This window comes from Zingiber officinale, chromosome 5A (assembly GCF_018446385.1).
Source record: "Zingiber officinale cultivar Zhangliang chromosome 5A, Zo_v1.1, whole genome shotgun sequence".
NCBI classification, from domain to species: Eukaryota; Viridiplantae; Streptophyta; class Magnoliopsida; order Zingiberales; family Zingiberaceae; genus Zingiber; species Zingiber officinale.
This window is the reverse complement of record NC_055994.1, coordinates 126733272-126805360: the sequence shown is the minus strand read 5'-3', so window position 1 is coordinate 126805360 and position 72089 is coordinate 126733272. Positions and strand designations below refer to the sequence as shown.

Below are 72089 nucleotides of genomic sequence, written 5' to 3'. Positions count from 1 at the left end.
ATTTATTGCCCGGCTTGGAGACCAGAACCACATTTGCGAGCCAACTCGGGAATTGCACTTCCCTTATGTGGCCGGCCTCCAGAAGCTTCTCTACCTCCGCCCGGATAATTACATTCTGCTCAGCGCTGAAGTCTCTCTTCCTTTGCTTCACTGGCCGAATGTCCGACCGGACGTGAAGCTCGTGCTGCGCTACGCTAGGCAAGACCCCTGGCAGCTCATGGGTCGACCAAGCGAAGACGTCGCAGTTTCGTTGTAGGCATTTGATCAGCTTTTCCTTCTACTTTTCCTCCAGGTCGGACGCTATGAAGGTGGTGGCCTCCGGTCGGGAAGAGTCAATCTGCACCTCCTCCTTTTCTTCGTAAACCAAAGAAGGTGGTTTTTCTGTTATAGTATTTACCTCGACTCGCGACACTTTCCGAGCGGACTTGGCTTCGTCTCGGACCATCTCCACATAGCATCTTCGAGCCGCCAGTTGGTCTCCCCGCACCTCCCCTACTTGATCTTCAACCAGGAACTTGATCTTCTGGCAGAAGGTAGAGACGGCCGCTCGGAACTCATTGAGAGCCGATCGTCCCAAGATAACGTTGTACGCCGAAGGAGCATCAACCACGATGAAGGTGGTGGTCCTTGTCCTTCTGAGTGGCTCCTCGCCCAACGAGATAGCTAGCCGGACCTGGCCGACCGGCAAGACTTCGTTCCCAGTGAACCCGTAGAGGGGGGTCGTCATTGGCAGGAGTTCAGCTCGGTCTATTTGTAGTTGGTCGAAGGCCTTCTTGAAAATTATGTTGACCGAGCTGCCTGTGTCAATGAAAATACGGTGAATAGTATAGTTGGCTATCACCGCTCGAATGATCAGGGCATCATCGTGTGGGACTTTGACTCCTTCGAGGTCCCTGGGCCCGAAGCTAATCTCGGGTCCGCTCGCCCTCTCTTGGCTGCAGCCGACTGCATGTATCCTTAGCTGCCTTGCGTGTGCCTTCCTGGCTCTATTGGAGTCTCCTCCGGTCGGGCCTCCGGCAATGATGTTGATCTCGCCCCGAGATGCGTTGCCCCTATTCTCCTCCTCCTGAGCGGAAGGTCGAGGTCGTTTGTGCGACGCCCAATGGTGGGTTCTGGGCTGTTGACGATGCTGCCACTCGGGGGATCTCCTTTCTATCCTTTGATCGGGGTTCCGTTGTCGATGTCGCCGGTCTGGTGAAGGCGATCGGCGGCGGTAGCTCCTTGGCGCAGGATGAGCGATGGGGGGAAGGCTCCGATAGTCGCGGGTGTTGTGAGTAGCTGACTGATGAAGCGAACAAAACATTGGGGTCCATAACTTCCCCTTGGGCTTGGGCCGATCAACCGCGACTTGTTGGACGGCGTGCAACCGAGTGTGCTGATGAGGACGGGCGGCTTCGGCTCGCGGTCCTCTGGGGGGCTGGTAACTAACGAGCTGCTTCCGCTCGGTGGGAGCTGGTTGGTCATTCAGGGCTTCCTTTCTTCTCGCCGCCTGGGCTTCCTCCACATGGATGTATTCGTTGGTCTTATGCAGCATGTGGTCGTAGTCCCGGGGAGGCTTCCAGATGAGCGAGCGGAAGAAATCACCGTCCACAAGCCCTTGCGTGAACGCGTTCATCATTGTTTCCGAGGTGACCGTTGGAATGCCCATGGCCACCTGGTTGAAGCGCTGGATGTACGCTCGGAGAGGCTCCCTCGCGCCTTGCTTGATGGCGAACAGATTGACGCTGGTTTTCTGATGGCACCTGCTGCTCGTAAAATGATGGAGGAACGCCGTTCAGAATTCTTTGAAACTTGTGATGGATCCGTCCGGCAGTCTCTGAAACCACCGATGCGCCGATCCCGAGAGGGTGGTGAGGAACACTTGGCACTTCACTCCATCTATGTATTGATGCAGAGTGGCAGTGCTGTCGAACTTACCCAGATGGTCGTCTGGGTCGGTTGCCCCATTATATTCCCTGATCGCAGGGGGCACATAATGTTTCGGCAGTGGATCACGAAGAATGGCATCTGAAAATTGCCGGTTGATCCGCTCAGGTGACGCGTCCGTTCGGGGCGCCTTTACTTTTCTGACGTCCCGGACGGGTGCTTCGTCCGATGAAGATCCTTTGTCTTGGTTAGCTTGCGCTACCTCCGAGGGCGTCTGGAACAGAGCCCGATGAAAAGGTATCAGGGCGGGCGGCGCCCCCATCTGGGTGCCAGCCGATCCCTTATTTTGCCCCATATTGAGAGCTGCTCCTGCCTGTCTTCAGGTGGGGCTTGGCCCCTCGAGGCTGATGTCGCCTGCTGCGCTGCCCGCTCGGCCTGAGTTTTCTGCTGCTGCTCCACGATTTTTGCTGCTCGCGCCTGAATGAGTGCTTCGAGCTCCTCAGGAGAGAGCATAACCAGAAGTTGACGTCCAGCTTCTTCCATCTTCTTGGCTCGGATTCAGGTGCGTTCCCACAGACGGCGCCAATTTGATCATGTCCGAGCGCTGAGTCGACGGACGCTGGGGACGTGGCACACTACGCTGTCTCCAACTGGTGATGTAGATCTCCGGCGAACCTGCTAAGAAGCCGAGCCGGGAGGGGTTTCCCGGCGACGGCCCTCCGACGCTCATGTCAGGCAACGAGAGAAGCAGCGTAACTGTGGCTATAGTAAAGATTTGCGCATACCTTCGTCCACGTCTCGGGGTCCTTATATAGGACCCCAGGGAGGCGCGGGCACGCTTCTCTATACGTGCACGCTTCCCCAAACATACCTTAATGAGCCCCTATCAAAAAAGTACCTCTGGCGCCATTCCGCAATCGTCCGAATATATCCCGGATGTGACGGTGGAAGCTTCCACCGTATGATCCTGTGTACGGCTCGGCCGCCAACCATGCTGCCTGTCGGCGGCAGACATCTCGAGGATGATGTTATCCCCTGTCTCCTTTGTCCTCTTGCGCTTCCTGTCTGTTGCAGGGCTGAGCGGTTCGACCGCTCGGCAGGCATATCACTTCTGCCTCAATCGTATGCTCGGATGAGATTGCTCCTGCTTGACTTTGTTGCCTTGTGCCCCGGTCGAACGGACTGCTCGCTCGGCCATGAAACCTTTTTACCTTGAGCATCGGAAACCCGACCCCTACTCGGGTTGTCTTTTGTCCGGTCGGTCGGCCAGCAATGTCCGGTCGGTGGGCCAGTAATGTCCGGTCGGTTGGCCTGCTTCGTCCGGTCGATTGTGTCTTAGGGTTGAATCTCTTGACCTTTGACATTCACGTACCGTTGACCTTCCGCCAACGAGGGTCCCCCGTCCTTATCACCGGATCACGTGTGAATATGCATATGTAAATTAAGTTATTATATATTTCATAATGCCCAAGGGAATTAGATGGTTTTTACAATATGATACTTAAAAGTAAAGTATACTTTGGCTCGTGATGCCCTTCAAGTATAAAGAAACTAAATTCCTTAGACAATTATATTTCTCCCTCTTGACCTCTCTATTTTTATAGTCTTTTTGATGGAGTAAAGGTCTATATATAGGGTAGAAGGAGGATCATTTTGTGATCTTTTATTTACACATTTCATCAATGTATGCATTCAATTGTCTCTTAATGAAATAGATTTATTCTCATGAATATGAGAATAATCTTTTTAATTTTTTTTTAAATTCATTTGCATGAATACGAAGAGAATTGTCTCTTCATCTACCAATATAAATATAATCATTAATAATAATTATAACTATTTAATCATGTTATAAAATCAAGACATATGAGTAATTGATTAGAGAAATAAATCATATATATACGCATTGATAAGACATAAAGAATTATTTCTAACATTCTTCCACTTGCCATACGACTTTATTCACTTCAAACATAATACACAATCTGTAAATTAAATTCTTTCTTAAATTGGTCAATTATAAATCATCATTAAGTAAAAACTAATAAGGATCATAGCGGTCATACATCGTTAGTTCGACACACTTCCTTCCATGTATCACAATATTAGTTCTATACTTAACATGTACAACATAACATAATGATCCATCCATAATATTCTTATTAGATATAAATCCTATTAATAATTGCATAATTCATTCATGTATATACACTAACATAGAAAAACAGGATGTATTAATGTATCAGAAACAACATTCAAAGAGCTCAGATAATCAAATACAAAAGAGCATAAACTTAATTATGGAGTCATTAATAATTTTCCATAATGTCCATCCTTATGACATGTTCATTAAATATCTTTGGTGGCAATCCTTTAGTCAATGGATCCGCAATCATAAGGTTGGTGCTAATGTGCTCAATTGACACTCTTTGTTTCTAAACTTCTTCTTTAACAGCAAATTATTTTATTCCATGTGTTTAGCACCTTTTGAATACATGTCGTTCTTAGAAGAAGACTGCTGCGACATTATCACAATAAATTTTCAACAACTTGGCAATACTGTTGACTATTCCAAGTCTTGAAAAGAAGTTCCACGACCATAATCTATGAATGGTGGCCTCAAAGCATGTCACAAATTCAGCTTTCATAGTTGAAGTAGTAATGATTGACTGCTTCACACTTTTCTATGAAATTATTTCTCCAGCTAATAGGAACAAGCATCGAGTAAAATCTGAATTTGAGTATTCTATCACCTCAAGATGATCAAATCTCCTATAAGTGAGCATGTATTCTTTCGTCCCTTGTAAATATCACAAAAATTTCTTTACAATTTTCAAATAATCTAATCCTGGATTACTTTGATACATGCCCAGCATTCCAACAGCAAAACTTATGTCTGGTCTGGTACAAGTTTGAGCATACATTAAGCTTCCAAGGATTGATGCATAAGGAATTTGTTCCATTTGTTTGCATTCCAATTCATTCTTAGGGCATTGCATAAGGCTCAATTTATCATCTTTTTGAATTAGTATAATACTTGAAGAACATTTTTCCATCCTAAATATCTCTAGAACTTTAGTAATATATGATTTTTGAGACAACCCTAACATTCCTTGTGATCTATCACGGAATATTTTAATACCTATTACATATGATGTCTTACCCATATCTTTCATTTCAAAGTTCTCCAAGAGAAATTTCTTACTCTCATGTAATAAACAAGACCATTAGCAGCAGGTAAGATATCACCAACATATTGAATCAAAAAAAAAAAAATTTACTCCCACTTACCTTTAGATATATATACAGATCTACAGTGTTTTCCTTAAATCCAAAGGAAACTATAGTATCATTGAACATAAGATACCATTGTCGGGAAGCTTGTTTAAGTCCATATATTGACTTCTTAAGCTTACACACGATGTATCATTTTCCTTTAATTGAAAACCCCTTAGGTTGGTCTATATAAATTACTTCATCTAAATATCCAATCAAAAAGGTAGTTTTCACATCTATTTGATGTAGTTCTAAATCATAATAAGCTACCATTGCCATAATGATTCTTAATGAGTCCTTTTTTAAGACAGGAGAAAAGGTTTCTTTGTAGTCGACTCTATCTTTCTGACTAAAACCTTTGGCAACAATTGTATCATTCGATATTGCCATTAGAGTCATGTTTTGTCTTAAAGACCCATTTACATCCAATTATCTTTGACCCTTCAGGCAATTCAACAAGATCTCAAACTTTAATGTGATCCATTGGTTTCAACTCTTCAATCATGGCATCAAACCACTTGGAAGAATTAACACTTTTCATGGCTTATGAAAATGAAGCGGGATCTTCATCAATACTTAAATCAAATTCTGACTCTTGTAGATAAACAACATAATCATTCAGAATTACTGATCTTCTTTCCCTTTTAGATCTTCTTAATGTTGGTCTCAGTTGACCGACAAGAGGGAGGTAAATTGCTTGAAATTTCAAAAACTCCCTTCTTGGAACTTTCAACTAAAGTTAATACAAACACTTTTAATAAATGAAACTAAAATACATTAAAAAAAAAAGTATGAGACAAAAGTGTTTACTTGGTTTACAACCAGAAAAGTTGTTAATCCAAGGCAAGTGAAGCTTAAATAACATACTCCTTCTTCGACATAAGTCAGAGGCGGAGAAGCCTCATACAGGATGTTGAAAGCGCAGAACTTGAAGAACAGAATAGAAATTCAATTACAGTAAGTATTGTACTTAATGAAGAAGACTAGGGTTCTATTTATAGTCCATTGGTCGAAACTAGCCGTTTGCTTATATGAAAACTTTGGGCGCTTGGTCTGCATCAAGATCTGAATTCGACTTTGCCTCATTCTTCTCATTGGCTCTTAGTGCTAGATTCTTACTTGGTTCTTTTCTTATACCTGCACATCTAGATTCATATAATTTTAAAGTAAAAAAAAGTTCTTCTAAGGTACTTACCTCCAAGTCCTAGATATAATGTAGGAGTCTATTATTGAGGTTCACTTTGGAGTTCTAGGAAAGGCGTTGAGCTCATAGCAAACTGAGTCTTGATTGGTTACCATTTCGCAGAGATTGATCAGTCTGATGATCAACTCCTTGATCTTAGCATGTAGTTGAGCCACCATCTCAACCTTTTCTAAGTGGAGGTTTGTTAACTTACTACGAAGAATATCCCGTCTTGCAAACTTCGCTTCGGATGTGCTTTCATGGAACTCTAGGAATTTCTCCCAAAGTTCTTTGGCCAAGGAGTATCTTCTGATGTGGTTGACTTCTTGAGGTGGTAATACACTTAGAAAGTGGTATTCCGCTCTGCTGTTGGCAACGAAGTCACTTTGTTCCTTCTTCATACAAATGTTTTCTTCTTTCTCTTCTCTTTGTTGATCCTTGGGAACTACAAAACCATACTCAATTATTAAAATTATTTTAAAATTAATTTTTAGGAATATCTCCATTTGGCGTTTCTAGTGTGCGAACTCCCCCTCAAATTTTAGAGGGTTGAGGCTTGGTTTGGTTATCGATTTCTTTGCTTCAATCGGCGATTAGTCTTTCTAAAGCGTCCTCACTCTAATACCAATTGTTGGTCTCGATTGGCCGGCAAGAGGGGGTGAATTGCCTAAAATTATAAAAACACCCTTCTCAGAACTTTCAACTAAAGTTAATACAAACACTTTTAATAAACGAAACTAAGGGGACGTTTGGTTAAATGATGGGAATGACTATGGGTATGAGTTTGATAGTAGGGTGGAATGAGAATAGGAATGGAAATGAAACCCATCAAGTTATATGGATTTGGTTAATTCCCATAAATCTAGTAATCATTCCCAAAATGTCATTCCCAAACCCACAATCCAAACACTATCTTTTACTATCATTTCATTCCCTCATTCCCAAACTCATCAACCAAACACCCCCTAAAATGCGTAAAAATAAGTATGAAACAAAAGTGTTTACTTAGTTTGTAACTGAGGAGGTTGCTAATTCAAGGCAACTGAAGCTCAATTAGCAGACTCTTTCAACACAAGTTGGAGGCAGAGAAGCCTCGTACAGGACGTTGAAAGAAGAACATAATAGAAATTTTATTACAGTAAGTGTTGTACTTAATGAAGAAGACTAGGGCTCTATTTATAACTCACTGGTCGAAACTAGCCATTTGCTGATGTGACAACTCTAGGTGCTTGGACCCTCTCTGGGCACCCTCAGCGAGGCAAACTCTATATTCACTCAACGGCTTCAAGATTGAATTTTTTTTCATGATGTCTAGGTGTCTGGACTGTTGCTGACGTGGACTCGAAAGTGATCCATAGCAACGATACGACAATAAGGCACCTTGGTGGTTTGAGCGCTCGGAGCAGTCAACCTTAAACTGACAGTCCGGCGCCTTCTCCGGTCGCTGGCTCCTTCTCTTGTCAGTTGGGCGATCCTCTGGCCTTCCAGAGTTGAGCTCACCTAAACCCAACTCCGGCCTTCTCATCGAGTAGTCTTCTACTCTGAGTTCTCGTTCCTTAAAAAGCACCACGTACGTCCTTCTTGCTCAACCAGTGTACTCTTCTGCAGCTTCTTATCTCTTGGATGCACCAAACTTATCGACTCGATTCTCGTGCCATCCTTCTCGTTTGTTACCTCTTTCACTCAACTTCTTGTGTTCCTAAGTTCCTACACACTTAGACATAAGGATTAAACCATATCAAAACTAACCTGAGGTATTTACACTTAATGCTATTATTTGTGGTTCATCAATATTAGGTTCATTGTGAACAACATCATAGAGTATTTGATTATTCATTTGTTGTTATTGTAGGTTGTCAAAATTGTTAGATCAAGCCGCGCTAGAGGGGGTGAATAGCGCTCGTGTCTTTCACTTTTCGTATCGAAAAACTATCGAGTAAAGCAGCGGAATAATAAAGAACATAACACAGAAAGACCTAAGTATTTACTTGGTTCAGAGCCTAAGGCGACTCTTACTCCAAGGCTCACGCTCGTTGAGTGTTTACATTAGGCAACAACTATAATCGCGTAAATAGGATTACAAGAAATGATTACAATTAAGTGCACTGGAAACTTATACCGACAACAAGAAATCGTAAAGTCGCAGCTCCAGGTCGTTGGGAACTTGTCGTAGCTTAGTCAGAACGTTTTGTCAACAGTGCACTGAAGAAAGATGGCTTTTCAAGTGATTGTCAGAACTGCTGGTTGAGATCTTCATATAAGGATTGTTAAAGGCATCTCCAAGCTCCTTGAGGGCACCTCCGGATTCACAGCGTGGATCAGCTCCGAAGAAGTCTTCGCTTATCCACTTGAGGGTGCCTCCAATCCCTTGGAAGGCGCCTTCAATGTCGTCCGAGGTGCCTCAAGCCTCCATAAGAGTGCCTCCAGCCTGGCTTCCTGCGCAGCTTCTACCATGCACCCGAGGTGCCTCCAAGCTCTATGGAGGGCGCCTCGGGTACTGTTCATCCGAGGTAAACTTTGCTTTTTGTCCCTACAACATATGTTAGTCCACAAAACAACAACATATCCTGTAAAATAAAGTTAGCACATAATAATGACATAAAAATAAATGTTTGACAGTCAACGGGCTGTCCGGTTCTGACTTCGGATTTCCGACCGAAAATCCTAGGTCGAACCGACACCTACTGTTCCCTCCGCGGGGAACGCGCCCTACCTACTCCACTAAGGAGAGTATACCTGCTGCCAGTCTGGTCCTCCAGACCCACTGGACTTTTTGCCTAGGGTTACCACCCCCTATGACCTAGGGTTACCACCCCCTAGGGTTTTTCCACCACTTAGGGTTACCACCCCCTAGGATTTTTCCACCACCTAGGGTTACCACCTCCTAGGACCTAAGGTTACTGCCCCTTAGGGTTTTCCATCACCTAGGGTTACCACCCCTAGGACCTAAGGTTACCGCCCCTTAGGGTTTTCCATCACCTAGGGTTACCACCCCCTAGGGTTTTCCACCTGCCTAACTGTTGTTAGGACTTTCCTGCAAACTCATTCACACATATCAGATAACAATTAACCTTAACTTTAAATTTTTTGCCATTATCAAAACTTTGGTTTGATCGTTGGGTGCTTCCCACACCAACAATCTCTCCCTTTTTTATTATGGCAACTAAAATTCAAAGTTAAGCAAAAAAATATAATAAAGAAATGCTATAAAGTCTTTTAGTAACAGTGCAAGCATAACTGAATGATCAAATAATAATCATAAATTTAGTGCAAAGCTCCCCCTTAATAGAAGCTTAAGTTGAAAAAACTCCCCCTTAATAATAGAATTTTTGAAAAAAAAAAAATTCTTCTACTCTTTTTTTTTTTAATCTTCTTTTTTGAATTTTCTACTCTCCCCCTTTGCCATATATCAAAAATAGCAAAAAGAAGGTAAATAAAAATTGAGAAGTTAATTATAGGTCTTAGCTAAAGTAAACGAAAACAACTTATTCTAAGAAAGTTGTAGCTTTTGAAAGTTTAGCTTTTCAGATAATTTTAAAGAGAACTTAGTATTCAAAAACTTAGTTTTAGAAAATATTCTAAAAACCTAAAAAAAAAGCTTTTATTCTAAAATACTTTGATAAATACTTAGTTTTTTTTTTAATAGACTTTCCTGTAAAAACTTTTAGCTAAGTGACATCAAAAATTAAGTACAAATTTTCTTGTAACCACATAATCTAATATTTTGAGAAAGAAAACATTTTTCTAAAAGGACATTTCAGAGATTAAGATTGGAAGCTAAGGAAAAATGTGAAAATATTTTGTGTTAGAAGATTTTAATTTAGAAAGAGCGATAAAAAAATAGTTGATAAAACTTAGCTCATTTTGTTAGTTTAAAAATAGTGAAAGACTTAGTTGATAAAAACAATTAATTTTACTTAGTTAAATTTGAAAAATACTTTAAATAGTATCACCTTTAGCTAAGGCCACATTCACTTAGAACTATTAAAAAAAACCTTTTTTTTTTAAAGAACAGGTTAGTTATAAAATCCTAAAGTCCAAGCATGAGTAAAAAATTGAAACCGAATATTTATTTCCTTAGGCACATGTCTAACCATTAGCTACTAACTATTTACCTAGAGGACAACAACTTTCACTTGGTTAGTCAAGTTAACTTAATGATCCAGTTAGATTTGACTAAGACAAGATAACTTAACTTGATTAATGTAAGTTGGTATTTATTGCCCAAACTTATGTCGATGCGCAGACATAAGCATTTTGATGTCCAGGTCGTACCCTATACATCTCACACCATTCTAAGTGTTTTCAAACACAAGCAAGTTAGACCTAGTGTGCTTGTGAGATGCTCTGGCTAAAACTAGGGGTACATGATTTCTAGGGGATAAATTCCTAGACTAAGTCCAAATTTTTTAAAACTATCAAAATTGAAATTTTGAAAAATATTTTTCTTAGGATTTTTAAAAACAAACTGATTTAAAAACATAGTAAGGAGAAATAAACTCTATTCTACTAAGCACATCCCTATTTGTCTTCTAAGAGCACTGAACTCAAGTTCAGGTAAGGGCTTTATGAATATGTCAGCCAGGTTGAATTTGGACTCAACATAGTTAAGTACAACATCACCCTTAGCTACGTGATCCCTTACAAAATGGTGGTTTACTTCTATATGTTTAGTTCTTGAGTGGTGAATTGGGTTCTTGGTTAGATTAATCGAACTTATGTTATCAATTGAAATTTTTGTATTTTGATATTCTAGTTGATAGTCTTTTAGGGCATGCATCATCCATAATAATTGAGATGCACATTCACCTAGGGCTATATACTCAGCTTCAGTGGTAGATAAAGCAGCACAGTGTTGCTTTCTATTTGACCAACTTACTAGGCACTGACCTAGAAATTGACAGCTACCACTTGTGCTCTTTCTATCTAGTTTACACCCGGCATAATATGAGTCAGAATAGCCAGTTAGATCAAATGTACAAGACCTAGGGTACCAGAGTCCTACGTTTAGGGTTCCATTAATATACCTAAGTATTCTTTTAACGTATGTTAGGTGTGACTCTTTTGCATAGGATTGGTATCTTGCGCACATACCTACTGCAAAAAGAATGTTCAGTCGACTTACAGTTAGGTACAGTAGACTCTCTATCGCACTTCGATAATATTTCAAGTCTATTGGTTTTCCTTCTAAATCTGAGTCAATTTTAATGTTAGTAGCCATTGGGATATTAATATTTTTTTAATTTTCCATTCCAAATTTTCTAATTAATTCCTTAGTATATTTTGTTTGGAAAATATAAATTTCATCTTTAGTTTATTTAATTTGTAAACCTAAGAAGAAGTTAAGTTCTCCTACTATACTCATTTCAAATTCATCTTCCATTAATTTGATAAATTCTTTTAAAAATTTTATATTGGTTGAGCCAAAAATTATATCGTCTACGTAAATTTGAGCTAAAAAATATCTTTTTCTAAGGTTTTTACAAATAGGGTTGGATCTATTTGACCTTGGTTAAACTCTTTAGATATTAGATAGTTTGATAAACATTCATATCAAGTCCTAGGTGCTTGTTTTAGTCTATATAAGACCTTCTTTAGCCTAAAAACATGGTTTGGATGTACTAGGTCCTCAAATCCTAGGGGTTGACTTACATATACCTCTTCTTTGATAAATCCATTTAAGAAGGCAGATTTTACATCCATTTGATATAACTTGAATCCTTTATGTACTGCGTAGGCCAGCAGCATCCTGATAGATTCAAGTCTAGCTACAAGGGCATAGGTCTCATCATAGTCTAATCCTTCTACTTGGTTAAACCCTTTAGCTACTAATCTTGCTTTGTTTCTAACTATTTCTCCCTGATTGTCTAACTTGTTCCTAAAAACCCATTTAGTATCAATTATAGTTTTGTTAATGGGTTTAGGTACTAGTTCCCAGACCTGGTTTCTTTCAAATTGGGCTAACTCCTCTTGCATTGCTAATGTCCAATCTGGGTCTGGTAGAGCTTCATCTATAGTTTTGGGTTCAATTTTGGAGATAATGGCTATTTGACTTAGATTCCTATAAGATGACCTAGTTCTGACTCCTAGAGTCGGGTCACCCAAAATTTGGTTGGATGGGTGATAAGTACTTGCTCTTGTTGGTCTTATATTTGGGTCAGTTTCTAGTTTTTTAATTCACTAGGTTTAGGTTGAATATCTTCATCATCTTCTACGTTCCTAATATTTTCTATATTAATATTTTCATTTATTACATTGGGTAAGTGATTTTCTTCATCAAAAATTACATTGGTTGATTCTTCAACTTTTAGGGTGTTTTTGTTATAAACTCTATATGCCCTACTGATGGTTGAGTACCCTAAAAATATTCCTGGGGTTGTTTTTGAAGTAAATTTTTCTAAGTAGTCTTTGGTGTTTAGAATGAAAACTTTACACTCAAATACTTTTAAATAGTTTAAGTTGGGGATTTTATTATAATATATTTCGTAAGGTGTTTTATTTTGACCTTTATTAATTAAAATTATATTTTATATATAACAGGTTGTATTAATTGTTTTAGCCCAGAATTGATTAGATAGGTTGTATTCATTCAACATGGTCCTAGTGGCCTCTTGTAGGGTTCTATTTTTACGTTCTACTAGATAATTTTGTTGGGGGGTCCTAGGGCATGAATATTTGTGTTTACATTCATTAATTTCACAAAATTCAATAAATTTGTGGTTTTCAAATTCTCCCCCATGGTCACTTCTAATTCTCTTTATCTATGTGTCTTTTTCATTTTCTATTAATTTACAAAAGATTTTAAAGACTTTGAAGGTTTCATCTTTAGTTTTTAGGAATTTTACCCAAGTAAATCTTAAGTAGTCATCGATTATTACTAAGCAATATTGGTTTTTTGCTTAGCGACTTGGCCCTGTGTGAATCAAACAAGTCTAGGTGAAGGGGCTCAAGTATCGAAGTTGTTCTATTCAGGTTGGTTAACTTATGGTTTGACTTGGTTTGTTTACCCTGTTGACAAGCATTACAAATTAAGTTTTCAATAAATTTTAATTTGGGCAAACCTCTAACTAAACCATTTTGACTCTTTTTTGCAATGAGTCTAGTGTGAGTGTGACCCAGTCTTCTGTGTCATAACTCAGTTTCCTCTTGTTGTATCAATAGACACTCTAGTGAGGAGGTTGGTAGGTCTATTGTATAGATGTTTTTTTTCCTAATTTTCTTAAGTGTGATTTCAGGATTTTTTAATATCCTTAATTATGCACTCAGTTTTTTAAAATGTGACTAAGTATTCTAAGTCACAAAACTGTCTAATATTAAGTAAATTAAAACTAAATTGTTCAACCAATAAGACCTTTCGAATGTAAAAATTAGAATTTAATTGGATATTACCTATTCTGATTACCTTAAGGGTTCCGTCGATGCCGAATGCGACGAACCCTAGGTTCTTGAGTTTCAGCTTAGTGAATTTTAATCTATCTCCAGTCATGCGTCTGGAGCATCCACTATCTAGCATCCATTGATCCAAATCTTTATGTTCCTACATAAAGTTATTTGATTTAGGTCAATTTCTGGTTCAGAAGATAGCTTGATTGAAATTAACTCCTTAATGCTCCATCTCACCCAATCTAGATGATCAAGCAAGGTATTCCTATGGGTGATTGTGAGATGGTTTATTAAGTTGATTTATTAGTCAAGTTAATTACTTAGATTAAGTTAATTAATTAGATTAAGTAGATAAGTTAATTAACTATATTAACTTAATCAATTTGAATAAGTTAATTAAATAGTTAAGCTAATTAATTTTGATTAAGTTAATTAAGTGGATAAGTTATTAATTTGATTAAGTTAATTAAGTGGATAAGTTAATTAATTTGATTAAGTTGATTAATTTTGATTAAGTTAATTAAGTGGATAAGTTAATTAATTTGATTAAGTTGATTAATTTTGACTAAATTCTTCCTAGATCCATCTCACTCGATTCTAAGTTATCAATCAGGAAATCTTAAGTAGTTTTATGAGATGGTTATCTTTAATTTAGATTATTTCTAAGGATTAATTTATATTTGAATTAGACTTAGGTTTTCTCATTAGTCAATTAAATACACATTTCAAAGATTGTCTCCCAAGCTGTGGCGAGGCACTAGGCCTTCTTGGGTATGAGATCATCCACCACTTCTAGGCAGAGTCTTTCAAAGAATTATATATTTAATTTTCTTTTTGAAACTCCTAGGACTAACTAATCAAGTGTCAATTATGCCTAGCTCATTAATCTATCCTAGTCTAAGCATGCATAAAGAAAAGAAAAACAATCATCAACCAATTCTAATTATTAATAAAGATAGTTTTTCTATTGGCTCCCCCTGGATCATAGCCTCGATATGATCTATCAAGGTAATGGACTTAATCCTTAGGGATCCAATATTTATCAAGTCTAACTTGATTGACCAAGTTGGACTTAAATGCCCATGCTTAGACTACTTTACTATTTGGTCTATTAAGAAGTGATAGATAAGACCGGTATTTTCTTTTAGTTCTAAATCTTAGTCCGGATCGATTGTATATGTTGGGACCGAAAAGTAGCTAGAGGGGGGTGAATAGCTCGTCGCGTGCTCGTGTACTTCGTTGCTTGTTTCTTCAAAGATGTCCAGCGGAAATACAAAGAAGCAAATGCATACAACGCTAACAAATGGATTTTACTTGGTATCCACCTCACAAGAGGTGACTAATCCAAGGATCCACGCACACACACACCCTCCACTATGAATAACACTCGTTTATGGTAACTACCAAAGGCGGAGAAGCCCTACAACACTCTCAATACAAGAAGAAGGAAAGGGAAACAAAATACAAGCAAATGCTTACAAGTTATGCAATGAAAACCCTAACTTCTTGTTGTTGCTCGCCTCTTGATCTTGGATCACTAGCAAACCTTGCTCCAAGAACCCTTCAAGAACTGGTGGTAGAGTGGAGAAGAAGTGTGGAGAGCTGTTGGAGAGGATCGGAAATCAACAGTGCGAGTTCTGCCGAAGAAGACGCACGCCAACGGCCTTTATCTGTGCCAACAGTCGGATCCCGATCGATTGGATTGCTCCCAATCGATCGGGGAGGCTTTGGATCGATCCACTGATCGATCCAGAGCACCTCTGTGCTCTCGGGAAATGCCTGGATCGATCGACTGATCAATCCAGCCTTTATCGCATAAAAACGCGCCACCCCAATCGATCCACTGATCGATTGGGGTCTCTGGATCGATCCACTGATCGATCCAGAGGCGTTCTGTGCGCTCTGCGACTTGCCCACTCGAGGCTTGTCGCGGGGACCTTCCCAATCGATCGGCCGATCGATTGGGCATCAGCCAATCGATCGGCTGATCGATCCAGACATTGGTTTTTTCCCAAAATCGAGTCCCAAGCCCCCAAACCAACATCCGATCAATCCATGACCTGTTGGTTCATCATGCCTAGCATCCGGTCACTCCCTTGACCTACTTGAACTTTCCTCCACATCTCAACTAGTCAACCTTGACCAAGCGGGAATTGTATCAACAATCTCCCCAAATGAACAACTGCACCTGTATTGTCCATATCACCTAAACCCAATATATTATCAAACATCGAAACTCAAACCAAGACTCAAGCTTGGTCAACCAGGTCAACCTTGACCTAAAGGATATTGCACCAACAATCTCTCCCTTTTTGATGTTTGACAATACCACATGTTAAGTTAGGAAATTAGGCTAATCTTATAGTCTCAACTCCCTTCATGTCAATATCTGAATGATGGTTCCCTTCATTCTTCTCCTTTTCTAGAGGGCAAACTCCCCCTTTTGGTACTGAAGGCCTAACTTAACTATGCATTCTCCCCTTATTGGCACACATCATAAACATGCCCCCATCGTTGTTCACAACTTCACTTGTTGTGATCAACACGATAATGAAGGTCTCATACCCTTCATTATCTTTAACCCTACATGCTCCCCCTAATGTAGATAAATGCCCAACCTTGAGCATTTACAACTTAAACAATGAAGATATCCACTCTCCATTGTAATCCAATGCCCAACCTTGAGCATGTTCTTAAAAGAAGGTTAACCACTTTCCAAGGTTCATGAAAGATAGTTTTCATGTCTTTAAAGAGTATCTCCCCCTAAAGACATGGTCGTACCTTCTGTCATTGCACCAACAATGACTTAGAATCCCTAAACCTTTAGGAAGCCCAAATTTAGAAGTTTTGAGGTTCAAACAGTTCAAAATTTGAATCAAACCTCAACCTAAACTTTAATTTAGTCTTCCTTAACCAATACATCCTTGTTTTCAACATGAAAACACCCTTTTTATGTATACAAATGTATTTTAAGGGGTTTGGAATGGTTACATAGACTAAACCTGGTTTAGAATGCTGAAATCAGGCTTTCCCAGCCAAAATCAGTTTCCTCAATCGATTGGAGTTGGGTCCCAATCGATTGAATTGCCTTGAATCGATCCACTTATCGATTCAGCCAGTCTGGATCGATCGACTGATCGATCCAGCAAGCTTCTGCTCGCGAGAATGGCCTTCTCAATCGATCGGCTGATCGATTGAGGCACTCCAATCGATCGGGTGATCGATTGGAGTTCTGATAGTTGCTGAAATTCCATTTCAATCAACTTCAGAAACCCCTAGAAAAATCTACAAAAATTCAAAAATTGTGAAAATTTGTGTAGACATTATTTAGGGCATATATTATCATGAAAAGATAACTTTATAAGAAAATACTTCATATTTTCCAAGATTGACACAAACTAGAGAACTTGCAAAAACTTTAGTGTTTTCTTCTAGTTTGTGCTCAACTATTCAATGATGATTACTATCAAAAGATAGTCTTCATCAAGGTTTTCCAAAAGCATTTTAAAAGGATTTTCAAAACCAATGTCCCACCATGTTCCTTGGGCTTAATGCACATGACTTGTACATTAGCTTTCCCAATGATGGGAGAACACATACCTATGTGTTTTGATGAACTTAAAACTCAAAAGAATATACTAAATCAACATCTTGAGTTTTGTTCACCGTCCTAACATCTCACTTGTATCTAATGTGCACTAAAACACATACAAGTCACCTTATGGGTCTTTGTGAGATGTAAAGTTTGGTTTTGCCCTAATCTAGGGATCATGCATCTCTACCTAAGCATTTTAGAGGTTATGAACATCTACCTAGGATGTTACTTGTTAACAAATGTCATTTGTCCTTAATAAACAAGGAATTGAAATTAATGCATGATAATGTTATGGCATACATCAAAAAGAAATAATTTTCAAAAGAAAATTTCCTATAACTACATGATGTATGTATGTCATGACATGGTATTTTTGTTTTTTTCATAATAAGGCATGATTGCAAACACAAATAAATAAATATGATGTCATGGCATTTGATGGGCAAGCAAAGCATGACAAGTTAGCATAGATAAAATACCTAGATTACCTATCTAAGTAACCTTAACCCTTAGCTAACCTTAAATCTAACCTAGATTGACCAAAGTGCTTCCAGACAATGCCAAAGTCTAAATTGGCATTTCTAATACTCTTGATTAATTTATGGCAATTGAAATTAATCATATTCCTCAAGTGTTGGCATATTTCATTTTTCCACAAGAGTAGCACTTTAAATTAAGGCCCGGATTGCCTTTAATCTCTTAAGAACATACCAAACTCCCAACTTGGTAGTTCTTATGATTTTCCTAAATTGTCCAAATTAAGATTAAAATCACTATTTCCAAAATTAGGCATATTTTACTCTTCCAAGGAGTAAATGATATATCTATTTCATTTTCAAAGGTTGATAATAACCTTGAAAATGCTCCCTGAGTGTCAACTTCTTCATGAGTAGGTTAGCTACCCTTTCACTTAGAGTTGACACTCTCTAACCCATTTATGGGGTAGAGAAGATGCTTCTAGGAACCCAAAACCTTTTGGTGCTCCTTGGATGCTCTAGGTACTCACTAGGGATAACTTCCCTAGATACCTTCCTAGTGACCTTGTTTGGCTTCTTAGAAGCCTTGGTCACATTTTCTAGGTCAACCCTAGGGATTGCTTCCCTTGTGACATTCTTTGTGACTTTCTTGGACTTCTTAGAAATCTTAGTCACATTTGTTGCAAAAATACTCTTAGGGATGACCTCCCTAGTATTCTTGACTTGACCACTAGACCTAGGGTTTGTTCCATAACTATATGGAACTCTATGATAAGTAGGTACATCCTTTTTGGTTTTAGGTTTGTATCCCAAACCCTTATGACCATTTGATGACTTTGATACTTCTAGACCTAGGTTTTGACTCTTGGATCCTTGTGTCATATTTGTTATTTTTCAAAGAGTCCTCTCTAATTTGTCAAGTCTTGACCTCAAGACTTGATTTTCCTTCCATAATTCTTCAACCTTAGGTTTTTCACTAAAACATTGATTTTTCTTCTTCTTAGGCAAATACTTAGAATCCTTAGGGTTCTTGCCTAAATTCCTATCTACCTTTCTAACCCTAGGTTGAGAGGATTTAGCATGAAAAGCTACATGATTTTCCTTAACTTTATCATTCCTCCTATTTTCATGGTAAATAGCATTGAAGTGATATAAATTAAAACTATCATGCTTTTTACCATAATTTAAAGGGGTAGGCTCAATAAAAGTTACCTTTCTTTTTACCTTGGAGGCTCCCCCTTGAACTAAGCGTCCTCCTTGAGCCTTGACCACCTTCTTCCCCTTAGGGCATTGACTTCGATAATGCCCTCTTTGTTGGCACAAGAAACACACAATGTGCTCCTTGCTCTTCTTCGTTGTGGGGATGGCCTCCTTAGGCTTCTCCTTGCCCTTTTTTGCCACTTGGTGTTAGAGTGTATACTAAAAGCCTAGCTTTTGGTATAAACATTTATCTAGAAATAAGAATCACATTGGTCAAATGTCTACATTTATGATAAATGTAGTTGTTCAATTAATTTATATTGTAGATAACATGGTGTGTGGTGTCACACACAGAGGATCATGTTATCAGTATCTTATAAATTATAATCAGTAGCTCACGACCATAATGGAAAGGAACAAACCATTGGAAGGTCGTAGTGTAATTAGGTATCAGTTTATCTTGACTGTATAATTATACTAGTACACTCAGAGTGTATTGAGTAGGACCATTTGAGGTCGTTTCTTTTATACTGACTTTATAAAGAAACAAAGACCTCGGTTATTATGGAAGTGTGTGCTCTTAATCCTAATATAATAACAAGCACATATATTTGATATTTATTTCTTTAATTTATCAATGGGTGAGATTTAGTTCGATAAATCAATAAGCCCGATAAGTTGGGAAATGGTGTCACTTATAGTGTGTGTTGTTGATTATAAAAGGAAACTGTGTCCTAGAGATACTAGGTTGATAATGTCCTCAAGAGAAGCTCATAAGGATTGTCATGTTAAACCCTGCAGGTGGACTTAGTCCGACATGATAATAAGGTTGAGTGGTACTACTCTTGGACTAAGATATTAATTAAATGAGTTGTCAGTAACTCACTTAATTAGTGGACATTCGATATCTTAAACACAGGGAGACTAACACACTCATAATAAGAAGGAGCCCAAAAATGTAATTTGGGATTGGTGCGGTAGTTCAATAATAGTTCTCTAGTGGAATGAATTATTATTGATAAAATTAAGTTGTGTGTTCGGGGCGAACACGGGATGCTTAATTTTATAGGGAGACCAAAACCAATTCCTCCTCTCGGTCCCTATCATAGCCTCTTATTTATAGAGTACTATATCCACCTATACCCACCTTCATACCCATGAGAAAGGGGCCGGCCAAGCTAGTTTGTGGTTCAAGCTAGGGCCGGCCAAGCCTTGGTTCATGGGTGGCCGGCCCTAGCTTGAACCCAAGCTTAGGTGGCCGACCCCCATTAAATTAAAAAGAATTTTAATTTTAATTTTTATTATGTGGAAGATATAATTTATTACAGAGAATTAAAATTAAAATATCTCTCTTTAAAAAGATCTACAAAAAGATTAAAAGAAAGAGATTAGATCTCTTTCCTTATTTGTAGATTGGAAAGATATTTTATTTTTTCTCTCTGAAAAATTATTCACATGTTGAAAATTAAAATTATAGAAATTTCTTTTTATCAACCATGAAGGGATTTTAAAAGGAAATTTTATTTTTTAAAATTTCCAAAGACAAAAAAGGAAGTTTTAATTGTTGATTAAAATTATCCTATTTGCTCTACATGAGGTGGCCGACCACATACAATTAATTAGGAAAATTTATTTAATTTTTTCTTAATTAATTGTTGTCAAGGAAAGTTAAGGAAATTTTATTATAAATAAATTTCCTTATTTGCCAAAGCCAAGGAATATAAAAGAAGGGGTAGGGGTGCCTTCATGGTGAACAACCTCTATTATTTTTCTCCCTGTTTTCCTTGGTGTGGTGGTCGGCCCTTCCCTTTCTCTCTTCTCCTCTTGTTGGCCGAAACCTATCTTCTTGGTGGAGCTTTTGTTTGTGGCCGGATCAAGGAAGGAGAAGAAGGAGAGAAAGCAAGTCTCATCTCTAGCATCCCTTGGAGCATTGGTGGTGGCCGAAATTATTCATCCTTGAAGAAAATTATTGTGGCCGGCCATCCTCTTCCTTTCTTCCTCTTTTGTGGTGGCCGAAACTTATCTCTTGCTTGGAGTTCTTGTGGTGGCCGGATACTACTTGGAGAAGAAGAAGAAGGAGGAGAGAAAGCTTGTATCCCTTGGAGCTTGGTTGGTGTTTTGTTCTTCGTCCTTGGTGAAGCTTCTTTGTGTTGGCCGAACCTAGCTAGGAGAAGAAGAAGGTGCTTGGTGGTTTCTCATCTCGGAAGATCGTTGCCCACACAACGTCCGAGGTTAGAAGAGGAATACGGTAGAAGATCAAGAGGTTTTTCTACAAGGTATAACTAGTAATTTTTCTTTCCGCATCATACTAGTTATTTATGGAAATAATACCAAATACAAGAGGCTTACGATTCTAGAATTTAGAATATGTTTTTCGATGTTGTGTTCTTTTGTTTTTTCTTTTCCTTGTGATTTGATTGTTCTTTTCGGTTAACCTAAAGTTATTTTAGGAAATTAAATATTAGCTTTCTATAAAAGGTTTTGTCTAGTCGGTGGTGGTTGCTCCCATATCCAAGAAGGTCGTGTGCCTCGCCACGTCAGTACTGGGAACCAATTATGGAAATTAATATTTAATGGAATTAATAACTTAAGGTGATTTGGGTCGAACATGTTAAGTTCCGCAGGAGATCCAAGTCAAAACCTAAAAGAACAAATAGATTAAGTTTTGGATCAAACGTGTTAAGTTCCGCAGGCGATCCAAAATTTAATTTAAAAGAACACATGGTAGCTAGGAAAAGGTTCAGACCTTTGTACAAAATTTTTGTACAGTGGAACCTCTAGGTTTTCCGAGTAGTAACCAACACTTGGCCCTTCCTTTTGGCCAATTTTGGACACTTGCTCTTGTAGTGCCCATTCTCCCTACACTCAAAACATATAATGTGATTTTTATTATTAATTGAGATATTTTTACCTTCACATGCAGGGATGGCACTTGGTCCTCCATGTGATGTGGATGTAGAGGATTCCTCTTGATTCGATAATGATATTCCTCCATTTGATTTGTCTTGACTTGTGGAGGTGGAAGCTTCTTCATCGTCTTCTTCTTTTGACCCAGATGTGGAGACTTCTCCTTCTTCTTGATCCGGTGTCACCAAAAATTGCTCCCCCTCAATCCTAGAGGTGGAGGCTTCATCATCTTGTACATGGAACAAGGAGTATGCTCCCTCCTTGTTCCCTTCATTGCATTCCCTCGAAGATGAAGCTTCTTCTTGGACTTCTTCTTCGGAAGTTGAGCATCTCTCAACTTCGGAGTCCTCCTCTTGGTCTTGCTCCAATGAGTCACCCTCTTTGGATTCTTCTTGGATTGGTGCAGTGGAGGGGATCTCATGAATTGATGTCAATTTGCTCCATAGCTCCTTGGCATCCTTGAACTCTCCAATTTGAGCCAAAATGTGGCTAGGCAATAAGTTGACCAAAAGCTTGGTCACTTTATCATTTACCTCGCTCCTTTGAATATGCTTTTTGCTCCATTTGCTTTTCTTAAGGACTTTTCCCTTGGAGTGCTTTGGAGCTTCGAAACCTTCCATGAGAGCAAACAATTGCTCTATCTCCACCATTAAGAAATTCTCGATCCTTGATTTCCAAAGATCGAAGCTTGTTGAAGCGTATGGTGGAGCCACCCTTGTGTCAAATCCAAGTCCATCTTGGAATTGCATCTTGAAGTTGAGCTTCGTGAATTCTTTGACTTTGATGAATTTGCTCCAACTTCTTCACCCTCTAGCTTTGTTTGTTTTGTTTGCCTCTTCCGGCGATGATTCTGGTGAAGAGCAACCTTTCTCTGATACCACTTGTTGGGACCGAAAAGTAGCAAGAGGGCGGGGGGGGTGAATAGCTCGTCGCGTGCTCGTGTGCTTCGTTGCTTGTTTCTTCAAAGATGTGCAGCGGAAATACAAAGAAACAAATGCATACAACGCTAACAAATGGATTTTACTTGGTATCCACCTCACAAGAGGTGACTAATCCAAGGATCCACGCACACACACACCCTCCACTATGAATAACACTCCTTTATGATAACTACCAAAGGCGGAGAAGCCCTACAACACTCTCAATACAAGAAGAAGGAAAGGGAAACAAAATACAAGCAAATGCTTACAAGTTATGTAATGAAAACCCTAACCCTAACTTCTTGTTGTTGCCCGCCTCTTGATCTTGGATCACTAGCAAACCTTGCTCCAAGAACCCTTCAAGAACTGGCGGTAGAGTGGAGAAGAAGTGTGGAGAGCTGTTGGAGAGGATCGGAAATCAACAGTGCGAGTTCTGCCAAAGAAGACGCACGCCAACGGCCTTTATCTGTGCCAACAGTCGAATCCCGATCGATTGGATTGCTCCCAATCGATCGGGGAGACTTTGGATCGATCCAGAGTGCCTCTGTGCTCTCGGGAAATACCTGGATCGATCGGCTGATCGATCCAGCCTTTATCACATAAAAACGCGCCACCCCAATTGATCCACTAATCGATTGGGGTCTCTGGATCGATCCACTGATCGATCCAGAGGCGTTCTGTGCACTCTGCGACTTGCCCACTCGAGGCTTGTCGCGGGGACCTTCCCAATCGATCGGCCGATCGATTGGGCATCAGCCAATCGATCGGCTGATCGATCCAGACATTGATTTTTGCCCAAAATCGAGTCCCAAGCCCCCAAACCAACATCCGATCAATCCATGACATGTTGGTTCATCATGCCTAGCATCCGGTCACTCCCTTGACCTACTTAAACTTTCCTCCACATCTCAACTGGTCAACTTTGACCAAGCGAGAATTGTATCAACAATCTCCCCAAATGAACAACTGCACCTGCATTGTCCATATCACCTAAACCCAATATATTGTCAAACATCAAAACCCAAACCAAGACTCAAGCTTGGTCAACCAGGTCAACCTTGACCTAAAAGATATTGCACCAATAGTATACAGCTTTCTGTTTTCCAAGAATCAAGTCAAGATTCTTGGATCTCAGTGTAAACCGTTCCAATGCAATCTTCAAATCCTTGACTTGAGTTTTCAGACTGGAATTTTCTTCCTCAAGCTTTTGGACTTTAGTTGAGATTTCAGTCTGAATTGGGTCAGTCAAGGATTTGGAGTTAGTTACTTATTTAAGGGATGTTACCTCCTTTAAAAGTGACTTGATTCGAACATTAGATTTAGCTAATTTATGCATCAAATAATTAATTAAATTGTACAAATGAGAAATACTTACAGAGGGGTTGGGCCCTTCGGAAACGAACACGGATCCATGGCTTCTCTCAGACTCAGGTTCTGATTCGTCCTCACTTCCAGATTCGTTGATTTGATCCCGGGTCATCATTGTAAGAAAACTTGTCTGTTCGAGCTCTTCATCGTCGGATTCTTCTGAGAAAGACTTGTCCCAGGTCACCTTCAGAGCCTTCTTCTTTCTTTGTTTCTTCGCATCTTTCTAGTTCGGGCAGTTGGCTTTGATATGCCCCTTTTGGTTGCAGCTGTAGCATGTTACTTCGAATTTCACCTTTGGTTGGGCCTCCTTGGACTGGATCACCTTTTTAACATCCTTCTGCCCTTCTTCTTTTTGTAGAGCTTCCTCACCAAATTGACGAGTTCGGTCGTGAGTTCGTCATCATCATCGTCCGAGTCTTGTTCTTCTTCTGACTCCGCTTCGGTTCTACATCTTGGTTTTGATTCGCGCGATCTACCTGTACCTGTAATCAAAGCTATAACCTTCTCGATCGATTGTGCATTAACTTGTTCATGCAATTCAAATTCAGCAAATAGTTCATCTAATTTAATTGAAGATAAGTCCTTAGAAACCTTGTAAGCATCTACCATGGATGCCCACAAGGTGTTCCTTGGAAAGGCGTTTAGGGCATACTTTAGGATGTCGTGGTTCTCCACTTTCTGTCTGATTGCATGGAGTCCGTTGAGTAGATCTTGAATGCGTGCATGCAACTGGCTCGCCGTTTCTCCTTCCTATAATTTTATATTATATTATTTATTTAGAATTAGATGTTGAACCTCGTGATTGTTTTGATGTGATCAACCAAGTTAGGTTAGGTCCTGTTTGTTATTTGATCCATGTGTCTAAGTGTGCAGGAGCTTAGGAGCGCAGGAAGTCGAGCAGAAGACGCAGCTAGTGAGAAAGACGGCACGGGAAGGGAGCTGACGGGCTCGGTGCGTCCGAAGGACGAAAGAACTGCGGAAGAGTACACCGGTGGATGAGAAGAACGTGCACGGCGTTCGAGGGACGAGAAGTCGGGACGGAAGCCTGCTCGAGGAAAAGGTCGGGAATTGGGCTCGGGTGAGCCCCATTCCGGTTGGTCGCAATAACCCAAGCTATCGAAGCATCGGAAGCTAAAATGAAGTCAAAAGGAGCTGGAAAGTTAGCTGGAGGCGCCTTCAACGAAGTGTTGAAGGCGCCTATGCTGCCTCCAGGGTTGGAGGCGCCTCCATCACCTTGAAGGCGCCTCAGACCCAGTTTGAGGTGCCTTCAAGGGCATTGGAGGCGCCTCAGACCCAGCTAAAGTGGTCGTTTGCAATCGGATAGAGTTTTATCCGGTCAAACCATTGGAGGCGCCTTGAACCCCTTTGGAGGCACTTTCAACACTCGAGATAGACTTTCCAGGAGCTATATAAAGGCCCCTGGAGCTAGGAAATAATTATTCAATTCTGTAACAACTTCCTAGCAACTTCTGTGCTCTCTCATTGTGTAAAAGGCTTCTCCGTCTTCAGAGAAGGAAACTTTTCTAGTGTGCTTTCCCACCGCCTTGGATTAACAACCCCCTGGGTTGTAACCAAGTTGAATTCTAGTCTCCCTTTTATTTCTTGTTATTTCTTTTATTATTGTTGCTATCTTTTTGAGTTGAAAGTCTTGAGGAGGGTAGTTATTATTTTGCAGGCAATTCACCCCCCTCTTGCCAGCCCCGTTGCACCAACATTAGATCCCTCTTACTTACCTTCGTGTCGGATGTTCCTTCATGTAATTCAATTAGCTTCTCCCACAGTTCTTTGGCGCTCGAGAAAGGGCCAACGTGGTTTAACTCCTCCTTCGTCAGTCCACATTGGAGGGTGCAGGTCGCCTTGGCGTTGGCTTCTACTTTCTTTATCAGAGTTGCGTCCCAATTCTCGTATGGTATTGGTTTGTCGGCACCGTCAGTTGGTAGTTCCAGCCCGGTTTTGACGATTACCCAGACTTCAAAGTGAGTCTGAAGGTATGACTCCATTCGGCCCTTCCAGTAGTCAAAGTCTTCTCCGGTGAAGAGCGGTGGGCGAGCGGTGCTATAGCCTTCTTGGATTGCCATAAAAACAAAATCAACTGCACAAAGAAAAATAGAAAAACTCATCTCAGGACTTGATCCTGGATTAGTAGTGTGGTTTAAAAGAAAAATAAAATATGATCTCAAGTGGTGTTGCACCGACTTCGAGAGAAGAATTCGATTACGAAAACAAATGGATCGGAAGGCGGCAAGAATATCGATTCCGATCAACTTCAAAAAACACCACGAAAATATGCTTGACTGGTGGTTGCACCAAATCAAAGCGACCCCACTCTGATATCAATTGTTGGATCGAGATGCGTTAGAAGGGAGATTTATAGCGCTCGTGGCTTTCACTTTTTGTATCGGAAAACTATCGAGTAAAGCATCAGAATAATAAAGAACATAACACAGAAAGACCCAAGTATTGGCCTAGTTCGAAGCCTAGGGTGACTCCTACTCCAATGCCCACGCTCGTTGAGCATTTACTTTGGGCAACAACTATAATCGCGTAAATAGGATTACAAGAAATGATTACAATTAAGTGCACGGGAACTTATACCGACAACAAGAAATCGTAAAGTCGCAGCTCCAGGTCGTCGGGAACTTGTCATAGCTTAGCCGAAACATTTTGTTAGCAGCGCACTGAAGAAAGATGGCTTTTCAAGTGATTGTTAGAGCTGCTGGTTGAGATCTTCATATAAGGACTGTTGAAAATAAGGGCGCCTCCATCACCTCCAGATCCGCAGCGTGGATCAGCTCCGAAGAAGTCTTCACTTATCCACTTCAGGGCACCTCTAATCCCCTGGAAGGCGCCTTCAATGTCGTCCGAGGTGTCTCAAGCCTCCATGAGGGTGCCTCCAACCTGGCTTCCTGCGCAGCTTCTGCCTTGCACCCGAGGCGCCTCCAAGCTCCATGGAGGGCGCCTCGGGTACTGTTCATCCGAGGCAAACTTTGCTCTTTTGTCCCTACAACATATGTTAGTCCACAAAACAACAACATATCCTGTAAAACAAAGTTATCATATAATAATGACATAAAAATCAATATTTGACAGTCAATGGACTGTTCGGTTCTGACTTAGGATTTCCGACCGGAAACCCTAGGTTGAACCGACGCCTACTGTTCCCTCCGCGGGGAACACGTCCTCACCTACTCCACTCAGGAGAGCATACATGCTGCCAGTCCGATCCTCCAGACCGACTGGACTTTCTACCTAGGATTACCACCCCCAGGACCTAGAGTTACCACCCCATAGGATTTTCCCGCCACCTAGGATTACCACCCCTTAGGGGTTTTCACCACATAGGGTTACCACCCCCTAGGACCTAAGGTTACCGCCCCTTAGAGTTTTCCACCACCTAGGGTTACCACCTCTAGGACCTAGGGTTACCACCCCCTAGGATTTTCTACCTGCCTAACCGTAGTTAGGACTTTCCTGCAAACTCATTCACGCATATCAGATAACAATTAACCTTAACTTTGAATCCTTTGTCATTATCAAAACTTGGGTTCGATCGTCGAGTACTTCCCGCACCAACAAAAATATCCAATAACCATAAGAACAACAACTTGAGAAGAAGTAATGGGCAAAGGTATTTGTACCCTAACTTCTTGAATTTTCACATCACATGGTTTAATACTCCCATTAGTTTCACCATTCTCAATGAACCTAGCATTCCCATTTTCAGCAATTTTTGTAGAATGATTAGGATAATAAATCTATATCCTTTCTTTAGTTTAGTTTCATTTCATGTGGATTATAAATTCTTACTTTTGTCGGGCAGCCCCAAATATATAGGTGCATTAAACTAGGTTTCCTTCCAGCCCACAGTTCAAAAGGATTTTTTTGGATCTGCCTTACTAGGAATCTTATTTAACAAGTACGTAACGGTTTGTAAAACATACATCTACAATGATAAGAGTAAAGGAGAATAACTTAACATACTCCTAACCATATCCATTAGAGTATAATTACGCATTTCTACAATATCATTTTATTGTGGTGCCCCAGGCATTGTGTATTGAGCACAAATGGCATGTTGTTCTAAATATTTAACAAATGGACCAGGGCATTACCTTGAGTTATCAGACTTACCATAATATTCACTATTCATATTAGATATGATAATCTTCACCTTTTTATCTAATTGTCTCTCAACCTCATTAATAATACCTCTTATTCACTGATTGAGATTTTTTATGCAACAAATAGATATAACCATAACGTGAATAATCATTGATAAAGGTCATGAAACATTTGTCTCCACCAAGAGATAGAACATCAAAAGATCCTCATATATCGGTGTGTATAATTTCTAAAAGTTGTGTGTTTCTTGTAGTTATTTTTTTAATTGTGTGTTTTGTATATTTCCCCTTAATACAATCCACACAAATATCAAGATTAGTAAAAATCCAAATCATGAAGGATTTCATTCTTTACTAATCTTTGTAACGATTGTTTTGGATATATGACCCCAAACGTTTACGCAACAAGTAAGCTAAGCTTCCATCTACTAGACCACATTTTGTTCCAACATTATGATGCAAGGTCAGTAGAGTCTCAGCAAACAAATTATTAAGCTTTAATTTGTATAAGCCATCACAAAAAATACTAGAACCAATAGAGTGGTTATTCTTAAACAAACTGAATATCCATTTTCAAACTTAAATGAGTATCCGACTGTATCAAGTTTTGATAAAGAAATTAAATTTCTACTAAGAGAAGGAACATAAAAGAGTTTGAAAAATATCTAAATGATATCCAGTGTCTAAAATCAAATGATAAGTTCCAACAGCTTTAACCAGTGCTTTAACTCGATTCCCCATAAAGATAAACTTTTCATTTGGCTTTAGGGTTTGGATCGTAAGGAATCCCTACATCATATTTTAAACATGAGTAGTACAACTAGAATCAATCCATCATGTATTATAATAAACTTTTTCCAAATTTGATTCAAAACATACAAAAGCACTGAGCTTACATTTCTTTTCAAACCAAGCCTTTCATTTTTGGCAATCATTCTAAAAGTGTCCAGGCTTGTGATAAAAATGACACTTATCATTCTTTTGTCTATTCTTTTGATTTTGGACAGATGACACATTTAACTTTAAGTGTCCATTATTATCCTTTGTATTTTCTTTACCGACTTCTTTTTGGTATTAGGATGACTCATGAAATTAATTGAGTGAACTCCTTGTTTCTTAAGTCTTGCTTCCTCTTGAATAAGCATACTTTACAATTTTGTCATATTCCATTTATCCTTTATAGTATTGTAATTGATTTTGAATGGACCATACTTAGAAAGCAAGGAGTTTATAATAAACTGCACAAGGAAGCTCTCGCTCAATTTCATTCCCACAGAATTCAATATTGCTGCAGTATTCATCATCTGAGTGATATGATTATCCATGGTATGAGAGCCATCAAATTTCATGGTGGTCAGCATACTCATTAATGTCCCACAAAGTGACTTATCAGCAGACTCAAATTGAGATAAATTTTATACAACTTCATAAATTCCTTAACATCATCAATTTTAGGGATTGTTGGCTTAATGATGTCTGCTACAGTCATTCGCATAAACATCAAGCTAAGTCTATTTGATCTTTCCCAAACTTTATGGAAAGATACTTATTCAGTGCTGCTAGTATTAGTAAGTGCAGTAGACTTATCTATAAGAAAGTGCCAAATCAAGATCCAAAATGCATAAATGAAATTAGATTTATTCACTCTATTCAGAAAAATTAAGCTCATTGAACTTCGTAATATACGAGACTTGCGAATGAAGAGCAACAGTTGTTGATGCTACAAAATTATATAGAATGCTCATACTTCAATGCTTTGATTCGCAAATCATAATACAAAATTTAGATAATATTCATATGAACTTTAAATGCATATTGAAGTTCTCCTTTTGGTGATACTACAATACACACACATAATCGATGCTTAAATAAAATTACATATAATAGGAAACTGAAATATCCATTTTCAAACTGAAATATCCTTTATGTGTCCTTTCCATAGAGGAGCGCTTGCTAGACTAGAGGAGTCCTCCGCCTGAATCGAGTAATCAACCTCTGAGGGTTTCACTACTCTTCGTGATGAGTTCACTACTTTTCATAACGAGATGACTACTGGATTTTGGTGAATAGACTAGCAGATGAAGGCCATCCTTTGGGCTTTGCATGTGACTGATCAACCCCCACCTCCACCTACGAATGACGATTAGACATTATTTTATGGGTATAGTTGTACATATTGTTTGCCTAACTTATCTACTTAACTTATTGAGTATACAAGAATGGTAGGTACGTTTTTTTGATAATCTTATGATTGTCCTTGAATATCTTATTAAAAGTTAGGAATGTACACGATAGATTAGGACTTAATCTCTTACTTCATTCTTACTCGCAAGCAATTTTCAACTTCTAGTTCACTTCTACTTTTACTTTTTATTTAAAATTCCAAATTTTTCTAGTTTTTTAAAATTTGTTATGGACTTAGCCTAGTTAGCTAGATTAAGGTACTTAACTTGACTAACCAAGTGAATGTTGTTGTCTTATGATTGCTAGTTGGTAACTTCAGGTTAAACATTTAAGGATGATTTTTAGATGGCTATTAATTTTAAAGTAATATCAGGTTAAGGGGAGGATATATTCTCAAAACTGCTTTAAATTAATTTTAAAAATTGGTTTTAAAAATTGTTTTAGAAAATGTTTTCTGAGTGTGTTTAAAATCACTTTGAAAACCATTATTTGTCTTAGCTTGTTTGAAAATTATTTTCAAAATTGCTTTGAAAAACCTTTGCAAAATATTTTTTCGCAATATTTTAAACGTCTTGCAACTATTTTTGAAAAGTTTTGCAATTATGTTTTAAAAAAATTGTGCAAAAATACTTTATGCCTTGAAAAGTACTTTGAAAAACCTTTTTAAAAATTGTTTGAAAAACATTTTGAAAATGTTTCTAAAATTATTTTCTTTAATTTTTTTGAAAATGTTTTGTAAAATTCTTACAAAATTTCTGAAATTACTTTGACAATTATTTGTTTGAAAATTACTTTGAAGTTATTTTAAAAAATATTTTACAAATACTTTCAAAACTTGTTTTGAAAAATGTGTTAAAAAATTCCTTTAAAAAATGCTTTAAAATTACTTGAAATTTTATTTTGTTTTAAAAATGTTGTGAAAAATTCTTGACAAATTATTTTAACAGATGCTTTCTATAGTGCTTACAAACTTTCGAAAAGTTTATATTGTAAAATAATTGTATTTAAAATCGATTACAACTTTTTGATATTTTTAGTCAAGTATCTTTGACAAATCTTATAAATGCTTCTAAAATTTACTTTCAAAATTTTTGCCATTTACCTTGAAACCTTAACAATTATCTTGAATTATTTAGAAAAAAATCCTCCTTGAAATAAATCTGTAAATTATTTGTTGAAAAATTTTACGTTTGAAAAGTTAATTGCTTGATATGCTTACTTGATCTATTTACATGTTTCATACTTTCTTTTGCTTAGTTACAATTTTTTTTTTTTTTTTATGAATGTCAAATGAGGAGGGTAAGAATTTAAGTTAGAAAAATAAATAAATATGAAAATCTTAACCCTAAAATGATCAAGAGAATAAGACACAAATCCAAATTATTTAAGTTCTCTTAAATCATTTTTGTATTGTTATTTCTTTTTGTATATTTTTTCTAACTTTAATCCAGGTTGGCAATGCATAAAAAAGGAGGAGACTGTTAGTGTAATTAGCACCAATGGTCAAACCTAAGTTTTGATGAATAACAAATGAATTAAAGTTAGATGTGATGTGATCTAATCTTTTTACCAAGTGTGTAAGACTTGATAGGTCTGAAGGACCTGAGACCAAGCTGAAATCCATCTAGGTATATTGGAAATGATAACTGGTGTAGAAGTTTAGATAGGTCAAGAAGTGATTCGATATTTGACGGGAAGTCCGACTAGATCCGTGGGACCTAACAGCTAGCTAAAGTCCAATTGGATCTGTGGACTTGACAACTGGTGGGAAGACCTGGTGGGTTAAAGGCAAGTCAAGTAATTTTACATGGTAATGTAAGTCACTAAAAGAGAGTGTTCCAGTGAGGATGAGTCTCGATTAGAGACTTTAGGTGCATGTCCAGTTTAGGCCCATTTTGAAAACCTAAACTGAGACCGTGACTAGATTCTGGTCTTGGGAAGACAAGATCTAATTAATAATGCTTATAAATTGTGCTAACTTTGTTTTGCAAGTTAAATATTTTTTGTAAGTCTAACATGTTTTTGCAAGAGCAAAAACCAAGTTAAGCCTCAGATAAATAGTGTTTGAGGCGTTGGTTGGTCCTACGAAGATCGTACCGGTTCCACTGTACAAAAATTTGTACAAGTGTCGAACCTTTCCTAAACAACTTATTGTGTTCTTTAGAAGTTAAATTAGAAATCGTAGATAGAACTTACATCATTGATTCCAAATTTAACTTATCTGTTCTTGATGGTTTAGATTTGGATCGCAAGCGGAACTTAACACTATTGATCCAAATCCACCTATGTTATTAATTCCATTAAATATTAATTTCTAAAATTGGCTTCTAGGACTGCATGGCGAGGCACATGGCCTTCTTGGATATGGGAGCAACCACCACCGCCTAGACAAAGTCTTTTAAGGAAAGCTAATATTTAATTTCCTTAAATAACTCTAGGTTTAACCAAAAAGAACAATCGAATCACAAATTCGAAAAACAAAGAAAACACAAACTCAAAAAATAAATTCGAAAAACTAGATCTAATGCCTCTTGTGTTTGAAATTCATACAAAGAAAAATAACTAGTATGATGCGGAAGAAAATTACTAGTTATACCTTCTCATTGTATGTTAATGACCTCGACATCTTCTGCCGTATTCCTCGCCTCGCCTTGGATGTCGTGTGGGCAACAATCCTCTAAGACGAACAACACCCAAAGAGCTTTCTTCTGCCTCCTCTAATATTCGGCCACCACCACCACCAAGGAAAAGAGAGCAAGGGAAAGGAGAGGGAGAGAAGGGGCCGACCACACCAAGATCTCCAAGCAAGAGAATAAGAATTGTTGTTTCATGAGGCCTCCCCTCCCCTTTCTTTTATATTACTTGTCCAAGGCAAATAAAAAAAAACATTTTACAAAAATTTAAAATCTTTCTCTAGTTTTCCTTTTCCATTTTTATTTTTCCCTTTCTTACCTTTTGATTGAATTAATCATCAATCATTAATTGGATTTATTCCTATTGGTCGGCCCCTTGCTTGGGCACCAAGCAAGGTGGTCAGCCACCTTATCAATGAAAAAGAATAATAATTTTTTTTATAAAATTTTATAAGCCCTCATACAATTTTACAAGCTCTCTTCTAATTTCTAAAGTAAGAGTTAAAAAAGGAAAGTTTTAAAAATTAAAACCATGTTTTAAAATTTAAAACTTCTCTTATAAAATTTCCTTTTTTAACATGGTGATAGAAAATTTAAATTTAAAAACTTCTCTTCCTTTTTTTTCTTAAACCATGAGGATGGTTAAAAAAGGAAAGTTTTAAAACTTGTAAACTTTCTTTTAAAACATCTGGCCTAATTCAAATAAGAAAAGTTTTAAATTTAAAATCTCTCTATTAAAACTTGTAGTTTTCTACAAAGAGAAGATTTTAAAAATTCAAAACACCCCTTCTTGTTTGAATTATTGTGGCCGACCCCTACATGCTTGGGCACCAAGCAAAGGACCGGGCCCTTTAAGAGGAGATGTGGTCGGTCATTGCTTGGTCACCAAGCAATGGACCGGCCCCCTTCTTGGACACCAAGATGGGTCTTTCTTTGGATGGACTTGAGGGTTTAATAAGGCTACAACAAGGACCTAGAGGAGAAATTGGTTTTGGCCTTTCGATGAGCTTAAGTATCCCATGTTCGCCCCGAACACACAACTCAAGTTCATCAATAATAACTCATTCCACTAGAGAGTTATTGTTGCACTACCGCACCAATCCCAAATTATATTTATGGGCTCCTTCTTACCATGAGTGTGTTAGTCTCCCTGTGTTTAAGATAACGAATGTACACTAATTAAGTAAGTTACTGACAACTCACTTAATTAATATCTAGCTCCAAGGGTAGTACCACTCAACTTCATTGTCATGTCGGACTAAGTCCACTTACAGGGTTTAGCATGACAATCCTTATGAGCTCCTCTTGGGGACATTCTCAACCTAGATAACTAGGACACAGTTTCCTTCTATAATCAACAACACACACTATAAATAATATCATTTTCCAACTTATCGGGCCTATTGATTTATCGAGCTAAATCTCACCCTTTGATAAGTTAAACAAATAAATACTAAATATATGTGCATGTTTTTATATTAGGATTAAGAGTACATACTTCCATAATAACTAAGGTCTAGTTCTTTTATTAAGTCAGTATAAAAAGAACTTACCTAAAATGGTCCTACTCAATACACTTAGAGTGTACTAGTGTAATTTATTAGTCAAGATAAACTAATACCTAATTACACTACGACTATACTAATGGTTTGTTCCTTTTCATCTTAGTCGTGAGCAACTGTTTATAATTTATAAAGAACTGACAACATGATCTTTTGAGTGTGACACCACACACCATGTTATCTACTATATAAATTAATTGAATAATTACATTTAACAAATAAATGTAGATATTGACCAATGTGATTTCAAAAATAAATGTTTACAAAAGCTAGGCTTTTAGTATACACTCTAACATGAGGCACCTCGGAGGGTCATGGAGGCACTTCAGAGTGGCGTAGAGGCACCCTAGATCCAGCGGAGGCTCCCTCGCACGGATGAACTTTGAGGATAAAGTTCTCGCGGAGGGGAGGCACCCTAGACAGTACTAGAGATGCCTCAGAGTGCTTCGGAGGTGCATCGGAGAGCATGGGAGATGCCCTAGAGCTGATAAAGAGCACAGTCTGCGGAGCTTATCAATACTGAAGTTTTCAAGATTATTTTTACTATTGGAGGCGACCTCATTGAGCTTAGAGGTGCCCTCAATGCTAAAAGGACTATTTGGCTAAGCATTCAAAACAACTTAGTTACAAGCTTCAAATGATGCTTCGACTATGCTTTGCCAGTATGCTACTGCTCCGAGACATTCGACCACTGTCGGCGGACTGACATGGGCATACAAGCACATTCAGATTCTATAGTGTTGGTAATGATTTAATATTGTTGTAAATCTTTCTTACTTGCAAAAGGAAAATATAGATTGTTACACTTCCCCATTTTTCGTACATGTATTTGATTCCCTCTTCTGGCAGTTCCGGAAGAAGTTTGTAGTGGATTACCCATCGATACGGTCTAAGGGATCTTGAGTCTTGGAGTAGGGGTCACTAAAGGCTCCAAACCAAGTAACTCCTTGTGTTTGTCCTATTTGTGTTCTTTTTGTTTCTGTTTCTGTTTCTGTTTTATTCTACTATGCACTTTGATTTTAAAATGAAAAAGATAGATTTTTAAAATCACATGCTTCCCGCTCTTATGTACGCACCGATCCTACACAATCACATCTTTTGACAAATGTTTCAGTTTTTTTTAATTGCTTGAAATGAGTGCAACACCACTTGAGCCGATTCTCATTGTTCTTATTTCTCTTCTCTCGCACTACTAGTCCAAGACCTAGTCTTGAGACATTTCTTCTCATTTATTTTCGTGTGTACAAGATTTATTTTATGGCTCATCAAGAAGGCTACAGTATCACACGACCATCTCTTTTCTCTAGTGAGGACTTCGACTACTGGAAGTGTCGAATGAAGTACGACCTGAAGACTCAGGTGGAAATATGGATCGTGATCTAAACTAGATTCATACTCCCCACTGAAAATGAAGTATCATTCACCTACGACAAATGGGACAACGCCACAAAGAGACAAGTTGAGGCCGACGCTAAGGTAACTCAGATTCTTCAATACAATCTGACCCAAGAAGAGCTGAATCAAATTGGATCGTTCAAAAGCGCCAAGTACCTAGGGAAAAGCTGATCGAGCTACACAAAGGAACTTCCAAAACCAAGGTATTAAAATGTGATTTAATTTTGAATAAATTATATAACATAAAAATACATGAAGAAAAATCGACAAGCCAACTCCATGCTCAAATCCAAGATCTTCTCAACGACTTTCACGCGATCGCTTAGCAAGTTGAAAATCATGATGTTATCAGGTATACCTTCAATGTCTTTCCTAGGAACACATTGTGAGCATTTATGGTAAATGCTTACATATTTTCCAAGGACATCTCAACTATTAGATTAGACAAGTTATTTTCTGAGTTTGAATTACATGAGCAGACTAATTCATACCCTGTAGAGAAAGCTATCATTTTGATTACAAGGCTCTGAAAGCAACATGGACCAAGTTATTGAAAGAGTCGGACGAGGAAGAACAAGCTCAAACAAGCTAAGCACTATCAACACAAACATAAGGAGTCGAGACTGAATCCGAACCCGAGTCTAAGATTGAGTACGAACTTGAGTCAAAGTCAAGCCACAGATCCGCATCTAGTTCAGAAGGTTCAAACCCCACTGTAAGTCCTACGTTAGTTGAAAAATTATACAATATGATATCATATTTAACTTGTAAATTAGCCAAGTCTAATGTCTAGGTCAAGTCACTCTAAAAATAGGTAACATCCCTTAAGAAAAAGACTAACCCAAGTTCTTTAACTGAACAAGTTCAAAGTGAAATTTCAACTCAAGTTTAACAACTTGAGGAAAAAAATTCTACTTTGAAATTTCAAATCAAAGAACTTAAAGAATTATTGGAACGATTTACTTTGGGCTCCAAGTACCTTGATATGATACTTTAAAAATAAATGATAGTATACAATCGATCAGAATTCGAATACAAAGCTAAAACATGATTTAAATTATATATGTATATCATAAATTGAACTGCTAAAAGTCAAGTCCGAACATGAGTTCTTAAATCAAGATTGATTAATCAAGTTTGGCCAAATTAATATTGGATTCCTAAGGGTCAAATTCATTACCAAGATATACCTTATCAAAGTTATGATCTAGGGGAGGCAATAGAAAAACTATTCTTTTGTTAGATAAATTTACATGATTGTTTGATTTATAGCTTTTATTTGCATGCTTATTTTCTTCTCAATTTAGAACGGTTAGATAAAAGACTTGGGCTTGATTGACATTTATCCAACCTAGTACTAGAAGGGGGGGGGGGGGGGGGGTAAGATGATAATACGTTAGAAAAATTTTGTCTAGATAGTCAAGTAGGGCAAAATATACCTACATGGTCTACTTAATTAGTGGAACTAACCAAAACTACCTCGCCACACCTAGACTATTTAGACAAGGGTTTTTTAAGAAGAAAGTTAAGTATATAATTTTTTTAAAAGATTTTGTCTAGAAGTTGTCGTTGCTCCAATACCCAAGAAAGTCCATATACCTCGCCATAACCTGTAAACAAATTTTTGAATTGTGCTCTTAACTGACTAACGATTAAATCTGAATCTAACTAAAATGTCAATCAATCCTTAGAATTCAAACTAAATCTCTAAAGTCAAAATTGACAATCATCTCACAAAGTCTATACAATTCTCTTATTGAAAATCTAAAAATGGAGATTTGAGCATAATTAAAAATTAGTTTAACCAATCTAATTCACTCATTTAATCAGTTAAAATTAAATTAATTAAAGTTAATTAATCTAATTAATTTAACTCATTTAATTAATTTTAATTAATCAAAATTAACTAATCAACATAATTTAATTAAATAATTTTAATTAGTTAAACTAACGTACTTAAATTAACTAAAACATAATTAATTAACTTAAATGATTTGACACTAATTAACAAATAAAACTCAATCAAATATTTTAAAATTAATTAATGACTTTAATCATATCTATTTATTAACTAAATTTAATAAATTTAACTTAGCTTAAACTCAATTTAAACCCACCTAATTAATTCAAAATTAAATATAAAATTGTTAATTAACTTAAAATCGTTAAACCATTTAAAATTTTAATACCTTACCAAATTAATATGCATCATTCAACATAAAAAAGAATGTAGAAAAAAAAAATATACGAGACAAAGCATCACCATGAAGTACAAGCAATATATACAACACTTGTAGCAAAAGAATATACATCAACCTATTTTAAATGATCACCCTTACAATTGTGGCAAAAAGACGAAACGCTCGCCCCCAGCACTCCTGCCGTACCCGACCCAAGACCATCACGAGGGAGGTAAATCGCAACATCCAAGCAAACATGTGACGGACAGGATGTAATATGGGAATAGAGGATTTATTCCCTAGCTACCTCGAGGATCCGCCCTATGACCTCATTGTGGTAACACCCACCACATACCAACTCGGATGACCCGTGGGATCAAATGATCACCTTTACAAACATATATACAACATGGGTAACAAAACAACTACACACCTACACATGATGAATGAGCTAGTTGCAAAAAGAAGGCTCACTAAACCAAAAGAATTATGAATAACCATTCTCGAGTGGCAGCTTCAACAAGGACCTTTCATGACCGAGTTGGAGATGATGAGACTATTTCAACAACCTCTTCATTGCTGAGTACATGCCAGACCTGTATCATCAATTATATAACACTGTCTCGCCCTCACTATTGGATGTGTATTAATTATGATGAAAGTTTAACTATAACGTAGAGGATGCATGCATGTGCTGGGCAATAAAGAAAAATTGGACAAAGGAATTATTTATCTTCAACTATAAAGAGCAGGTCAACCAAAAGTTAAGCCAATAGGAAAATAAAATACATGAAGAAAATTTCTTTATAAATTGAGTTAATTCTTCTCAATTTAATTCCTTATTATTTGACGTGATATTCATTTCGTCACTTATTTTTCAATGGATCAAATTTAATCTTCTAATTTTCGAACATTTTCTCAAATTGATCCTTCCATCCAAATCCCCGTTAAAATAGACGGGATGACTTGTTTAACCGGTGGAAATGACTTATGTGTGCTTTTATTGTTGCGTTATTCCCCTATTCCGAAGATGACCTTACCGAGCCCAGAGATAATCAGAACCTTGTTCAGCGATCGCCTTGTTCAATGATTTCGAGAGAGGTAGCATATTCTTGCTGTTGTTGCCATTCTTTCTCCTCTCCTCTCCTCTCTGATTCTATTTCACCCTTCAACATGTCTCCCCTCTCCTTCCACCATTTTCTCTTTGTTATTTTAAATTTAGCTTATCATTCATTTGTCACCGAGTTTTATCAAGATTATCATTCATCTATCACCGAGTTTCATCAATGATTGATTGCTATAGCCACCTGGTAGAATTTAATCTTACTGAGTTTTACTTTCTCTCCTTTTCTTAAAAAAATTTACTCTTTCTAATTTTCCCACGAGGCTACGTCGATTCAATTTCTGTGCCGCACTTTGCAAAAGAAAAAATATGCTAGTTTGTTATATTATTTTGTTTTCGAAGTGCAAAAGGGAAGCTTTAAAAATTTGTACATTTGGAAGTTTAATCACGATGCCAAATACAAATATACTCCCTCACTAAGCATTGTCAAGTAATTTTGGTTATTATTTTGTTATAGCTTTTGTATTTACATTTACAAATTTTAACTATGTATTGATTATATTATGTAGACATAGTTGAACTTGTGAAGGTGACTCGTGTTAAAATGATGAGCCTTTTGAAAATTTTAATCTTTTAACGCAATTTATACTTTTTCGCATTGGAAATAATGTTATTTAAAATATATTTCTGATGTAGGGCAAAACATATGTTGTATTTGTTGGACGTAAACCTGGTATTTATGATAGTTGGGCAGAAACATATAATGAAGTGAATAAATTTAGTGGTACTTTACACAAATCATATTGGAGCAGAGAAGAGCAGAGAAAGCTTATGGTGCATTTTTAAAGACAGTTGAAACAACCCACAACTGCTTCATTTGCTTTCAATGACAACAATTCTTTGACTTCAACTTCAAATTCCAGTTCAAGTACTACACCTAACGAATCTGAAAACATTGCTAAGCTACAAGATGCTCAACTGGAGTTAAAACTTGAGAATCGTGATCATGCAGCAAGAGTTGCAAAGATATATGAAAAGATGGATACAATATTTGAATCCTTGCACTTGTGATGATGATGGAACTTGTTATTGTTACTACTCAATTGTGTTATTAGTTAATGTTGTTCTCAGATGTTAACCCTTTGTGTTGTATCACTCATTACCAAACTGAATGATCTATTAGTTACGATTTTCATATTTAATTATCCCTTTTATCTTAGGAAATATGCAAATGATATGGTTTTTTTTAACTTTTAATTACCATAGAAATGATTTTTTTTTGTATTTTAAACAAATGAACCAGAAGAATATGCGATAGATTCTCTCTGCCATAACACGTGTAAAGTAAGATTATACTTCTTGATGAATTTAAATAAAATGAGTTTGTATAAAGCTAATGTGCTAGCATTTTATTGCTTGAATCAAGGAGCAGTCTATGTGTGTAAAAAGATCCATTTTACCTTTATACAAAAGAGGTTGGAAGAAAGCTAATAATGAGCAAGTTCCCCATGCAAAGAACTCACCAAAACATATATCCATCATTCCAAAACATAAAATCCAACACTAAAATATCGTACCTAACCAAAACATAACCACAAGCACCAAAATATCCACCAGTACCAATACACAACAACCACCAGTACCAAAAGTAAAAATCTAAAATTCATACAACAAGCAATGATCATTTCTTGATGACAGAAGGAGTAGGACCGTTGCGACCGGCTAGAAGGGGGGTTGGATAACCTGCAAAAATAAGACAACCCTTTCTCGAACGCTCAACAGTACACTTGTATAAAATTAAAGTAGTAAATAAAAAGTAGAAAGACAGAGGCAGAGGGTTTTTACTTGGTTACAACCAAGAAGGTTGTTAATCCGAGGAATGTAGCACTAGTATCTCTTTCAAGCGGAGAAACCTCTTACAGTAGTGAAAGCGTAAAATAGAGAAGCTAATCTAGAAAAGTAACGCACAAGTGTTGGAAATGGAATGCACTGAGTTGATTAAAAGCTTCTGGACCAAGGCAATAATTATAGCATTGGTCGGGTCACCTGGAAGGATTCCGGGCGCACTGGGGGGATAAATTTTATACCCCACCGTTCAGATCGAGTCAAAGCTCGATCCGGTCAAAAACTCACTTCCGGGCGCCCCGGGCAGGTCAGGGCACCCCGGATGCTTAGTCAACTCCAGTTGACTTTCGTCCGGGTCCTCTGTTCCGGATCCGCTTGATTGAGTGATCTCTGCTATCCGGAATAGGGCTCACCCGAACCCAAGTTCCGATCTTCTCGAGCGGGCTGCCCTCCGGCTTCTCGTCCCTCGGAATCGCCGCGTGTTCCCTTCTCGTCCGCCGTCGTACTCATCCGCAGTCTTCGTCCCTCGGACGCACCACGTGTTGTCCTTCTCATTAGTTGCGTCTCTTGCTCCCCGAGCAATCTTCCGCTCCGGCTTTCGTCCCTCGGAACCACCGCGCGCTTCTCGTCCGCCGGTGTACTCTTCCGCAACACTCGTCCCTCGAACGCACTGCGTGCTGTCCTTCTCGCTGGCTGCATCTTCCGCTCGACTACCTGTGCTCCTAAGCTCCTGCACACTTAGACACTAGGTTAGAACAAACATGACATAACTTAACTTGTTAATCACACTAAAACAACCTTGAAGTTCCAACAATCTCCCCCTTTTTGGTGTGATCAACCCAAGTTAAGCTAGGGTAAAAAAAAAGATATAAAATGAACTAAATTTGCAATTAAATGCAAATAATAATACAAGTTAAAATTTATTTAAAATTTTGATCTACCTCCCCCTAGACTTATACTTTTCCTTCTCCTCCTTCGATCACAAAAAATGGGGTTCCAAGAAAAACAGTCTAAGGGTTAAAGATTTTGAAAAAAAAAATATTTCTAAGTCAAAAAAGTTCTAAGTTTTAAAAAAGTGAAAAAGTTTTTCTACATAATTAAAGCAGAAATTTCTAGTTTCAAGAAAAAGTTTAACTTAGAAAAAAAATGATGTTGTTTTTTGTTTCTTTTAAGTAAAAAAAATCTAAGTAAAAATATCTTTAAAATAGCAAAAATTTCTCAGTTAAGTCTTTGAGAATTTTTAAGAAAATTTTTTTAAGTAAAAAAAAAATTCTAAATAAGTAAATTTCTAAATTGAGAAAAAATGTTTTGAATAACATTTTTAAAGCATTAATTAATTCTTGTATTAATGCTTTATTAGTAAGTTAATTAAACATTTATTTCAATATTTTGGCTTCCAGGTCGTAACGAGGCATTAGGCCTTCTTGGTTATTGGAGCAATAATCACTTCCTTGACAAAGTCTCATAGAGAAATTCTTTGATTAATTTTCTCACTTAAAGCGCTAATTTAAATTTTAAAGTTTTAGTTCAAGCATGATTTAGGAACTCAATATAGCTTTCAACCCACTGGATTAATTAAAAAGATTTTGGGGACATATTTTCTTGAAATGTTCCTAATTTGTCCAAGATGATACTTAAAGTACCATTTTAAATTATTATATCTTCTAAAATTGGTTTTAGATGGACACGCATGATTTTTTTAAGTTTTCTACTTGAATTCTCAAATTTTGAATTTCTAACTTCAATTTTTCATTTTCGAGTTTTGATTTGTCTAACATTTCTAACGGGCAAGATTCAGCTAATATTTCTTTTAAATTTTTAATTTCTTTTTCTAACTTGCAGCAATCTTTAGTTAGTAATTTAACAAATTTAAATAGTTTATCGGGAGGAAGTAAACGTACCTGACTTACCTTGTCGATTTCGTTGTCCGTGTCTCCCCCTGAACTGCTGCTTTCTTCCGACGAAGCTCCCCCTTCATCGATGCTTTCGATGCTCATCTCGGAGGAACTTGAATTGCAGTCGTCGTCTTGATGACTCGCCATCAGTGCAAGTCCGAAGAATGCTTTGACTTCCTATTCGGACGACGTATCGTCTCACGTCGTTTTTAGGGTCATGCGCTTTTGACCAGGCTTTTTACCTTTATCTTTATCCTTGTTCTTTAGCTTGGGGCAGTTCTCCTTGACGTGTCCTTCTTCGTCGCAATGGTAGCAGCGGATCATTCTTTTCTTTCTACCCTGTGGATGGTTAGTTTTTCTAGAATTGTATAACTTCTTAAATCGTCTTACCATCATTGTCATTTCCTCGTCATCGAGAGAAGATTCCGACTCAGGTTTGTCTCTCGATGCTTTGAGGGCGATGTTGTTCTTGGGCTCCTTCGAACCTGCGCATCTTGATTCGTGCACTTCAAATGTCGAGAAAAATTCTTCTAAAGAAATTTTTCTAGGTCTTTTGAAATATAAAAGGCATCTACTAGTGGTGCCCATTTTGAATTTCTCGAAAAGAAATTTAAAGCGTACCTGAGTGAATTTCGGTTACTTACCTCTTCTTCGAGATTTGAAAGTCCGGTGATGAGCTCATGTATCCTCAAGTGTAGATGTGCAATTGTTTCACCTTCTTAAAGACGGAGGTTGGTGAGCTGGTTGCGAAGTCCCGTCTCGCAAGCTTGGCTTCGAATGTTCTTTCGTGTAGTTCAAGGAACTTCTCCCGAAACTCATTTGCCGAGTTGTAGGTGCCGACACGGTTGACTTCTTGTGGCGGAAGTACGCTTAGCAGATGAAATTTTGCTTTCTTGTTTGCTACGTAGTCGGCCTGCTCTTTCATCGTCCATTGATATTTTACTTTGCCTTCGGGAGCTTCAAAACCAAGTTCCATTGTTAATAATAAATCGAAATCAGTACCGAAAAATACCTCCATACGCTTCTTCCAACTTGCGAAGTCCCCCTCAAATTTTGGCGAGTAGATGTTAGATCCGGTCATCTCGTTGCTTCGTTCGGCGGTTATTCCTCCTGAAGCGTCTCGGCTCTGATACCAATTGTAAGACCGTTGCGGCCAGCTAGAAGGGAAGGTTGGATAGCCTGCAAAAATAAGACAACCCTTTCTCGAACTCTCAACAGTACACTTGTATAAAATTAAAGCAGTAAATAAAAAGCAGAAAGACAAAGGCAGAGGGTTTTTACTTGGTTGTTAATCCAAGGAATGTAGCACTAGTATCTCCTTCAGGCGAGGAATCCTCTTACAACAGTGAAAGCGTAAAATAGAGAAGCTAATCTAGAACAGTAGCATACAAGTGTTGGAAATGGAATGCACTGAGTTGATTAAAAGCTTCTTGACCAAGGCTATTGTTAGAGTATATACTGAAAGCCTAAGCTTTTGTAAACATTTATTTTGAATAAAGAATCACATTTGGTCAAATTATCTATATTTGTTTGTAGTTGTTTAATTAATTTATATTTTAGATAACATAGTATGTGGTGTTACATACAGAAGATAATATTATCAGTATCTTATAAATTATAAACAGTAGCTTACAACCAAAATGGAAAGAAACAAACCATTGGAAGGTCGTAGTGTAATTAGATATTAGTTTATCTTAACTATATAATTACACTAGTACACTTAGAGTGTATTGAGTAGGACCATCAGAGGTCGTTTCTTTTATACTGACTTTATAAAGGAACAAGACATCAGTTATTATAGAAGTGTGTGCTCTTAATCCTAATATAATAACAAGCACATATATTTAATATTTATTTCTTTAATTCATCAATGGGTGAGATTTAGTTCGATAAATCAATAAGCCCGATAAATTGGGAAATAATATCACTTATAGTGTGTGTTGTTGATTATAGAAGGAAACTGTGTCCTAGTGATCTACGTTGATAATGTCCCCAAAAGGAGCTCATAAAGATTGTCATGTTAAACCCTGCAAGTGGACTTAGTCCGACATGACGATAAGATTGAGTGGTACTACTCTTGGACTAAGATATTAATTAAATGAGTTGTCAGTAACTCACTTAATTAGTGGACATTCGACATCTTAAACACAGGGAGACTAACACACTCATAATAAGGAGCCCAAAAATGGAATTTGAGATTGGTGCGGTAGTTTAATTGTAACACCCCACCCTCCTCACTACTGGTCTGTGAGGGCGGAGCGCTACTAAACTACTAACTTTACTTAACTATCCTTGTTCACATATTTATAGTAATTCCTAAAACTCTTGGAGAACTCAAAACATACAATTAACTAGCAGCGGAAGACTAAATGACTTATCTAATACATTCTTAATAATTGACAATCTTAATAAATTCTTATGCTAGGTCCCAAGGATTCTATAGTCCAAGCATCACACATCCATCCGCACTTCCTTGTCGCCTTCCTTTGTTATAACTTTTCCATTCCTATATCTGCAGTAAGAGGAAGTGAGCAAAATTTGCTTAGTAAGCGCTATCTAACTCACAAAATCACTAATGTGCATGTATACGAAAAGAACTAGAAACTATATGCTCTAAAAAGAAATAAAGCATAAACATAACTGCTCATGTCAAACTAATAGCAAAGAAAAGCTAAGGAATCTACTCATGTAATTCTAATAGATAATCATGCTACTCATCTAATTGGTAAACATGAAAACTACTCATCCACTAGATAAACATGGTAGAATAAAGAACTAAACTTACTAATTTTCAGAACTATATGAAACTTATTTCATTTGTTCTAACTTAATCTTTAATACTTTATGTTTATGTAAAACTCATTTTACTTGTTCAAAAACTTATACTTATAATACTTAAAAATAATAATCAACTTCTTCTTGGGCCCAGGCGTAGTACCATCTTATGCGCGTTCCCTAATAGGTTGGGGTAGCGAGCCACCAATCCTAAAAGAGCATACCTCGGTCTACCAGGGCCAAGACCTCGGAATTGGACACCTGGATTTGTTTAACGACAACCTCGGAAGTCGGGTACTAGCCTCTTCTTAAAAGTAAAATACTTATAATCTTAATTACTTTTTCTTTAAATGCCTTGGCATTTTAATAGACACCTTGTGTGCCTAAAACCCCTAAAGTCTTGACTTTGGAATTTACTTAAGGCCTCGGCCTTTTCTTTCTTTTCTTTATCTTTCTTATACTTTTTTTTATAAAAATGCTTCTTACAAAACTGAAATGTTTAAACAATTTATAACACTGAAATGCTTAAACAAAATCTGCATACAAGTTTAAACAGAAATCTGCATATTAAGCTTAACTAAAATCTGTCTATTAAGCTTATCTAAAATCTGCATACTAAGCTTATCTAAAATCTTTATACTAAACTTATCTAAAATCTGCATACTAAGCTTATCTAAAATCTGCATACTATGCTAGTCAAAATTTTACATACTATACTAAGCAAGATTCTACATTCTATGCTACACTATTTCTACATACTATGCAAATATAAATTCTGCACTATAATACTTAACCAAACTGCACTATAATTTTTTTTTTTTTAAAAACTGCACTATAAGTTCCACCAAAAATCTGTACTACAAGTTCCACCAAAAATCTATACTATAAATTCCACCAAAAATCTGCACTACAAGCTCTAAAGAAATCTGCATTTTAAGCTCTAAGAAATCTGCACTATAAGCCTACATAAAAATCTACACTATAAGCTTAATTAAAATCTGCACTATAGGCTTAATTAAAATCTGCACTATAAGCCTAATTAAAAATTTGCACTATAGGCTTAATTAAAAATCTGCACTATAAGCGCTTAATTAAAATTTGCACTATAGACTTAATTAAAAATCTGCACTATAAGCGCTTCTTATGCTTCGAATTCAAGAAGAACAAAGGTCTGAAACTACTCCTACTACAGGTGAGTAGCACTTACCTTGCTTCTTGGACTCACAACCGAACAAAAAGGGCTTCTAGAACCTTGGCCGCCCGCCGGAGATGATGCCCTTACTCCCTTTCATTTTTTGCCCGAGCTCCGCCATCGTACGCAGAAGAGAAGGAGAGAATGGTTTAAGTCACAAGAAAAAAGAGCATCAACTTATCTCTTTTTATAACTTAATATTTCTGTTAACTCCTTAAATAAATTCGCTATCTTTTCTAAACAGACAAATCCAACATCAACTTATCCATTTTATAATCCAATATTCTGTTAATTATCTTAAATAAATTCGCTACTTTTTCTAAACAAACAAATCCAAGATCAACTTATCCTTTTTATAATCCAATATTCTGTTAACTATCTTAAATAAATTCGCTACCTTTTCTAAACATAAAAATCCGTTTGCACACCTGGTCAGCTGGGTTTTGACCAAGTCAAAGGTCGTGGGTTCAATTCTCGGCTTGGACATTTTTTGTCGAAACTTCTTTCGTTTAGTAAAAATACCAAACGACCTCCAAAAATTACATAAAAATACTCTAAAAATTTCTAAAAATCCCTAGAATATTTCTATAGTATTTTTAAATATTTTTAAATTACTTTTAGGACTCTAATTGAGAAAATTTGGGGCGTTACAATTCTCCCTACCTTATAAAAAGTTCGTCCTCGAACTTAGAATAATTCTGAATATCGCTGTCTCATACTGTCCTCGCGCTCCTAAGTAACTTCCTCGTGCTTCTGGTTCTAAATGACTTTCACTAATGGTACTCTTTGTTCCTTAGTCTCTTAACTTCTCGGTCCTCTATTAATCATATCGCATCGTACCCATTAGGGGTCCTTGGAAAACTTGATATCTTCTCTATCCTTTCTAAACATACTTATGTATATGAATATAAGAGAGACAAAATTTCTATCTTACTAAAGCGCATTTAAGGAATTACTCCATACTGCAAATAATAAAGAAAGTATAAAAGGAAAACTTAAATACTTTCTTACTTGAAGACGGCAAGGTTGGTGCTGATGTGTGATACTGGAGAATAGGAACTGCTCTGATACCAACTGTAACACCCCACCCTCCTCGCTACTGGACTGTGAGGGCAGAGCGCTACTGAACTACTAACTTTACTTAACTATCCTTGTTCACATGTTGATAGTAATTCCTAAAACTCTCGGAGAACTCAAAACTTACAATTAACTAGCAGCGGAAGACTAAATGACTCATCTAATACCTTCTTAATAAATGACAATCTTAATAAATTTTTATGCTAGGTCCCAAGGCTTCTATAGTCCAGGCATCACACATCCATCCGCACCTCCTTGTCGTCTTCCTTTGTTATAACTTTTCCTTTCCTTTATCTGCAGTAAGAGAAAGTGCAATCTATAAGCAAACTTTGCTTAGTAAACGCTTTCTAACTCACAAAATCACAAATGTGCATGTATACGAAAAGAACTAGAAACTAAATGCTCTAAAAAGAAATAAAGCATAAACATAACTGCTCATGTCAAACTAATAGCAAAGAAAAGCTAAGGAATCTACTCATGTAATTCTAATAGCTAATCATGCTACTCATCTAATAGGTAAACATGAAAACTACTCATCCACTAGATAAACATGGTTGAATAAAGAACTAAATTTACTGATTTTCAGAACTATATGAAACTTATTTCATTTGTTCTAACTTAATCTTTAATACTTTATGTTTATGTAAAACTCATTTTACTTGTTCAAAAACTTATACTTATAATACTTAAAAATAATAATCAACTTCTTCTTGGGCTCAGGCGTAGTACCATCTTATGCGCGTTCCCTAATAGGTTGGGGTAGCGAGCCACCAATCCTAAAAGAGCATACCTCGGTCTACCAGGGCCAAGACCTCGGAATTGGACACCTGGATTTGTTTAACGACAACCTCGGAAGTCGGGTACTAGCCTCTTCTTAAAAGTAAAATACTTATAATCTTAATTACTTTTTCTTTAAATGCCTTGGCATTTTAATAGACACCTTGTGTGTCTAAAACCCCTAAAGTCTTGACTTTGGAATTTACTTAAGGCCTCGGCCTTTTCTTTCTTTTCTTTATCTTTCTTATACTTTTTTTTATAAAAATGCTTCTTACAAAACTGAAATGTTTAAACAATTTATAACACTGAAATGCTTAAACAAAATCTGCATACAAGTTTAAACAGAAATCTGCATATTAAACTTAACTAAAATCTGTCTATTAACCTTATCTAAAATCTGCATACTAAGCTTATCTAAAATCTTCATACTAAACTTATCTAAAATCTGCATACTAAGCTTATCTAAAATCTGCATACTATGCTAGTCAAAATTTTACATACTATACTAAGCAAGATTCTACATTCTATGCTACACTATTTCTACATACTATGCAAATATAAATTCTGCACTATAATACTTAACCAAACTGCACTATAATTTTTTTTTTCTTTAAAAACTGCACTATAAGTTCCATCAAAAATCTGTACTACAAGTTCCACCAAAAATATGTACTATAAATTCCACCAAAAATCTGCACTACAAGCTCTAAAGAAATCTGCATTTTAAGCTGTAAGAAATCTGCACTATAAACCTACATAAAAATCTGCACTATAAGCTTAATTAAAATCTGCACTATAGATTTAATTAAAATCTGCACTATAAACCTAATTAAAATTTTGCACTATAGGCTTAATTAAAAATCTGTACTATAAGCGCTTAATTAAAATCTGCACTATAGGCGCTTTTTATGCTTCAAATTCAAGAAGAGCAAAGGTCTGAAACTACTCCTACTACAGGTGAGTAGCACTTACCTTGCTTCTTGGACTCACAACCGAACAAAAAGGGCTTCTAGGACCTTGGCCAGCCGCCGGAGATGATGCCCTTACTCCCTTTCGTTTTCTACCCGAGCTCCGTCATCGTACGCAGAAGAGAAGGAGAGAATGGTTTAAGTCACGGGAAAAAAGAGCATCAACTTATCCCTTTTTATAACTTAATATTTCTGTTAACTCCTTAAATAAATTCACTATCTTTTCTAAACAGACAAATCCAACATCAACTTATCCATTTTATAATCTAATATTCTGTTAATTATCTTAAATAAATTCGCTATTTTTTCTAAACAAACAAATCCAAGATCAACTTATCCCTTTTATAATCCAATATTCGGTTAACTATCTTAAATAAATTCGTTACCTTTTCTAAATATAAAAATCCGTTTGCACACCTGGTCAGCTGGGTTTTGACCAAGTCAAAGGTCGTGGGTTCAATTCTCGACTTGGACATTTTTTGTCGAAACTTCCTTCGTTTAGTAAAAATATCAAACGACCTCCAAAAATTACATAAAAATACTCTAAAAATTTCTAAAAATCCCTAGAATATTTCTATAGCATTTTTAAATATTTTTAAATTACTTTTAGGACTCTAATTGAGGAAATTTGGGGCGTTACATCAATAATAATTCTCTAGTGGAATAAATTATTATTGATAAAATTAAATTGTATGTTCGGGGCGAACACGGGATGCTTAATTTTATCGGGAGACTAAAATCAATTCCTCCTCTCGGTCCCTATCGTAGTCTCTTAGTTATAGAGTACTATACCCACCTATACCCACCTCCATACCCATGGTATAGGGGCCGGCCAAGCTAGCTTGAGAACCAAGCTAGGGCCGGCCAAACCTTGATCCATGGGTGGCCGGCCCTAGCTTGAACCCAAGCTTAGGTGGTTGGCCCTATTAAATTAGAAAAGAATTTTAAATTTAAATTTTTCTTATGTAGAAGATATAATTTATTGGAGGGATTAAAAATTAAAATATCTCTTTTAAAAGTTTCTACAAAATATTAAAGAAAGAGATTAAATCACTTTCCTTATTTGTAGATTGGAAGGATATTTTATATTTCTTTATAAATTGTTCACATATTGAAAAATTAAAATTATAGAAATTTCTTTTATCAACCATGAAAGGATTTTAAAAGGAAATTTTATTTTTTAAAATTTCCGAAGATAAATAAGGAATTTTAATTGGTTGATTGAAAATTGCCTTGTTTGCTTCCTTGGTGTGGCCGGCCATATACACTAAGAAAAGAATTTTAATTTTAATTAATTAAAATTTTCCTTTTCAATGGCAATAGAGTTAAGGAAGTTTTTATTAAATTTTCCTTATTTGCCAAAGCTAAAGGATTATAAAAGAGGGGGTTTTGGGTGCCTTGAAGGTGAACAACCTCTATTATTTTTCTCCCTCTTTTCTTCCTTGGTGTGGCCGGCCTCTTCCTTTCTCTTCTCTCCATCTTTATGGTCGAACCTCTCATCCTCCTTGGAGATCTAGTGATGGCCGATTTTTAGCTAGGAGAAGAAGGAGAGAAAGCTTGCATCCCTCGGAGCTTGGTTGGTAGAAAAAGATCTTCATCCTTTGAAAGTTTTGTGCTTGGCCGAAACTTGAAGGAAGGAAAAGAAGGTGCTAGGTAGTCCTCGTCTCGGAAGATCGTTGTCCACACAACGTCCGAGATTAGAAGAGGAATACAGTAGAAGATCAAGAGGTTATTATTTACTAAGTAAGGTATAACTAATATTGTTTTCCGCATCATGTTAGTTTTATCTTCATATAAAAATACCAAATACAAGAGGCATGCGATTCTAGTATTTCGAATTAGTTTTCGATGTTATGTTCTTTTATTTTTCTTTTCCTTGTGATTTGATTGTTGTCTTTGGTTGACCTAAAGTTATTTAAGAAAATTAAATATTAGCTTTCCTTAAAAGTCTTTGTCTAGGCGGTGGTGGTTGTTCTCATATCCAAGAAGGTTATGTACCTCGCCATTCAGTCCTGGAAGCCAATTTTGAAAATTAATAATTAATGGAAATAATAACCTACGTGATTTGGATCGAACGTGTTAAGTTTCGCAGGAGATCCAAGTCTTAAACCTAAAAGAACAAGTAAATTAAACTTTAGATCAAACGTGTTAAGTTCCGCAGGCGATCCGAGTTTAATTTAAAAGAATACATGGTAGCTAAGAAAAGGTTCAGACCTTTGTACAAAATTTTTATACAGTGGAATCATTAGGTTTTCCGAGTAGCAACCAACAGCTATATTTATAGCCTTGGTCGAGCTGCCTGGAAGAGTTCCGGGAGCCCTGGGGGGATAAATTTTATCCCCCAACATTCAGATCGAGTCAAAGCTCGATCCGGTCAAAAACTCACTTCCGGACGCACGGAAGGGTTCCGGGCACCCCGGATGCTTAGTCAACTCCAGTTGACTTTCATTTGGATCCTCTGCTCCGGATCCGCTTGATTGGTGATCTCTGCTATCCGGAATATGGCTCACCCGAACCCAAGTTCCGATCTTCTCGAGCGGGCTTCCCTCTGGCTTCTCGTCCCTCGGAATCGCCGCGTGTTCCCTTCTCGTCCGCCGTCGTACTCATCCGCAGTCATCGTCCCTCGAACGCACCGCGTGTCGTCCTTCTCGTTAGCTGCGTCTCTTGCTCCCCGAGCAATCTTCCACACCGGCTTTCGTCTCTCGGAACCACCGCACGCTTCTCGTCCGCCGGTGTACTCTTCCGCAGCACCTCGTCCCTCGGACGCACCGCGTGTCGTCCTTCTCGCTGGCTGCATCTTCCGTTCGACTACCTGTGCTGCTAAACTCCTGCACACTTAGATACTAGGTTAGAAACAAACATGATCAAACTTAACTTGTTGATCACACCAAAACAACCATGGAATTCCAACAATCTCCCCATTTTTTGTGTGATCAACCCAAGTTAAGCTAGGATTAAAAAAAAGATATAAAATGAACTAAATTTGCAATTAAATGTAAATAATAATACAAGTTAAAATTTTAGTCTACCTCCCCCGAAACTTATACTTTTCCTTCTCCCCTTCGATCACAAAAAATGGGATTCCAAAGAAAACACTCGAAGGGTTAAAGATTTTGAAAAAAAAACATTTCTAAGTCAAAAAAGTTCTAAGTTTTAAAAAAGTGAAAAAAAAATTCTACATAATTAAAACAGAAATTTCTAATTTCAAGAAAAAGATTTTAAGTTAGAAAAAAAATGATATTTTTTTTTTAAAGTAACAAAAAAATCTAAGTAAAAATATTTTTGAAATAGCAAAAATTTCTAACTTAAGTCCTTGAGAATTTTTAAGAAAATTTTTCTAAGTAAAAAAAAAAATTCTATGTAAATTTCTAAATTGAAAAAAATATTTTGAATAACCTTTTTAAAGTATTAATTAATTCTTGTATTAATGTTTTATTTGTAAGATAATTAAACATTTATTTCAATATTTTAGCTTCCAGGTCGTGGCGAAGTACTAGGCCTTTTTGGTTATTTGAGCAACAACCACTTCCTTGACAAAAGCTCATAGAAAAATTCTTTGTTTAATTTTCTCACTTAAAGCGTTAATTTTAATTTTAAAGTTTTAGTTCAAGCATGATTTAGGAACCCAATATAGGTTCCAACCCACTGGATTAATTAAAAAATTTTTAGGGACATATTTTCTTGAAATGTTCCTAATTTATCCAAGGTGATATTTAAAGTACCAATTTAAATTATTATATCTTCTAAAATTGATTTTAGTAGGACATGTATGATTTTTTTAAGTTTTCTACTTGAATTTTCAAATTTTTAATTTCTAACTACAATTTTTTATTTTCTAATTTTGATTTGTCTAACATTTCTAACAGGTAAGATTCAGCTAATATTCCTTTTAAATTTTTAATTTCTTTTTCTAACTTGCAGCAATCTTTAGTTAGTAATTTAACAAATTTAAAAATTTTATCGGAAGGAAGTGAACGTACCTGACTTACCTTGTCGATTTCGTTGTTTGTGTCTCCCCCTGAACTGCTGCTTTCTTCTGACGAAGCTCCCCCTTCATCGATGCTTTCGATGCTCATCTCGGAGAAACTTGAATTGCAGTCGTCGTCTTGATGACTCGCCATCAGTGCGAGTCCGGAGAATGATTCGACTTCCGATTCGGACGACGTATCGTCCCACGTCACTTTTAGAGTCTTGCACTCTTGAACAGGCTTTTTACCTTTATCTTTATCCTTGTTTTTTAGCTTGGGGTAGTTATCCTTAACGTGCCCTTCTTCGTCGCAATGGTAGCAACGGATCATTCTTTTCTTTCTACCCTGTGAATGGTTAGTTTTTCTAGAATTGTATAACTTCTTAAATCATCTTACCATCATTACCATTTCCTCGTCATCGAGAGAATATTCTGACTCAGGTTCGTCTCTCGATGCTTTGAGGGCGATGTTGTTCTTGGACTCCTTCGAACCTGCGCATCTTGATTCGTGCACTTCAAATGTCGAGAAAAATTCTTCTAAAGAAATTTTTTCTAGGCCTTTTGAAATATAAAAGGCATCTACTAGTGATGCCCATTTTGAATTTCTCGGAAAGGAATTTAAAGCGTACCTGAGTGAATTTCGGTTACTTACCTCTTCTCCGAGATTCGAAAGTCCGGTGATGAGCTCTTGTATCCTCAAGTGTAGAAGTGCAATTGTTTCACCTTTTTCAAGACGGAGATTGGTGAGCTGGTTGCGAAGTAAGTCCCGTCTCGCAAGCTTGGCTTCGAATGTTCCTTCGTGTAGTTCAAGGAACTTCTTCCAAAGCTCATTTGCCGAGTTGTAAGTGCTGACACGGTTAACTTCTTATGGCGGAAGTACGCTTAACAGATGGAATTCTGCTTTCTTGTTTGCCACATAGTCGGCCTGCTCTTTCTTCGTCCATTAATATTTTACTTTGCCTTCGGGAGATTCAAAACCGAGTTCCATTGTTGATAATAAATTGAAATCAGTACTGAAAAATACCTCCATACGCTTCTTCCAGCTTGCGAAGTCCCCCTCGAATTTTGGCAAGTAGATGTTAGATCCGGCCATCTCGTTGCTTCGTTCGATGGTTATTCCTCCTGAAGCGTCTCGGCTCTGATACCAATTGTAAGACCATTGCGGTCGGCTAGAAGGGGGGGTTGGATAGCCTGCAAAAATAAAACAACCCTTTCTCGAACTCTCAACAGTACACTTGTATAAAATTAAAGCAGTAAATAAAAAGTAGAAAGACAGAGGCAGAGGGTTTTTACTTGGTTACAACCAAGGAGGTTGTTAATCCAAGGAATGTAACACTAGTATCTCCTTCAGACAGGGAATCCTCTTACAGCAATGAAAGTGTAAAATAGAGAAGCTAATCTAGAACAGTAGCGTACAAGTGTTGGAAATGAAATGCACTGAGTTGATTAAAAGCTTCTTGACCAAGGCTATATTTATAGCCTTGGTCAGGGTGCCTGGAAGAGTTTCGAGCACCCTGGGGGGAGATAAATTTTATCCCCCAACGTTCAGATCGAGTCAAAGCTCGATCCGGTCAAAATCTCACTTCCGGGCGCCCGGAAGGGTTCCGGGCGCCCCGGGCTGGTCTGGGCGCCCCAGATGCTTAGTCAACTCCAGTTGACTTGCGTCCGGGTCCTCTGCTCGGATCAGCTTGATTGGGTGATCTCTGCTATCCGGAATAGGGCTCACCCGAACCCAAGTTCCGGTCTTCTCGAGCGGGCTTCCCTCCGGCTTCTCGTCCCAAGAAATCGCCGCGTGTTCCCTTCTCGTCCGCCGTCGTACTCATCCGCAGTCTTCGTCCCTCGGACGCACCGCGTGTTGTCCTTCTCGTTAGCTGCGTCTCTTGCTCCCCGAGCAATCTTCCGCTCAGACTTTCGTCTCTCGAAATCACCGTGCGCTTCCTTCTCGTCCGTCGGTGTACTCTTCCGCAGCGTCTCGTCCCTCGGACGCACCACATGTCGTCCTTTTCGCTGGGTGCGTCTTCCGCTCGACTACCTGTGCTCCTAAGCTCCTGCACACTTAGACACTAGGTTAGAAACAAACATGACCTAACTTAACTTGATGATTACACCAAAACAACCTTGGAGTTTCAACAATCTCCCCCTTTTTGGTGTGATCAACCTAAATTAAGCTAGGGTTAAAATAAAAGATATAAAATGAACTAAATTTGCAATGAAATGCAAATAATAATACAAGTTAAAATTTTGTTAAAATTTTGGTCTACCTCCCTCTAAACTTATACTTTTCCTTCTCCCCCTTTGATCACAAAAAATGGGATTCCAAGAAAAACAATCAAAGGATTAAAGATTTTGAAAAAAAAAAACATTTCTAAGTCAAAAAAAAGTTCTAAGTTTTAAAAAAGTGAAAAAGTTTTTCTACATAATTAAAGTAAAAATTTCTAATTTCAAGAAAAAATTTTTAACTTAGAAAAAAAATGATGTTATTTTTTGTTTTTTTTAAGTAAAATAAATCTAAGTAAAAATATTTTTGAAATAGCAAAAATTTCTAACTTAAGTTTCTGAGAATTTTTTTAAAAAAATTCCTAAGTAAAAAAAAAATTCTAAGTAAGTAAATTTCTAAATTGAAAAAAATATTTTGAATAACCTTTTTAAAACATTAATTAATTCTTGTATTAATGCTTTATTAGTAAGTTAATTAAACATTTATTTCAATAATTTGGCTTCCAAGTCATAGCGAGGCACTAGGCCTTCTTGGTTATTGGAGCAACAACTACTTCCTTGACAAAGTCTCATAGAAAAATTCTTTGTTTAATTTTCTCACTTAAAGCACTAATTTTAATTTTAAAGTTTTAGTTCAAGCATGATTTAGGAACCCAATATAGATTCCAAACCACTGGATTAATTAAAAAAATTTTAGGGGCATATTTTCTTGAAATGTTTCTAATTTGTCCAAAGTGATATTTAAATTACCAATTTAAATTATTATATCTTCTAAAATTGATTTTAGATGGACATGTATGATTTTTTTTAAGTTTTCTACTTGAATTTTCAAATTTTGAATTTTTAACTTCAATTTTTCATTTTTCTAGTTTTGATTTGTCTAACATTTCTAACGGGCAAGATTCAACTAATATTCCTTTTAAATTTTTAATTTCTTTTTCTAACTTACAGCAATCTTTAGTTAGTAATTTAACAAATTTAAACAGTTTATCAGGAGGAAGTGAACGTACCTGACTTATCTTGTCGATTTCGTTGTCCGTGTCTCTCCCTAAACTGCTGCTTTCTTCCGACGAAGCTCCCTCTTCATCGATGCTTTCGATGCTCATCTCGGAGGAACTTGAATTGCAGTCGTCGTCTTGATGACTTGCCATCAGTGCGAGTCCGGAGAATGCTTCGACTTTCGATTCGGACGACGTATCGTCCCACGTCGCTTTTAGGGTCTTGTGCTTTTGAACAGACTTTTTACCTTTATCTTTATCCTTGTTCTTTAGCTTGGGACAGTTGTCCTTGACGTACCCTTCTTCGTCGCAATGGTAGCAGCGGATCGTTCTTTTCTTTCTACCTTGTGGATGGTTAGTTTTTCAAAATTTGTATAACTTCTTAAATCGTCTTACCATCATTATCATTTCCTCGTCATCGAGAGAAGATTCCGACTCAGGTTCGTCTCTCGATGCTTTGAGGGCGATATTGTTCTTGGGCTCCTTCGAACCTGTGCATCTTGATTCATGCACTTCAAATGTCGAGAAAAATTCTTCTAAAGAAATTTTTTCTAGGTCTTTTGAAATATAAAAGGCATCTACTAGTGATGCCCATTTTGAATTTCTCGGAAAGGAATAAAACGTACCTGAGTGAATTTCGGTTACTTACCTCTTCTCCGAGATTTGAAAGTCCGGTGATAAGCTCCTGTATCCTCAAGTGTCGATGTGCAATTGTTTCACCTTCTTCAAGACGGAGGTTGGTGAGCTGGTTGCGAAATAAGTCCCGTCTCGCAAGCTTGGCTTCGGATGTTCTTTCGTGTAGTTCAAGGAACTTCTCCCAAAGCTCATTTGCCGAGTTGTAGGTGCCGACACGGTTGACTTCTTGTGGCGGAAGTACGCTTAGCAGATGGAATTCTGCTTTCTTATTTGTCACGTAGTTGGCCTGCTCTTTCTTCGTCCATTGATATTTTACTTTGTCTTCGGGAGCTTCAAACCGAGTTCCATTGTGAATAATAAATCGAAATCAGTACCGAAAAATACCTCCATACGCTTCTTCCAGCTTGCGAAGTCCCCCTCGAATTTTGACTAGTAGATGTTAGATCCGATCATCTCGTTGATTCATTCGGCGATTATTCCTCCTGAAGCGTCTCGGCTCTGATACCAATTGTAAGACCATTGCGGCCGACTAGAAGGGGGGTTGGATTGCCTGCAAAAATAAGACAACCCTTTCTCGAACTCTCAACAGTACACTTGTATAAAAGTAAAGCAGTAAATAAAAAGCAGAAAGATAGAGGCAGAGGGTTTTTACTTGGTAACAACCAAGGAGGTTGTTAATCCAAGGAATGTAGCACTAGTATCTCCTTCAGGTGGGGAATCTTCTTACAGCAGTGAAAGCGTAAAATAGAGAAGCTAATCTAGAACAGTAGCGTACAAGTGTTGGAAATGAAATGCACTGAGTTGATTAAAAGCTTCTTGGCTAAGGTTATATTTATAGTCTTGGTCGGGGCGTCTGGAAGGGTTTCGAGCACCCTGTGGGGGATAAATTTTATCCTCCAACGTTCAGATTGAGTCAAAGCTCGATCCAATCAAAAACTCACTTCTGGGCGCCCGGAAGGGTTCCGGGCGTCCCGGGCTGGTCCAAGCGCCCCGGATGCTTAGTCAACTCTAGTTGACTTTCGTCCGGGTCCTCTGCTCCGGATCTGCTTGATTGGGTGATCTCTGCTATCCGGAATAGGGCTCACCCGAATCCAAGTTCTGGTCTTCTCGAGTGGGCTTCCCTCCGGCTTCTCGTCCCTCAAAATCGTCGCGTGTTCCCTTCTCGTCTGCCGTCGTACTCATCCGCAGTCTTCGTCCCTCGGACGCACCGCGTGCTGTCCTTCTCGTTAGCTGTGTCTCTTGCTCCCCGAGCAATCTTCCGCTCCGGCTTTCATCCCTCGGAACCACTGCGCGCTTCCTTCTCGTCCGTCGGTGTACTCTTCCACAGCGTCTCATCCCTCGGACGCACCGTGTGTCGTCCTTCTCGCTGGCTGCGTCTTCCGCTCGACTACCTATACTCCTAAGCTCCTGCACACTTAGACACTAGGTTAGTAACAAACAGGACCTAACTTAACTTGTTGATCACACCAAAACAACCTTGGGGTTCCAACAGAAGGCTGTAATGAAGTTATTCTCTTCATCGAGATATTTGAACCAGACCTTGGCTTTGACACTGGTTGAGACATTAATTGAACTTGTCTTCTTGAATCGCTTGATATCGATCGAAGTATGAAGATTGTGGTGTAATTTCTACCACCTTTGACAAACACTGGTGTTTGAATATAGTAGATTGATTCGCCTAAATTCATTTCAACAATATGTTTAATAGTTTAATACATGGAAACAAAAGCATAAAATGAAATTAAGTAAACTTACATTCACATTAGATAAGGTGTTCGAGCTCCCTCCAATCTGTATCTCAATTCTATTTGGCCTCTTCACCTATATTCAATTTTACAATTATTAACAAAATTTTAAAAAACTATTTTCATAGAATGTTTTTAACTAACTTGTAATTTCTCCCTTGTATTGAGTACCAAATCGCTGTTTGTTGGTTGGACACTACTTTGCGGTGAATTTGCCTCTTGTTGTGTGTTTCTGTCATCTGTACAAGTCCTTTGATTATGACCTAAATGGCCACATCTCTTGCATTTGTTTTGCCTATGTAGAGCTTTCAATTTGGTAAGACATTTTGCTGGAGTTTCGTCAGATTCTCTTCTTCTCAATTTGGTCAGTCTTCCAGCTTTAATCTTATTATAAACTGGAGGAAGTGGAGGTGGAAACACACAATCTGGCCACAAATCAAGCCCATTAATCGGCATTATTGATCTTGAATAACATTTCTTGTAAGCTTCAGTCTTGTAGTAGTGACTAACAAAAGCCTCAACGTCTTCATGTTTACACCAAAGTGCACATAATGCATGCTTGCATGGAATACCTGTCAAATCTCATTGTCTACGACTGCAAGAATTTGTAGAAAGGTCCACCGTGTGCTGCTCTTGACTGTTTGTTGCCTTAATTTGGAAGTACATATCATCTGATTTCATAGGAATAAGTTTGGTTGCTTCCAAAGAAATTTAAGCTAAGATAGCTCGTATCCTTGGAAAGTTTCTTGTATTCCATTTTTCAGCCTTCTCACGATTTAATTGAAACCGCCGCATCAACAAATTTCTGATTGCTTCAAACATTTCAATTATTGATTTCTCTCTTGCATCCAAAATCAAACTATTGAAGCACTCACACATATTATTTAACAATATATCACATTTGGGGATAGTGCTGAAAAATGTCTTACTCCAATGATTCTCATGCTTTTTTGCTAACCACTCATATGCATTACGATCAATCTCCTTCAACTCTTGCATCCTCTTACGAAATTCATGGATTGTTGTCGCCTTTGCAGCATCCCACAAAGCATTTTTAATGGCTACACTTTTATATCCATCCTTTTTCATGTTGCTATGCATATGTCGTACACAAAATCTGTGTTCAGCATTCGGAAACAAACTGTCCAAAGCAGGAATCAATCCTTTCTATTTGTCTGACATAAATCTCCATGCACAATCATTTCCTAAGTTTATGTCAACAGCTAACAACCGCAAAAACCACATCCAAGTATCTTTTGTTTCCCCCTCAACTAAGGCATAACACATTGGAAATATATTATTATTTAGATTCAATCCAACAGCTGACAATAATTGTCCACCTCTTTTTGATTTCAGAAAACAACCATCAACACCAATGACAAGCCTACATGTATCCTGGAATCCTAACTTGCATGCAGAAAAGCAAACATACATTCTTTGAAACCTCAGTCTAGCTTCATCCTCAGTTAACTTCAAAATAACGGTGACATCTCTATCAGTCCGTTTCAACTCAGCACAATAATTTCTAATTTTACCAAATTACTCCTCAACACTTCCCTCGATCAAACTCAATGTCTTTCTCTTTGCTAAGTAAGCCACTAGAAATCTCTGCATTCATCGATTCACGAATCTCATTCTTGAACTCAAGGCTCCCTAACTTGGGATTTGTCATGAATTTTTTGACAAATGTTTTCCCTAACCAACTTGAGGTAATGCATTTATTCTCAATCGTCCAAACGCAATTGTTGTGTTTCTCTTCGAAAGTTTTAACTTGCCAACACGTGTCGTTGGTCATCATGGAAATATGAATTAACCATCCACAATCATTGTTTCTACATTTTGCGCTAAGCCTCTTGCCAGCATTGTTTACAAATATAACTGACATTCCTTTTCTGATGCAATAACTCTTAATTGCAAATTTTGCTTCTTTCTTTGAATTAAAAATCAGCCCAAGCTTCAATTGTGGGTTTTCGAAATCATTAATTTTATCATAATTAGGAAAATCTCATATTTCATCATCATCATCTGAAGTTAATAGATTTCCAAAATCATCATTCACACAGTCAACATCCCCTTCATGTTGTTGCATCATATGAAGTAACTCATCAGAAATGTGTTCATCACCAATCATATCTTTCTCTTTACTGACTCCTGCATCATAATCCTCAAAAGTTTCAAACAAACTATCATTTTCATCAAAATCATAATCACTTTCTTCAAATTCATCAACATCTTTGTTGATATTATCTATCTCTGATTCTCTGATATCTTTCTCCATCATAATCAGTATGCTCCCCAACCCCATCTGACCATCATTCTGTTCAATGTATATTTCAACCTCATAATTACTAGGAATATGGGGGATAATATTCAAAATATCTATGTCATTTTCCAAATATCTTCTATCTTTCAATGTTTCTCCAAATTTATGCCAAAATTTGATAGATTGCTTGTCTTTATAGCCTATATCCTCCACATAGACCCACAATTCAATCATCCCTAAAATATCTCTATCAACATAGTCAAAATAATCGAATTGTCCACCAATATATTTTTTGTCATGAAGACTAGATTTCATCTCCCCATTATAATAAAACTTAATTGTAAGGAAATCTGGTTCACCACAAAGTCCTAGAAAAATATGCACAATTAATAATTAATAACTCAATGAATTAATGAAAATTACGACATAATAAATTAGCAAAACATTAAGTACTTCATTTGTGTATATCTTACCATAATTTGGAGTGTGATCCAAGCAAGTTTTACTACGTTGAGTCATTAAATAGGGGAGAGCGAGTGTGATATCAACAAATCTATTTCATGGAGAATAAAAGTACTCTACAATGTATGGAAGCTTAGCTTGAGTTCTTCACTAGCTTTTTATCACTCTGCTTGGAAAAGAAAATAATGGAATTATATTACTCTACTTCACGAAAAATTGAGTGAATGAAGTTTATATTTTACATAATCTCAACAAACAAAGTTTGGAACTGCCATTGTCGAAAACCTTTTGTTTTCTATGTTATAGAATTGGAGGAGCATACCTATATCATGAAGAGCAAACACACAACAAAAGTTGCCCTAACTTGTCGGACTTGCTCTCAAATCTCCAATAAATATGTACCAAAGGAGGGGTGTTTGATCTAGTTATACTTGTGTAGTTGTATCTATATGAATGATAAGCTAAAATCAAAATAACAAAAAGAGGTGGGTGAGGAGGGGAGGGGAGGGGAGACTTATTAGAGGGTGAAATGGAAGTAGAGAGGAGAAAAAATGGCAATAGTAGCAAAAATACGCTACATCTCCTTACATCGATGAACAACGCGCGAGTCTTTGTGATTTCTAGGGCAACTCCAGAATTAGGGAAATAGCGCAAGAATAAAAGCAACTAGCCACTTCCACCGATTAAACAAATCCTCCCGTTTATTTTAACGGTGATTTGAACGGAAGGATCAATTTAGGAAAACGTTCGAAAATTGAAGGACTAAATTTGATCAATTTAAAAATGAGGGATGAAATTAGCACCACGTCAAATAATGAGGGACTAAATTGAGAATTAACCCTCATAAATTAATTCAAAAAACCAATTACCTGTGATTCAGTAAACTTACTTTAACCTCTTTTAATACATCAAGGAGATTCCTAGGATCAATACAACCATCTCGAAAGTATTCTGCAACAACAATGTTATGAAGAACCTGAAATAAATAAAAAATGATTAAGAATTTACTCAAACAAAAAATACATATAATAAATAAACTTTCTCTTCTTTTATCAAGTCGACAACAAATCATTATGTACTTTTAAAATGAGAAAGATATTAGTTAAAATAGAAATAATTAGAGGAAAAAATAGACTTGCTTCATATAGCAGCCAATTAAAATATTTTTGACATGGAGAAATGATATCAAACCCTGAGTCTCAACTGTTAGGATGAGATAAAGACAAATAATGTAAAAGCTTTTGCACAAAAAGTAGAAGTGTAGATATCAAATAAGCAATTTTTTCTTTCATACCAAACCCAACAAAGAATCATTGGATCACTGCCATCTTTGGGAAGCAATGATATTTCAATTAAAATATAACAAATTTAGGGAATTTAACATTCTTGATTTGTATAATAACCTGTCAATTGACTTTGGTATGGAGGAAAACCAAGTAAACTACAATCAATGTAAAATCTTTATGAGTTGAAGTCGAGTTATATTTCAACTAAAATACCAGATCAAATCAATGACAAATGATAATAAAAGTGAATAAATAAAACAAATAGACAACGGGTTCCGTTATCACAACAGTTCACAGAACCAAAAACAAACTCAAAACACTAAATCTAAGAATTTATGGGTGGTAAAGACTCTCAGCTTGTTGCATATGAAAAGTAATGAATTTGGAATGCAAATGCTAAACACGCTAGGAGTTGAAGTTTGATGGAAGGTCAAGCGCAAGAAAAGGTCAGGAGGGCCCCTTGAGGTTTAATCTTAACAACTTAGAATCTAATATTTGGACACTAAAGTTAATGCAGGTTGATCACTTTGACTCTAAAACCTACATTATCCACAGTTCACACATGATTACAGTACACTCTTCTTCATAGCAAATTCAGTAGCCAACAATACAGAATAGGAATCTACAAGTTCCATTATGCAACATTGACCATAGAGAAAGTTAAAATCATGTTGCTCTTACTTGTTGGTCTCACAGCAGAATTACATCCATCATGCATTTGCTGCAATTTCATATAAGATATCCTTAGGTCATTAGGCCATGTGCAAGCTCTGCTCATCTTTTGTCTATTTTCATGCATGAAAAGATAAGGTTCGTTCAGTAATAGTATGATACATCTGTTCAAAGCAAAAAAGAAAAGAAGAAAACAATGAAGATAAATTCAGAACAAACTATTTCTTCCATCTCATCAACCATGGTGCCATCCTCTTCTATCTCAATACAAATATTCAAACAATTTGAACTGGTTAGTAATGATTAGGTTTTTTCTCCTGGTTCTTTTTCCCAATTCACTCATTCTGTTGTTAATTAGATCCACTTATGAAATTGAGCTCTTTATTGAGAAAGTAGTGTTTTGATATTTGCAAAAAGCTTTAGCGATTGGTTGGTAATTGTATGCAAATTTACCTTCTGAGAAGCTTGTTGTTTGCTTGCCAATGTCTCTGCAAATTTCCAGACAACAATCCATTCAATTAAAATTACATAATATACAAAAAAAAAAAAAAAAAAATGGAAGCTAAACAATGATTCAAATCAACCTTGTCATTGGCCGTCAAGCTATATATGTTGTATTATGCTCATGCAAACCACTCTTGCTACTAAAGGTAAAGGGAGAAATACCAATAAGATTGGTAGGAGAAGACAATTTAACAAAAGAAATCTGTTTCCCTTTTTTTTCGTACATACTTCTTGCTGATCGCACAAGCATATGGTGGTTCACCCACAAGATTCCTTATATGCCAGAGTGCTCTTCGAATGCCCATATCTACAAAGTCAAAAAGAAAAGAAATTTAGTCTCCTTCAGCTAAGCAACTAAAATTCCAAGATCCAATTGAAGATATAGTTGTCCCAAACAAACAAAATTGCTTGAAGAATTTCCCTTGTAGTTTTATCTTCAGTAGCATGGGGTTGTGCATTGGGTATTTGTTGCTCAATGCTCACTGGTAGAGGGAAAAAAAATGTTGTTCCAAATGCACAACCTCTAACTCTAACATCGCAATCTCTCTTATTAGTTCCTTTGTTGGCTGACATTGGAAAATTTTGGATGAGCCAATTGCGAAATCTGAATTACTAGTTTATACTGATTCTTTATGTAGTCATTTTTCATCATAATCGAAATATATATAGATATATATGAAGAAGCAACTGAAAGGCATCAATGTCATACCAGTGAAGGAAAGGGATGCTGCTAAGAAAAGAAAGAGCTTAATTTTGGGATGTAATTAGTAGATGATTCATCGACAGAAGAAATTTCGCGCCGCAGTGCTTTTTCGATGCCCGACATACCACAATCTGATCTTTAAGGCATTTTTCCAGTTGTAGGATCTGCATTGAGGAAGTGAGACTCTGAGATGCTGTCTATGAATAAATAGTTCTACATGCTCACATTTGAACAATTTCAATATTACCTCTTTCTTTAAAGAGCTTTCAATCAGATATTTGGGCAATGACCTTTTGTTCATTTCAGCTAGAATGTCTTCTTCTTTATCCTTGTAACCATTTCAAATGTGGAGTCCAGTGCAATAAGAAAGATCATACAAATTGGTTTCAAAAAACTATTGGTGAATTCATAAATGCAAATGGAACTAAGTTTTGCATACATCAGGGAGCCAAAAAACAATTTGGAACCTCATAAAGTAATACAAAAAGGAAGAAAAGGGGAAAGAGCTTTACCACAATTACATGATGAAATGATTGGAGCTTATCTTTCTTGATTCTCTTTTCACAATCATGGTCATTTCAAAGAAATATTGTACATTAACCATTTAAGGGATATCCTAGATTCGATCAAATCTAGTAGAAGCAATTTTGTTTAAAAGGATCCACAAACAACTCAATCAAGGAAAACTGAAGGTTTTCATTCATACAATAACCTAAAGAAGAGTAGAAGAGAGACGAAAGAAAAAGTGAAACCTTTTTGAGCATTTATCAATTGCAGAAACCACATCAATGGATTCTCTTGCTGCAGCTGTGAACTTCATCACTCCAATTCCTACAACATAAATACAATGATGAGGAAACAACAACATCAAAGGAAGGAAGAATGAGAAGCCAAATGCATGGAGGAAACATCCGAACTAACCTAAATGATTCGTGAAACAATTCAACCACCAAACTCCTCCTCGCCCAAAGGACCATTCTCTTTGTTCATATCCGCCATGCCTGCAACTTGTAGGTTGAACAGAAGGCCACCTTGCACTACGAGCCAAAATCGAGCATTTGACTAACTTGTTTAATCGATCATTCAGTGGGCCCTTCTTCCATAGACGTTGGCAAACAGCCTACACACGAAACGATCGCTCGTTGCTTGGCAAGTCAACGACTGCCTCATGCGTTGGTGAGGCAGCGATTACCTCTTAAGCAGCCTGCGCTCACGGCCTCCTTGTCGCCAGCCTCCTCGTCGGTGACCCCTCGTCGGCGATAGAAGAAGATCGCGACGCGATGCGGAGAGGAAAGGAGAAGCTGTGAAGGGGGAAGTTTAGGTTAACAAAAAAAATTTGACGTTTGGGCGTTTTCTTATTTACCCACCCTAATTTTAAAACTAACAAAAAAAACACTAAAAATAGTATTATTCTTTTCTTTCCTAGAGAGCTATGATATTCATCTAGAATTTTCATCTAAAAAATTCATAGGGATAGATACATAAATGATAGGACCCACAAAAAAATGAATATCATTTCTCTTTCCTAAATCCCCTCTCTCCCATTATTTTTCAATACATCTCCTCTCTTCAAGATTAAAAAGGATATGATATTTTTTCATATTAGGTCGTTGAGCCTGATATTATTCTCATATTAAGTTTGATATGGAGAATATCATACTCATGCTGGGCTTGATATTAGATCAAATGAGACCCATATTGGGTATGATATTTTTTCATATCAGGTCCATCAGGGGTGCATTGAAAATGACATCTGGATAAATGATTTAGGAGATTGACGAGAAGTACAGGAAAAGAATAACATTATTATTTTTTATGTTTTTTTCATAATTTTGAAATTAAAATACTGCTTTTGGTTTCCTAAAATTAAAATAATACTTTTGGTAAATAAGGAAACGATCAATATTTTTTTTATAAAAAGTTAAAAAAATTGAAAAGGGGCGGCATGGGACCGTGACAAAATAAGGACACTGCTAAAATTTTGGGCACGGGAGGAAATTTTGGGCGAGATCTGGCTTTAAAAAAAAAAATTAACGTCGATTTTTGCATCATTATTCCCATTGTAATTTAAATAAAGTGAGATTCTAATCAATGATTCATTGTCACATTATTCCAACTATTATTGTAAAAAAAAATCGCTTAAAAATAGCAGTTTTGAAAAATGGTAGTAAAAGATGTTAGATTAAAAAAAAAATGTTCAAAGTCAACGGATAGTATAAAATTATTATCTTATGTTAAATGAACACTCAAAGACAAAAGTTTTATAAAAAATTATTGTGTTTTCAAAATCATAATGATTTCTCCTAAAATCATTATTTTCTTTAGCATAATTTAACCTTAATTAAATTTAAACTTCATTATTAATTTAACCTCAATTAATTTAATTAGTTAATAATCAAGCCATCACTATACTTGAACATTACATATGTGACTCACATAAAGATCTAAAACTAAGTAGATTTATTAATACCCAATTATAATCAATAATTTGTCAAAGTTTATTTTAATAATTTTGTAAGTTGTCAAAGTATGAAAAGAAGGAATAATGTAAATATGCTTAGAAAACTTAGGGTTGATCATGCATGCTTGGACTCTAAGGACCCATTAACTTGCTTAAAGTATTAATTGCTAGTATAGCAAGCCTTAAGTGTCATTGCCCTGCGATCTTCATAAGATTGCTCTACAGGATGGAGAACTATTGCTCGTTGGTTCTTTACAAGATTGTTTTATGAACTCTAAGTAGCATCCATTAGAGCCTTGGGGATAAATTTGGTTACTATCATATAACTCAAATAAAATATTAAATTATGCGCACAATTGATCGACTCAAAGAAAGACACATTATATGGACAACTAAAAATTGAGTTATATTGAAGAGTACCGCTTACAAATTATATTTTAGTCCAAAGAGTAAAATGCAAAGTGGTATTTGGTATCTCATTAGGAGCCCATGTATATGTTTTTATTTGCATAATTTTATATTTTATTATACATACTTTATATATATATATATATATATATATATATATATATATATATATATATAAAGTATGTATAATAAATATAAATCATGAACTTATATTATTTTCTCTTTTTTATTTCAGTACAATCTATTACTATCAGTCTTAATAATATCCCTACTCTAATCAGTTAGAATTTTGTTGAATGGAAAGAGTGTATTATCGTAGTCTTAGGTTTCATGGACTTAAACTATGCATTAAGACATGCATGATTACCTCACAACCCTGACTTATACTAACACTGTAGAGCAAAGGGTTGAATTTAAAAAGTAGAAGTGATCAAACTGCATGTGTTTACGTATCATGTTGTTTTCCATACCGACACCACTTAAAAGCTAAATACATGAGGGACAAGATATTAGGAATTTTCTCAACCAATTAGCATATCGTTTTGTTGCAAACGAAAAGGTCGAAGCTACCACACTTCCTTTGAAGTTGGTAACCATGCAGTATAATGAAAAAGGAAACATAAGAGAGTATATTATAGAGATGTCCAATATTGTCACAAGTTTGAAAGCACTTAAACTCAAAATGTCTGAGTCTATGTTAGTGCATTTTGTCTCGATATCTCTTCTTACATAGTTCATTACTTTTAAGATTTCATATAATACTCAAAAGAAAAATTGGATATTGAATGAGCTTGTAGCTCAGTGCATGCAAGAGGAGGAGAGACAGAGGCGTGAGACACCTAAAAGTGCTCACTTAGCATCTGGTTCCCATTAAGGTTCGAGCAAGAAGAGGAAAAGAATCAATTATAAAGGAAAGGGAACGAAAACTATAGATTCTAGAGGTTTTGGCCATAAGGAGAACAAGAAACAAAATAAGGAGCCCACTTGTTACTTTTGCAAGAAAAAAGATCATGTGAAGAAAGATTGCCCCAAATACATCAACTGGTGGATAAAGAAAGATAAACTTCTCAACTTTGTTAGTTTAGAAGTTAATTTGATTATTGTACCCACTGATCCTTGGTACATATATTCTGATGCTACTATTCACATAAGTGACACTATGCAGAGTTGTGTTAGAAGTTTTCTTCTGCTTGATGGTGAAAGATACATCTATACGGGGAATGAAAAGAAGGCTAAAGTCAAGTCGATTGATATTTTTAGACTTTATTTAGAAACTGATGTCTATTTAGAGTTAGGAAATATATGTATTGTACCGTCTTTTAGACAGAACTTAATTTCAATTTCTTGTTTGGACAAATATGATTACTCTTGTTCATTTGGAAATGAAATGTTTAATACTTCTTAAATTCAGTATTGATTGACAATGGTTCCTTGGTTAATAAGCTTTATAAATTGAACAACTTAACTCGTATAGATGATAACGTTGTTATGCATAACATTGATATAGAACACAAATTGACTGACGAGAATTCATCCATATTGTGGGATAGATATTTACAACGTATATCTAGACAATGCCTAGAAAGGTTAATATCACATGAAATTTTTATTTCCTTTGCAAGTTAAACTTTGATGTCAGCATTGACTATATTAAGGGGAAGATAACTAACAAAAGTAATAAGGGAGCAAATCGTTATAGTGACGTTTTGGAGTTAATATATATGAATATTTGTGGACGATTCTCTAAGGCATCTTAGAATGGTCATTCATATTTTATTAACTTCATAGATGATTACTCTTGATTTGGCTATTTGTAACTTATTCATGAGAAGTCGCAAGCTTTGGATATCTTCAGAATTTTTAAAGCCGAAGTTGAAAATCAATTAGGTAAGAAAATTAAAGTTGTCTGATTCGATCGTGGAGGTAAATATTGTAAGTATCCCGGGTTAGTTTTGATGTGATCAACCGAGTTAGGTTAGGTTCTACAGTTTTGATCCCTTGTGTCTAGGTGTGCAGGGACTTAGAAGCACAAGAAGTCGAGCAGAAGATGTAGCGAACAAAAAGGATGGCATGGGAAGTGAGTCGATGGGCTCGGTGCATTTGAAGGATGAGGAGTTGTAGAATAGTACACTGTCGAACGAGAAGGACGCACGCAACACTTTCGAGGAACGAGAAACCAGGGAGGAAGACTGCTCAAGGAGAAGGTCATAGTTGGGTTCGATCGAGTTCAACTCTGGATGACCGAAGAATCACCCAAGCGATTGGATGAGAAAATAGTAAACTTCGGAGTTGATCGTGTCTAGGCGCCTAGACAAAGTCCAAGCGCCCAAAATCCTGACGCCCAGACCAGGTCTAGGTGCCCAGATCATTTTAGCCACGTCAACGAGCCATTGCGAAGAAGATCAACATTGGAGTTCATGTTAGCCGACTCTAGACACTTGGACCGGGTCTAGGCGCCTGGAAGCAAAGATCCGTTGGAAAGAAGTCGTTATGGAGTGGATCAAATCGACTAGGTCCAGGCGCCCGGGAGGTGCCATGCCAACCAACGACTAACATCGACTAGTGAGCTATAAATAGAGTCCTGGTACTCGAAGTCTAATACAACACACTCTGTAATTGAAATTCTTTTTTTTTTAAGTGTTCATGCTCAATTTTCGTAAGAGACTACTCCTCCTATAATGAAGGCGAATTTTAGTAAGCTATTATTTGTCTTGGATTAACAATCTCCCTCGTTGTAACCAAGTAAACCCTTTGCCTCTTCTTTTAATTTATGTTATTCTTTATTATTTATTTAATTGTGTGTTTGTCCTTGCTAAGTTCCATAGAAAGAAAAGTACTAATTTGATTGGCGGGCTATTAACCCCTCTCTAGTTGGCCTACCAGGACCAACAAATATTATGGTTGATATGATGGATCAAGTGAACAATGCTCTATACCTTTTGCGAATTATCTTACTATGAGATTGTGCCTTAGTATACCATGTCCGATACTTCCAGTTAGAATGGTGTAGCTGAGCAACGTTGTGAGATCTCGGAAAATTTAAATAAATAGGGTTATTTCAGAAATAGCCTTATAGAATTTTTCCGGAATTTTTAGAAATTTTCTGGAAATTTTTCGGAGCTTGTACGGAGGATTTTGAGGGGATAGATCGATAAGTTCGGATAAAGCCTGTTTGGGATACCAATTTAAGTGAGAAAATGTTTTTATTATATAAATCCTTTTCCCTTTATTTCCTCCCCCAAATCGCCGATCCCGACCCGACCTTTCCCCTCTCTGCCGACGCGAACCTCCCTTCCTTCTCTGTTCTCTCTCGCGGACAAGCGACGGCGACGGGAGCAAGGGTCCAGCTCCGGCGATCGTCGATCTCGACCCAGGGGAGCAGTCGCTAGCGCAGATCCGGACGTGGGTGATTTTCTCTAGCCCTAGGTGAGAGCGCTGATCTTCTCTCGGCGTCGTCGGCGCAGATCGGAGCTCGGAGCATAAGGGTTCCGATTCTCTCCTCCTCTGGTTTCCTTCAATCTCCGATTTCTTTCTTCTCAGCCGAGTCTGCCGATCCTTTTCTTCCCCGATCGACATCACTGGATTGAGTCGTGCCGCCCGATCGCCGGCGTGGAAGAGCAATTAGGGCTTCAAAGGTAAGCCATCGAAACTCTTCTTTCCTCTTGATTCATGGTTGGGTTCTTGTTGATTCATGGGTTAGCGCTCTATTCTGGTGTTGTGTGATCCGTGATCTCCATTGATTGAACCCTTCTTGATCCGATCAGGAGGCGAGGTCCTGTTCTGTGAAGGCGATCTTGGATTCCCTCTGTGTCGCTGCTGATTGAGGTCTCGGGTGAATTGGGAAAGAACTCCAGCAGAGGTTGCTGTGAGTTTTCGATCCAGCAAGGTGAAGATTTGTTTTGGTTCTTGCTGTGGTGTTTTTGGTT

At 37.1% G+C, this 72089-nt stretch overlaps 1 long non-coding RNA gene across 5 annotated transcripts; it reads right to left on the bottom strand.

Annotated features, from left to right (window-relative positions):
- Positions 1–45512: 45512 nt before the first annotated feature.
- On the bottom strand, positions 45513–66627 carry LOC121981660. 5 transcript variants are annotated; one of them, XR_006111902.1, is made up of 11 exons: positions 66487–66627; positions 66362–66414; positions 66216–66295; positions 66047–66125; positions 65542–65622; positions 65301–65458; positions 64820–64898; positions 64672–64731; positions 64541–64575; positions 64097–64200; positions 63034–63105 (listed from the first exon to the last, which is right to left on the bottom strand). It is a non-coding gene; the product is annotated as an uncharacterized LOC121981660 (long non-coding RNA). The 5 variants fall into 5 exon arrangements; XR_006111899.1 differs by adding an exon at positions 45513–45564 and having other exon boundaries at positions 62999–63105; positions 66216–66624; XR_006111898.1 differs by adding an exon at positions 45522–45564 and having other exon boundaries at positions 63019–63105; positions 66216–66624.
- Positions 66628–72089: the final 5462 nt, after the last annotated feature.